Source organism: Saccostrea echinata, unplaced genomic scaffold (assembly GCF_033153115.1).
Source record: "Saccostrea echinata isolate AGI-Se365-2 ecotype Australia unplaced genomic scaffold, CSIRO_AGI_Sech_v1 ptg000030l, whole genome shotgun sequence".
NCBI classification, from domain to species: domain Eukaryota; kingdom Metazoa; phylum Mollusca; class Bivalvia; order Ostreida; family Ostreidae; genus Saccostrea; species Saccostrea echinata.
Window position 1 is genome coordinate 9246455 of NW_026889779.1, and position 67782 is coordinate 9314236.

At 33.0% G+C, this 67782-nt stretch overlaps 2 protein-coding genes across 2 annotated transcripts; both read left to right on the forward strand.

Moving 5' to 3' along the window:
* The first annotated feature begins 11552 nt into the window (after window positions 1-11552).
* LOC133197234 (uncharacterized) lies at window positions 11553-23032 on the forward strand. Its single transcript, XM_061333160.1, has 4 exons — window positions 11553-11657; window positions 14374-15990; window positions 16156-19302; window positions 19893-23032. The coding sequence occupies exons 1-4, from the start codon at window positions 11609-11611 to the stop codon at window positions 22805-22807; spliced, it is 7728 nt and encodes a 2575-aa protein (XP_061189144.1). The 5' UTR covers window positions 11553-11608; the 3' UTR covers window positions 22808-23032.
* Window positions 23033-29182: 6150 nt separating this feature from the next.
* LOC133197235 (uncharacterized) lies at window positions 29183-48060 on the forward strand. The gene is made up of 12 exons (XM_061333161.1): window positions 29183-29408; window positions 33325-33663; window positions 34042-34392; window positions 35344-35739; window positions 36224-36354; window positions 36653-36881; window positions 41026-41064; window positions 43853-43966; window positions 44433-44450; window positions 45084-45108; window positions 45446-45521; window positions 46916-48060. The coding sequence occupies exons 1-12, from the start codon at window positions 29342-29344 to the stop codon at window positions 47096-47098; spliced, it is 1968 nt and encodes a 655-aa protein (XP_061189145.1). The 5' UTR covers window positions 29183-29341; the 3' UTR covers window positions 47099-48060.
* Window positions 48061-67782: the final 19722 nt, after the last annotated feature.

Sequence of the window (67782 nt, forward strand, 5' to 3'; positions counted from 1 at the left end):
CATGATTGAAAGGTTGAGAAGTACATTATGTTTAACATTAAGATATGCATTTCGACAATTCCAAAAACAAATATTTAAAATCACGATATCAGAATTTAATATATTCTCTGAATTTAAATCGGAAGTAACATATCATTAATGATACAGAATATTAGAGAATATTAACACATGTATACCACTTTTAAAGAACAATTGTTTTGACTTTTTATTACAATCCAAGAGACCGTTTTTTTTTTTTTTTTTTTTTTTTTTTTTTGTCTTTTACCTTTTAAAGAAGCACAAACAAAAAAGGACTGCGGCTAAAATTGTACTGTCCCACTTATGGATTAAATGAAAAACGTATTGAGTGTCAGAAAATCGATGAAAAGAATCCATATAAATTTTTACCTGTGTGTTAACATTTTAAAAAGTTTAACCATAGAATTGGAGCAAAACACTGGGGTTCTGAATTGCGAGTTTTAGATTACTGGTATATGTAAACTTTTCTTGCTTACTTTTGTGAATTTTTTTTAAACTTCTTTCTAAAACTTTATCAGATAACTCAAATATGAACAGGATCCGACTTTAATTAAGTCAATTAGTTAACTCTCCAAAAAAATTAAAAGCTGACGATATTAATAATGCAAAAAAATTACGTAATTATAATACTGTATTTGCCTATTCATGAATAAGAACTTTATAACATTTAATAGTTAATGAAGCCAATAATGAAAAGGAAACACGGACAAGGAAATACTCATTATTGTGAGTTTCCTACAGTCTCCCCCCCCCCCCCCCTGCAAAAAGATTGTTTATTTTTGCGAATGTATTCATGTTCCAGTTTTCATATCTATTATCCATAAACATATATAAATATTGAAATTGATAATGTTTTGACATGAAATGTTGACTATTATGGGCAAAGTCTCTGGTTATTTGTGTCTGATTGTTGTCACAAAACTATCATTTAAAAGTTCATAAGTAGCAAAATGGAAATAAAAAGAATGCTATAATTGTGGTTTGATTTTTTTGGTGTTGTTTAGCGTGTGCGTATAATTAAATATGTAAGAAGAATAAACTCATAACTCACAAATCTCTCCTCTATTTGTATTCAAGTGGTTAAATTATGTTAAACAATGCCCTACGGGGAAATCCCTCGGTAACCCTTTCATTGTAATCCATAGACATAGTTTATGAAAATAAAAGTTTTGATATACAATCGACGTGGTCGTCTGCTAATTTACAAATTCATTCTGTTGATGAAATATGATCCAAAAATACAATGAAATATACAATAGTAAATGAGAAATTGAACAGTGAACAGAATGATTCATAACTTCGTAAGCTTCCAGACAATGATGCAATTGCCTCTTAATCAAAGGGGAAAACTGACGTGTTCAGTGTTGAATGGAAAGTTTGTTCAGTGTGGTTCATTGAAAAGGATTTTTTTTTATATAAGGATTATTTAACGGAGACCAGAATCAAGAAATTTTAAACATAATAAATATCTTTCTGTTCAATAGCGATTTCCCTGTGTTTAATTGTACAACATTTGCATTTCTAAATGCTTGCATACATTGAGTTGATTATTGACATGTGCTTTTATTTACGAGTTACAGATCAAGTTTGCATTTTGTTTTATTTCAATGATTTACGACCTTTATTCGTAAGGGAATCAGAATTGCTATTGCAATATTCTCAGAACAATTGCGCAGTGTCTGAGTCTATCAACAAAACATTCACAGAACTGTTTTCCCTGGAAACAAGTTATTTCATCTTAAAATGAAGGTCACAGACCTCCAGTCTATAGGCTTGATCCTATCTGGATTATTTTTAATGTCATCTGAGGATTAACTCCACAAGAAACGTATTTTTCGTTGTATCTGCAAAAAGGAGGCCTCTGTGCGCCCATAGATTTCCACAGTCCGAATCAGCTTCGGGAACCGAGCAACTCTAGAGCAACAAGCAAAACCCTTTTATGAACTTAGACGATAACGAACAGTAATCATGCTCTAAAGTACAAATCCGAAATACAAATTGAGATCAGAGGAATAAGGGAGCCCCGAAAACTTCAGTAGTGGGATCAGGTGCCATTGAGAAGTAAGTTTCTCCTGTCAACCGGTCACTCCTGTCGAGAGCCCTTTGTCTTAACTGGAATGAAAGAGAAAGATAACGAACTGTGATGGGTCTCAGAAAAACCTAAAAACAATACAAATCTTTGAACAGGGCATAAAACACGGATCCCGGGATTTCCAGAGGTGAGTGATTCCTAGGACTAGTAAGCATCCCCTGTCGACCGGCCACACCCGCCGTGAGCACTCTGTATTATTCAGGTAGTAGTCATATTAAGTATAAAAACAAAGGCCTTACAGTAAGAATGGAATAAGACCCAATGATATTTGCTAACAAGGTCATTATAACGACGATAGAATTTACGAAATACTGATTTAACGAGGTTTTTGAAATCTCTGTAACATTAACATTTCTTTCAGTAGCCTGCCTCGGTTTACAACTTAATCGTACTCAGAGCATTGCTCTTGATATCGAATAAGATGAGAGACATAAACACCATATGCAGTTGATAGTGTAATATAACTGCATAAATTAGGAAAGTTGACGATAGAAAAGTTAAAGTCATCTCGTTTGTTACAAGTTATTAGTTGGTCCTATTGTGAGTTAAAAACCAAATACGAAAAAGATATGACAGACTCTGTGGTGTCTTTTATTTCGAGTTCACTGAGATATATCGAGTCTACATATGAATGGAAGTAACTATTGCTAACTGATAACAAGTATTAGCTTTCCTAAAAAGCTTGTCTGACTTGAGCAAATTTATTTTTTGTGAAAAATCAAGAAAAGTTAAATCCTGCATGTGTAAGCAACATGACTCTGAGACATGAAATGAATTCTTTTGCTAAGAAAAAAGAAAAGTTCAATTCAATGGCATCAACATAAAATAAAACTTGGACATGAATTTATTCTATATACTCTTTATTACTTGTAATTTCGTTTTTTTTATGGACGTAGGAACCGGGAGGAGGGGGGGGGCGTGCCCCACAATAATTTTGTCGATTTATACATAGCTATTTCATGCTTGTGTCCCCTAAATTATGTAAATATTATTTTGTGATAACTTTTTATGTTCTATAAGAATTTCTTTCTTACGAACGCCCATTGAGCTCATTTTCGTAGGTAAAAAAATATATTTTTCGCGTCATAACGCGAAACTTTCGCGAATAAACGCGAAACTTTCGCGTTATAATGCGAAACTTTCGCGAATAAACGCGTAACTTTCGCGAATAAACGCGTAACTTTCGCGTTATAATGCAAAACTTTCGCCAATAAACGCGTAACTTTCGCGAATAAAAGCGTAACTTTCGCGTTATAACGCGTAACTTTCGCGAATAAACGCGAAATTTTCGCGTTATAATGCGAAACTTTCGCGAATAAACGCGTTTCTTTCGAGAACAAACGCGTAACTTTCGCGAATAAACACGAAACTTTCGCGTTATAACGCAAAACTTTACCTGTAAACAGAGACATTTGCACAAGTCTACAGTTTGTTTTACTTTTTAATGATCTAGTTTATTCATTACAGTGAAAAACGAAAGATTATTTTGAACTTGGATTATCACGAGCTGAAATTTTATGTTTTCTCGCCATTGAATGTTTCTTTCCTCTTTCTAATTGCCGTCACATTTTGTCTTTCTCAATGCTGTTCAATACAAGTGTTGAAGCTTATGGTAGAGGAGCGAAAATACAAGTCTAATTTTAATTAGGTTGAACACTCTGTATAGAATTTGAAATAAAAGATCTCAGAAAATTGACAACAATGAGGTAAATTTGTAAATTTCAGGGAACAATTGTGTCACATCACATGAGTAACCTAATGTGAAAATTGGATGACAAATATTCGTATCAAATATTTCACCTCCGATAGACTCACTGTAGAAATACAACATTGTATTTTAAAGTGGCACCACTTGGTCATACCATTACTTACGAAAACATTGACAATTTATTCAAAGAAAGCAACGAGTGGAGATCTTCCTGAGAAAAAAAATTAGTCTACAGAATTTCTTTGATTAAACAAGTGAAAAACAAGAAAATCCTTAAAGGAATATTCATTTAATCAATTAGTAGGGTTTTGAGATTAAATGCAAAATCAACAATAATCTATCCATTTCTCGCATCAATTTTCTTTTACATCTTCTGAAGAAATGCCATTTATAAATTCACAGAAGTCCCCCTCTGCGTTCATGTTTTTTATCTGTCAGTCAAGATCACAGGTTCCTGAGTAACATGACTATATATGTATAATTTCGCGTTATAACGCGAAAGTTACGCATTTATTCGCGAAAGTTTCGCGTTATAACACGAAAAAATATATTTTTTTTACCTACGAAAATGAGCTCAATGGGCTTTCGTACTTTCTTGATAGTGTGAATTCAGAAATTTCTTTTAACGGGCCTGTTCAAGGATACAAAGATATAACCAGTGGTTTTGAAAGAAAAAGTTACAACACATAAAAATCCAAACATCAATTGATGAACAATTTTGTTAACTAATAGATTTTTTTTAAATAAACGTGTTACAAATGAGCTAACATCAAAAGAATATTCAACATCAGAGTATCCTTTCCTTTGATATTTTTTAACTATGAATAAATCAAACGTCTGCATGTAAGTTGTGAATATGTGTAGATTCATAAACATTCTAAAGGTAGAGAGACTTGGTATGCATTGAAAATAAACATCCATTAGTTAATCTGATAAAGATAATGGACAAGTGTTGACCTGACCAGCTTTATCCCTTCTGTTTTGCTGGACATGAATGATGCTTTCGAGAATGGCCAAATGTTATGCAACCTGTAATGTATAATGTGATAATAATGACATCAGGTCCAATGCTTTGGCTTCTTTGGGTGTTCAGCAAGTTTCCTTTACTCCTCATGCACTCCAGTTGCTAGTTAAGATAGTATGAAGTTTCCAAGAACAAGTTATCACACGAATTCTTACTGTCTGACGCCATGACGTCAGACAACAAGTCGTCATTAATCTAAATGTCAAAGGGCAAAGCAAGTGATTTCATTTTCTCATGTAGAAGTTTTTGAATAAATTCTGCTTCACAAGAATTATGTTATTTCCATATTTTTTTCATCTTCTGCAGTATTTCTATTGTCAAAAAAAGTTGGAGTAGATGAGTCTAAGTGTTAAATTTTAACTAAAATAAAAGACATGTGTACAAACTTAGAAAATTATGTCAAACTATAACGTTTTTTTATTGGTGGAGGGGGTGTTGGTCAATAAAACAAAATTCAATTTAAAAACCCAATTAGGTCAATGTTTGCCCTGCCCTATTTTTTTTCCTTCAAAGAGCGAATGATCCTCAATTTTGAATAAAAAAATAAAATTTTTGTGGTGAGTAAATTACTTATAAGAGATTTAAATTTCTAGATTTAAGTATGTTTTATGGCGGCGGGCCTAAGCCCCGCCAACATAAAACTTCTTTAGGTCTGAAAATTTTCTCACGCCTGTGTAAACATTTTTCTCGAAAATTCTTCTAATGCGGAAAACTTGTGGTCGCACAAATCATATCTTTTTTTAGAGTTCTTTTAATAGATTCTAAAGTAGATTTCTAATATCAAGAACATCTAAAACAGCTGTTTTTGATATTAAATCTGTATATTCTCATTAAGCTTATTTGCTCATCAAATCTTCTATGAGAAAATCAACTCTTTGATTTTGAATCCTTACCTTACTGTTTTTAAGAGCAGTTGAGGATATTTCAGAAAATGTCTCCCCTTTGAAGTAGGGAAAGTTTTATTTAATTTGTTGACATAAAGATCCGTTAAAACATGATACATTACAGTATATTAAGAATCAACAAATCTAATACTTTATGAATTATTTGATTTTTCATTGCTCTTTTATGCTGATTTTGGGATTTTGAAAGCCCCAACTTTGAAAATCGACTATTAAAGAAATAATTAGTGTTAATTGTAATCGTTACAGAATGATATATATTTCCCAGACAAAACGGAAACTTCGTCCCATAAGTGTTCCAAGCCCTTGTTCTCTCAATATCTGTTTTTAATCTATTGATAAGCATCTCAAAAGTAATTTTTGTTATATTCTTTTTCCTCATTATTACCAAATCAGAACTAAGCACATGCATATACACGTGCTTCCTTATTTTTGTAAATTATCCCAATAGGGATTGTTTTTAACCTTACCATATTTTTTTGGCAAATTAAAAAGTTAATAATTAATATAAATGAGTGAATATTTCATAAAACGATTTGTGAGCAAAATCCTGCATTTTACAGATTAATTTGTTTTATTATTTTGCATATATGCATATAAGCCACAATGATTTAAAAACATCATTAAAAAGAAAGGAAAAGCATTACCATTTCAGTAAAAGTAAAGTATATATCATTTTGCTGCACATGTGCTTGCATGTGCTTTCAGTATTTATTAAAGTACATTAGCAACATGTGCAACATAAAATTTATTGTTAGAATAAAAATACTCAAGAAAATATTGTTTATGTTTTGTTAAGGAGGGATTCTTGTCTGGTTTCTGACTAGATGAAATATTCAAAGTATAGTTGCTTATATGTTTTATATATTTAGATGTTTAGAAGAGAAGGAGAAGAGATTTAAAAGATCATATTTTTCTTTCCTCATCACAATTGTACAACTTTAAACAGAAATGGTAAACTGAGTTTGAAATCTAGCAGGGACTATACTTAGTGTTGTTAAGAAGTATAAATATATCATGCGCCTCTGATGATACATAAATTAAAAAAAATATTATAAATCTATTAACTGTTGCAGAAAATCCATTGAAATATTTCTATCTTAACAACATACCTTTTATATATAACATAAAGTAAGCGTAATTAGGGATTTCATGTACATGTAATTCCTTCATTTCAAATTTTTCATGCATTTCCTATCTTAGTAAATATGATATTACCTAGAATATATTAGGATTTTCGAGTATTTCCTTTTTATATATATATCAAATACAATTACCTGAAGTAGATTGATTTGTTACAAATTATACCAAACAATTGACATATTATCACTTGTGACAACAATTAGCGTTTATAGCTAGGTTAACTGTCTAGTGTGCCAGATTTAAGAAATGTAACAACGTATGACCAATTTAAAATATTTCAAAATAATTGAAGGGCGTCTATCTTTATTCAAAATGGGTGGTAATGTCGAAATTTAAACTTGATCGTTACAGTCTTTATTTGCGATTCATCATTTGAAACCAGTTCGCAACTAAGTATTTGACTTCAGCTTTATCACCGTCAACTTTCCTTATTTATGAAGTAATATTCTGCTATCACTTGCATATGGGATTTATGTCTCCCAACTTATTCTATACTCAAAAGCATACTCTGAATGCGATCAATTTTTAAAACGAAGCAGGCTATTGACAGAAAAGTTGATTTTACGGGGATTTACAGAAAATTGTTTAAAGCCGACATTTCGTAGATTCTATGGTCGTTATAGTTATCTTGTTAGCAAATATAACCTATCATTGGGTTGTATTTTGGCTGACTTTTTTATACCAATTGTTAGGCTTGTGTTTTTAAACTTAGTATGACTACGGAATATCCCGGGGTGACCGGTCGACAGGGGATGCTTACTCTTTCTAGGCACCCGATCCTACCTCTAGAATTTTCGTTGATAGATAGTTTATACCCTAGCTGTTCATAGATTTGTATTGTTTGGGGATTTTTTTTAATCGATAACTATTATAATTATTTTCACCCTTTTCATATACATTGACACAATAAAATAGATCTGTAGATGGTTATTTGCGGGTTAAAGAGGGTTGTTAAACTCGCATATATTTCTCAAACGCAGATTAAATTTTGCTTACAGATATCTACAGTTAGCTTTTTTCTGTTTGATAGCATACAAGTAAAAATCACATATCAGTTTCAACAAAATTCAAGTAGAAGATTACAAGAGACTGTACAAACAAATATCAATATTCGCCTAAGTATTTGTGAGCATAGAAAAGGGAAAAAGATATTCTATTACAGCTTTTCTGAAATTTTCAAGATTTAAGAATCGAAACTTTATTAAAGTGAGAACACAGAAAGCAAAAACAAACCTACAATGTTCGTACATCATTGCTTTTGATGACTTAGTCATGGTCAGACACGGACTTACTAGAAGTGCATGGTAATTTGGCTTTAAAACAGATATTACACAAATGTTTCGAATGTGTTTTTTTTTTTTCATATTTGTACCTTTGTTTCGTTCCAACAAGTATAAGAATTTATAACTTTTCAATTTAAACTGTAAATGGGGGATAGGTTGCATTAACATTATAGGTAGTGGTAGATACTGTATTTGAAGGAGTTTGCGATCTCGGCGAGATAAAAAAATCTTTAACAAATAATATAGTACCGTTATATACCACAATGTTTTTGTTACAAACTGGAAATAAACTGAACACAAATAAAGTGGCTTCAGCTTGTAAGGAACAAAATTATCAAACTCTGATAAAAACATCAAATTACAGTTACGTTTTGTCAAATTGATGAGAAAAAAATTATTGTGTGTATACTTATATTTGTATATCCCTACCCGCTCCGCCCCCCCCCCCCGATGTGTTCCCGTTTTGCACATATTTGATAATTAGGTATAAAGTATAAGTATACAAGTTAGTATAAAAAACAAAGGCCTAACAATTGGCATGAAAAACGTCAGCCAAAATACGACCCAATGATAGGTTATATTTGCTAACAACGTCATTGTAACGACCGTAGAATTTACGGAATGCTGACTTTAAAAAAGATTGTTGAAATCATGTATCATCAACTTATCTGCCAGTAGCCTGCCTTAAAAATTGATCGTACTGAGAGCATGCTCTTGATTATCGAATAAGTTGGGAGGCGTAAACACCATATGCAGGTGATAGCAGTATATTACTACATAAATAAGAAACTGTGTATTCACACCTGATAAATTTATGACAAAAATTGGCAAAATTATCATTTAAAGCTTACATTTACATTGACTATCATCTATCATTCTTAAATAGCATGTTACCAAACAATCTTATTTTTATTATTGTGATTCATAATTGCGTTGTATTGATACAAAAAACACGTAGTTAATAAAGAGTTTATGAGGAAAACAATAATGGAATGTAAGAGTATTAAATCTTTATATTTGGGGTCACACCCTGAGACAAAGAATGCGAATGGTTAGCAGAGGAGTACACCAAAATATTAGAATCATGATGATTCACTTATCTTACAGTATCTTTCGGGAAAAAAAGGTTTTACGAGGGGTGTATCTTAATTTACTTTTAGTGTAAATCAAACCTTTATAAACTAATATTTTACATTAAAGGTCGTTTCATAAAAATCCTTAAAAGCAAAGATTCACTGAAGAGTTTAGTATTTCTCACAAAAAATCGACTGTTGTGAAGGAGAAACTTTTAAAAGACGTTCTGTGTCACAACATATCAAAGTGGTGTAAAGCAAAAGTGGATTCTAAAAAAAAAATCCGAAGACCTTTTAAAAAATCTGAAATCACAAAATTGTTTTTGGTAAAACTTTATTTAAACCTTCCTCGCGGTAAAATTTTTGACATAGAAAAAGTTTCTACAAATTTACAAGTACTCTGAAGTTGGTTTTAAAAAGATGCTGGAGTTCCTCATTGACAATACCTATGTAGTCTTTGGAGATTAGGATTCTTCCAACAATCTGTTGGAACTCCAGTGGGCACTAATTAACAGACTTATTTTTATATTCTTAGAAAAGCAAAATTTATATTTAAAAAACAAAACTTCTACATCAGAAAAAGAAAAATATCGCTGTAACCTTCAATTCGGCACTTAGATATATCAGTGGCGTACACTGTACTAACAAATATTATTTTCATCCAGTGTCGATTCAATATATATTCTAGTGAACTCAAAATAAAAAAAAACACCACTCTGCTTCACATTTGTGTATTTTACTGACTATAGACGTTAAAAGCTGGCTAACAACTGGACCGTATGATAATGGAATGGCCTCAGTTTTTCTTTCGTCTTTTTCCTATTTATGAAGTAATATTCCACTATCACCTGTATATGGGGTTTACGTCTCCCAACTGATCAAGTATACAATAGCATTACCTGAGAACAATCATTTTTTCAAACTTAGACGGGCTGCTGACAAATAATTTGATGTAACAGAGCTTTTAACAATTTCTTAAAAAGTCAGAATTTCGATAAATCTATGGCAGTGTTTGCAAATACAGCCTATCGTTGGTTCACTTTGACTGGCAGTTCATACCAATTGTTAAGTCATTGATTTTTATATTAATTTTTTTCGATATCTTGACTTTTTTCACCATTACACTATGGGTCCTTTTTTAGCAATAGGTCTTACAATTTTGAGTAGAAAAGTCCAGGAAACTTGTGCTTTTTTTCAAAAAGTTGTAAACTTTTTAAAGTTAATCAACAAAATGTCAAGATAAATTTATATTGTAAATTTCGATTACCTTGAGCGACGACTCATGAGAAGTCAATTTTTCATCACTGATTTTAATGTTTGTAATGTTAAACTCCTGCTTTGAAATACCGAATAAATTCCCGTTATACGGTATACATGTATTGCTGGAGTTGAGAATGAATTTCTTAATCTGTGAATATAACTCATTGTGTGAAACAAAAAAAAAAATAGAGTAAAGAAAACTATATTTGAAAGGTTGAGTGTAATATATTTCATCTAGGTTCTTCTCTACAATGCAAGTTACCTGCACATTTATAATAAAATTAAACAAAATAATTTCCTTGTCCTGGTCAGACACAATATAAGTAAATGTGAATGGCCTGTCAGACAGGGGCTAAAGGTTCGCTGTATCTACATCTGTTTGAAAAAAAAAATCCACCTATAAGGCACAAAAACACCAGTTTTGACACTAGCATGTTACAAATTACTGTTGTCCGCTTAAAACCTATCAAGGAAGCCATAAATGTTATTAGAACAGTAAATAAAATCACTAAATTTAGAAGAGTGTTGTAGCTAATTGTAAAGCACTAGATATTAATGATTTTATCTTGGTATATGATCATTTATAAATCAGTCATAAATGTTCACTAATCATACAATCCAATTAAACCAAACTCTGATACGTCATATAATTAGAAGGAAATACAGCTAATTGTGCAGGAAGGAATCATCATCTTTTACACTCGATTTAATTTTTGGTGAGTAAAAAAATTAATGAACTTAACGTTAACCATCTCAAAAGCATAAAATAAAAAAAAAAATGTACAAATGGGCTTCTTAATCTACAGGCTTAAAGGTTCATTCTGTTTTATTTTATCGTGAAATGTCATGTCTTTCCTGAATTTTTTTTTTTATGTGGACCAGCCATTTATCACAATGCGATTAGTTATGATCATTAAAATAATTGAAATATGGTAATGAAGGATCCTCGTGCACTCGATGTTAATGATGTAACATATTTCTGACAGTCGGGGATTAATTAATGTCGTCATTAATATTAATATAATTTTGATCTTTTCTTCGACAAATACAGGTATGCGGTGTTAGTGTAAGGATTTAGGCACACTCCTCTTTCGCTCTTAACAATATGAAGTTTCGGATTACCTTAATCTTTTCTTTAGGATGTCTATTTTCATGTAAGTATAAAATAATTTTGTTCTGATATAAAGGAATAATGATATATTTTTTAAACGGAATTTTTATTTCATTCTAAAGACTTTTGAAAATCTGAATGTTAAAAAAAAAAACGCTATAAATGAATGACCAAAATATTCATGGCAGTTTTGTTTTGTTTTTTAGACTCTTTTGTTGTTTTTTGTTTTCAAAGCTTTATTTTAGCTATTTAAGTTTTATATGATTACAGATAAAGAACGTTTCCTTCATTTTTTTTTTATTATACCATTAGTTTCTTCCGACCTTGTTGTTGAGCTAACTGTAAACAATAGAGAATTATTTCTGCTTTAAAAAAATTAATACAGAAAAAAACCAAATAAATAAATACTTTTTAAAAATATGCAATATACATAAATCGTCATTCTTACTGCAGTGAATTTCGTGGTTTTTATAGGTTGTAAAACTCAACCTAAAGTTATCTTATTGTAAGAGGATCTTTGAAGATAAAAATAATTCATTTCATATTTAAATTCGAATTTACCGGAAGGTATTTTAACAAAAATTACGTTGTTACACTGTGACGTCATTAAAAAAACTTCGGCAACCCGTCTGTAGCTTGATTTTTTTAAAAGCACAATTAGAAGTAAGGAAAAAATACCTTGTCCTTATTTGTAAACAAGTTATCTGTTTGTTGTTATTATTATTTATAGTTTTATTTGCCAGTACAGCCTTTAACATTAAATACTTCTAGATTAGATACGCAGTTTAATCAGTAAACCATGAATTCTCAAGGAAATGTTAAATAAACCCTCAGTAAGAAAATATCATAATAAGAAGTTAATCGGTAATTCTGATGTTGGTGTTCTGCATATGCACCAATAAGAATTGCTAATATACGTCATTTAAAATATCTCATTATACAATATGAGAAAATCAAATTTATTAGTACAAAATTATATCATTTCATCTGTTATAGTATGTGCATGTACATTTCAAATAGCATGTAAATGGAAAGGAAGATTTGGCATGTCGGACCTTTAAAAAAAATTACCATAGTTTCAAGAAGTCGTGAGTAATATTTTCAATTATGGCTCACAAATAAAACCTCCCATTGTTCAAAGAAACCAAACGCCCAAATAAAGTACCTCTTTTTAGCGTGAAATCCTATAGTAAAAAGCCACAAAAACGTTTTAAGGTGTGCAGTCCTTCTATAATTATTATGATTATTAGAATGTCAAATTCCTTGTCAGACCTCTTTCAAAAGAGATTTTATGTCGTTTCCGTCAAAGACGTGTTTAGAATATAATCATAGGATAACAGGAAAAGAGTTTTTCTACACAGGCCACAAATAAACGCCAAGATTTTGATGTAACATCATTAATTAAATTAAAAATTGAACATCAATTAAAGATAAAAGGCTCACGTTCTATTACCTGTGGGCTGATTGAGTATTAGTCTCTGATTCTTGTTAGCTATTTTTAAGTCTCAAATGTTATTATATTGCACTCATTGGGTGACATGACAATATTGATTTTTGTCAATCTCAATAACCATAAGTTATTTTCCTCCTTCTAATTTCAACACATAAATGTTCATATTTCTATTTTTTAGTGCGACATATGCCAATATTGTCTGATCATTTTCCGATTGATTCATTGGTTTAAACTGAGATATAATCAAATAGAATTTGTTCAGAGTTGAATGAATTTAAAATTCCTTTCTAATCAATTTGATCAAGTGAAATTCACCATGAGATTCGTTTGTATTGTCGGACAAAGCTCAACACATATACTTGATTACAATCCTTATAAACAAGGTACGCATTTGTTTTCACGAAGATTTGAATCTCAGCAACATAATACATCACTTTTCTCTTAAGTTTATCATAAACTCTTTTTCCTCCCAAAAAACCACTTGACATAAAGTAAGTTAGCTCTTACCGCAAATAATTCATTAAAAAATAATTACCGACAAACGTCATCTTAAAAGAGGATTTTTCTTTTTCAATTTATCGCTCAATGATTTATAATTTTATACCTATTGTAAATTGTTTCTTTTGAAAAAGAATAAAAGAAATGATTATACTGACAATCGATCAATTAAAATAGCGACAAGTTATGTCCAACTTAATTAACTTAACCGAATACCAATTAGGCAGAAATTCATATCACTATCAACGGGTCGTGTTTTATGATAATTGGTATACAAAAAGAATTTCGCGCCAGTGTTGGATGACATAAACAATAAATACTTTATAATTAGAAACAATACATTTTAAATTGTACATGATGAGAAACATAAGGCATCGTTAAATAAATTAGTAAAGCCAATTCACACATTAAAGGTGTAATATGAGAATGTGGTTTGGAAGTTTATCATGCTACAAGAGACATGCATTTCGTTTTTGTTTTACGCTGAATGGTGATTTACTAAATCGTTTCATACCATGCTCTAAAGTGAGTAGAAGGAAAAGACATCAAAAATATTTGCCCACTATTGTAAGAAATTAATACGTAATGCTCTTCTATTTGACCTTCACAATGGAATGGCTTCACCCTTAAAAAAAACCATGAAACCTCTGCTAATGTCAAAGATCATTAATTGTGTAGAGACAAGGAAAAATAATAAATTTACCCCGATCCTCAAAAATATATGTATTTCATATATTGTTACATTGTTAAAAAAAAAAGAAAGAAAGAAATATCAAGAAAAACATATTCCACGTTTGATTTTTTTTAGGTTTGTTTATAGCGTCATGTGAAGAAGGATTCTCACAGGTTTCCGTGTACGGACGCGAGAGGAGGGACACCCGCAGACGACAAGTGGACAGCAATGAAAGCGACGACAGGGATGATGACGACGACGATCATAGAAGAAAAGAATACTCACGCCGCTTAGCTCTTCAAAAAGTTCTTAGAAAGTTACGAAGGCTACCTCTGTCCAGACGCCAGCTTGTAAAGCTTGTGAGTCGACTTCGCAAGCATAAAAAATCAAACAAACCTATAACGATGACTGTCATTCGTGACATAATGAAAGACGTGGTCGGAAAGAAAAGTAAAAACCGCGATGTTGTATCCAAAGCAAAACAATCTGCAACACCCATGACAACTACAGTACATAAGGTCGAAAAGAAAACAGATAAAAACATTCCTTCCATAACTGACGGTCAGCTAGTGTCAGTTAAAAAAGCACCAAAGAAACCCGAAGTCGCGAAAGAACCCCAGCAAAAAGAACCTCCCAAAAAAGATATTCCTGTGGTATACCAACCACCTGTTGTGAAAGTTGAAAAAATAACTCCTCCTAAAATAAGTACACCTTACATACCTCCTCCAAAACCAGTGCAACCAGTGGTCAAGGTGAAGAAAATACAACCTCAACCTCCAGCTGCAACAGAAGTAAAAAGTGACGTACAAGTTATCCCTACGGCAAATGGAAACGATGTAGCTGTCGACACTAGATTTACTCCAGAATTGAAACTGAATATAAATAATATTCCAGTCAAATTAAGAACACAGGCACTTTTCCAAAGATTAAAAATTCTTCGGCAGCGCTTACACAATTTCAAAAAGCTTCGAGACAGACAAAATATTGTGAGAACAAACAAAAAAGAAATTGTTAAAACCTCTTTATCTGGTCTAGGATCACCATCTACTTCGAGTGTTGCAAGCGCGCAAACAAAAACTGCTGTGAAAGCAGTTGCCTATGCTTCAGATATCGAAAAACCATTCAGCCTTTCTTCACCAGGTCTTAAACAATCTTCAGTAGTAACAGTAGCACATGCTTCAGTTAAACCTACAAAACCAGTAGGTCTTTCTTCACCAAAACTTACTCAACATGTCCATTCTATCAATACAGACAAAACGGAAAGTGTTCTTCAAACACAGAATTATGACACTGCACCGGTCAATACAGGAATTTCAAATTTGTCACCACCTTCCTCTTCTGCTTTAGTTCCATCCGTTGAAATGACACAAGATGAATCTAGTCGTGTGAAAAAGATCATCATGGTGATTCAGCGTCTTGCCTCTAGGTCTGGAAGTAAAAAGTTACAAGTATCATCGAAAGCAAAAGACCTTCTAATTAAATGGGTCAGGAGATATAAAAATGCTATGAAAGCAAAACAAGTGCAACCACATGTGGAAACTAGAGTACAATACTCGGTTTCGTCCGGATTACATAATGTACCTATAGATCAAGTTGGAACTAAGTCTCTGCAAAGAAACATTCCACTGTCTTCCACAGCGGAACTGGCTAATCCTAACATGATGGAAAATGATGTTATTAAGCAGAAAATCGAAAAGAAAGCAAAGGATGGCAGCCCTAAAGTTTCTAATTCTATATTAGAAAACAGCAAAGGTAAATCAAATGTTTAAGAAAAAATGCATACCAATATAAATTTAATTCTAATGATTGTAACTATAAGTACACCTTTCTTCTAAAGATTTTTTTTTGAACACTTAAAAATGTTATTCATATTACTTACAGATTCTAAGATGCTTCTATTCTTTTAATTTATTCCAGATATATATATTTCTGATTCACCACAGGCGAAAAGTCATTTCAAAACCAGTTCAAATACATCCTCTAAGAAACCCGAGCAAACAGTTGTTGAAAATAATGAGCCGACATCAAGTTCCTCTCTCCCTAAATCTTTTAAATCAAATGCTAAAATAACATTTCCACTTTCCTCACAGTCGATTAAAGACGCAAAAATAAATTCAGATATTACGAAAACAGACATTAAAGCAGATTTTATCGAAACTAAAAAATCAGAGACTGAGACAAGCAACACAAACTTTAAACAAGCACTCAGGTCAAAAACAACAAAGGAATCACAAACAAATGAACTTGAAAGCATGATTAAAGAGGCTCCTAAGCATATTTATGCAACTTTCTTGCCCCCTATCATTGAAGATCCTTCTTTGAAAGAGAAACAAACATCTGAAATAATAGGAAAGAAAGATAAAGATTCAGAAGCACAAAATATTCGTTTAGTTGAAGAAAGCCCAGTCATACCACATGCACTACAAGAGAATAATAAAGAAGTAACAAACTTGGTTCAAACTCAACCTGATGGTGTTTCAATGAATTCAGAAACTCCAAAAGCCCTCTCAGGTATTCCTATACCAGTAGTCGAAAATGAAGTCACTACACCTGTTTTGAAACAATCGGTAGATACTACTACATCGGCCACAGTGCAAAGTTTTGGCGAACAAATATCTCACGATCCCTATGTTCCTGTCGAATTACCTGTCGATGAAAGCAAGTCAATTTTTCAGACCCCTACACCCTCTTTGGACACTGCATCTGAACTAAATACAATACCTGAAGAAACAAAAGTAACCCCAAATTTCCCCGATGCCACCACTGTTAATCAAGCAGGTATAAATAATGTTGTTGAAGCCAATCTTGACGAGTCTCCCTACAAAAGGCTGCCTTCGAAACAAACTGATCAACTTCAAAAAGAATCTCAGAAACATAATTCAAATACAGAAAACATAATTTCTAAACCTAACGTCATCCCACTCTTTCAACAAGAAACCAAAAACACGTTTTTCAAAGATGTAAATAAAACACCAATTGACACTACCTCTATCGAAAGTAATTCAATCAAAGAATTACAACAAAAGGAGAGACCCAATGCTGACGAATCTGTTTCAAAATCTAGGGATATTTCTGTATTCAATCAAATAGGCAAACATACAAACGCAGTTAACAAAATGTTTCATCATAATAATGATATTTCTTTCGACAAAAAACAAAAAACTAACCAAGGTCATCTGCTATCCGCTTCTCAAGAGCTATCTTCTAATACTGTCAATGTCTTTAAACCTTCGGCAAAAAATATTTTTGATAAGCCTTTATCAAAATCCATACCCGATTTCGAGAATTCAACATTAACAAGTGTTACAGAAACAAACAAACAATCTGCTTCACACATTGAAGTACATCATGGTGGTGAAAACCAGTTTATTCCACCGCCTCCCCCACCACCGCTATCATTCAGTACAACAGTTACAAAAACAAACGAACAACCGATATCACGGTCTGTAAGTAATGTTGAGGAAAATCAGTACATTCCACCACCGCCAACCTCACCAAGAAAAACAGACAATCTTCCAACCTTGTCCAAAGAGAACCCGAACATTAAACTCTCCCTTCCAGGTGTGGTCATTGAATCATCTTTTCTTGATTCTAAAGTCACTGGAAATGTGCAACAGGCACCACAATCAAGTGTTGAGAATACAGTAAAGGAAATCCCCTCTGCATCAACAAAATCAATTCAAAGCCAAGGCAGTGCAGTAGTAATTTCAAATCCTGCTCCGGTGCAGAAACAAAATGAAATTAAAAAGGCCAGTAATGGTAATATCAATAACTTAACAATCAAACCAACCAATATTGTAGACATAAAAAGTTCATTTAATGACAAAAACATAAATAGAATTCTACCAAAACATGAACACATTTCTGATCTACCTCCTCTACAATTGCATTTCAATAATCAACCATCCATGGTTAAGACACATCAAATAGCTTCTTCCTCTCAAAAACAGTCTAATCATAACACAGAAAAAGTAAATATCCCAAGCAAATCATTGCCTAAATTTCAAATTTCAAGGACAAACGTTGCTCAACCCTGGAATAGGGCTAAAAATCAAAGAGCTTCCTCAACATTTGTAGTATCTCAACCCAAACGACCTGAAACAGAATTTAATAGATTGGGAAGCACGAGTTTAGATAAGGCCGCCATATTAAGAAAACTTCTGGAAATCAGGAGAATGCGAGAACAACTAATCGCAACTGGGAAAGTGAATGATAGGAGGCTCTCAGATTTGATTCCAAAGTCCAGGTCCTCAATTTCCAATACGAGACCTACTTCTAGACCACAACAGTCTTCTTCACTTTCACAAAATACTGTAGTTTTCTGGGGCGATAGTACTAAACCATCACTTACAAATCCATTAGGGACTTCAAGGGCACATCGACGAAAAAGGAGCCTATTGAGTGGCCATATGATCCCTGGAAACATTATGCCACACACAAATAATCAAATATATATAGACATGCCCCTTCATTCTCTATCATACGACAAAAAGCGAAGTAGCCGCGTTGATTTGTTCGGTGGTTTGGGATCTCCTTCTATTGCACACTCACATCCTGGACGAAGCAGAGCTGATATTGCTAATCCAGGTTCTTTGTCGCTAGGCCCTGTTCACCCAAACACATTTCATGATAGAGGAATGACAAAACTAGAAAGATTCTTTAGAAAGCCTGTATATTACACACCTCAGCCCCAAATGCAAAATATTGCCGCAGTAGTGAATAAAATATTTGCCCCAAGAAAATCTTTTCAACAACAACAACTGTTTGCTGGTAATTCACTTAGTACTTCTTTCTCAAATAAGCCACACCATAGACCTTTTCACCTGAATGGATCAGAAAGAAAATCCCCATATGCTGCAAAACAGACATTATCTGGTCTTCCTAAAAAAAGAAATTTTGTGGAGTCAGCACCTGTTAAACTAAGGACCTCTAACAGCCATGGAGTTCGAATTTCGGTTAGAAATGATGTCTCGGCAGGATCACTTACACATCAACATAATTCACTACGAATCAGAAATAAGAAGACCATAGATACATCATATATGGATAATTCCTTGTCATTAGGTATCAAATCACATGACTATTACTGACGATAGCCGCGCACGCACTTTGTCACCAGCAGTCCGCATGCGCGCAATTAATCACTGAAGCTGCATTTGTAGGCAGTTGTAACACTTGTGTGTGTGCTTTATTTTGTGTTATCTAATCTATTTAAGACACTAGAGCAGCTCGACAATCTTTAATTCGGTGGTGAATTCTTTATTAATCGGTGTTCTGGTTATAAATGATTCAACTTCAAAGGAAAGTGTTACAAATCCTCACAACATCCAACTGGGTACCTCCGTCTTGAGCATCGCATGTCAGAAAGAATGGGAGATGGAAGCTTATTAATATCCACAACATGCATTTATATTTGATATATTTTTTAATTGTGAAAGAAGTTTAAAAGGATTTTTTATGAACTGTAAATAATTAAACAATGATGCGTAATTCAGTATTGTATTTTGAAATCAGAACTTATTATTAATGATGTAAAAGAAATTTATGTTTATATATTCATTATTTTTGACCTATGTTATTAAAAAAAAGTTTTAAATTACATGAATTCCTTTGTTATCTATTCATGAATTTCATGGATCACGTAACTATTTCAGGACCTCCAAAACCTGACAGACCAAAATATCGAACAGTTCGGCGCATCGTTATATTACCCCTTCGTGCCCCTACTCCAACTGTGCCAACGGTTCGAAATACCAAACAAAACAAAGACATGGGTCTCAAACCTAGTCAATTAAACACTGAACAACAAAAAAGTCTGAAACAAAGTTCACAAACAGGCTACTTAACAAAAGCCAAGCCAGAGATGAAACCATACAAACACACTAGCGTCGAGTACAAAACTATTCCGTTAAGCTCCAAGACTGATGCACCCAAAGCGTCAAAATCTGAAACACATCAAAGCAATAGTAAAACAGTAGAGCAATCAAAATCTCAATACACAGAAAATAAACTGACCTCAATTACTATGAGTCAACATCATAGTGGGACACATGCACCAAAATCACTTCATACAGGAAATAACTTGTCTTTATCTCCGCCACAACACAAACAAAAAATGAAAGATTCGACTTCTTTCGTAAAGTTTGCATTTTCCCTTAACAGTCCTACATCACTGTTTATGAATAATATGGAAACACAAGCAACAAATGTTTCACCTGTGAAAACGGGTTATTCTGGCTCAATTTCCGCAGCTCCAAATAGTGTGCTGAGAGCAAGAGCTGGAAAAGACAAGGCAGGGCCGGTGTTAAGTGCTACTTCATTTGTGGGTCAAAAGAGTTCTAATAATGGTATTGTTTTTGAGGAAATAGACCCGTTGTCTTTAACAAATTTTATCCTGGCTGCGAATGAGGGTCCTTCCAGTGGCTTCAGTGGAGGTCCTGAAATATCAATGTCGACAGCTCCTATAAGACTGAGAGACAATACTGTGGAAAATAGCGTCGTGCTAGAAATTCCAGAAAAGAAGGATTTCATTGGAACGAGCACTCAGAAAGAAAAGAAAAGTGAAATCGTGGGTAAGGAAAACAAGAAACAGTATGATACCACATTGGCTAATCGCATTCAAGAGAAGGAACACCATCGACACACTGCCGTTAAACCCGTTTCTGATAAAACAAATCCGAAAACCAGTGCAAGCGTTTCTCCTTCACATCACTTAAGAACTTCCCAAACCAGCCATAGACCCAACCCATATACATTTTCTTTGTCTGGAATATCTCTAAGTAGCCATACTCACTCTCCAAAGACAACAGTGCCACATTCTGTGAAGCCCACCATTAAACCTACCCTCGGAGTTCCAGTTCTACATGTAACCAACAAAGCAGCTCAACACACTTCAACTCAACAAACACAAAACAAACGAGAATCTCTTAGTAAACATCAATCGATGCAAAATTCTCTTACAAAGCAATCATTAATGGAAAATTCTCGCCATAAATATCGATATCCAGAAATCATAAACACTGATCATCAACATACAGGCAATTCACGTATAAAATATCTACCTTTGAAAAACTCTCTCACTGGATCTCATATGAAATCAGAAAATAAATTTACAAAATCCCCATCTGGAGACTATGTTCACCATAGTCCATCTCTTACCTCTTTTAATCCAAGAAAGAGTACACATGCCTACAAAACTGTGGGACACAATTTTGACATCAACGACAAATTCACACCGAAGTACACTTACTTACCTCATACTGGGCATTCATCAGTGAGTTACACTGCAACAACCACACCAAGTAGTCGCATAGTAATGTATAACATAACAACACCAAGTTGGCAACACAGAAATTCTCTTTCTAATCACGTATCAGGAAAGATAGGACATTACAAAATGCAGTCTTTTATTGAAAAACAAACAAATGGATTATCTTTCAGCGAACACAACCAGCTTCAAGGACATCAAAATCAAGTCGATCGTTCAAGCCCATCAGTTGGAAGGCAGTCAACAAATACAATTACTCATTTCGATCAACAGACAGGGCATACTCTGCAACGTCCTGCACCCAAGGCATCTCCACACAATATTGAGAACACAATAAATTACTCGAAATCCTGGAACACTCAAAAATCATCAAACACAATAGATAACTCCAAGCAATGGTCGAACAAAGATTTATTGGTATCCAAACCACTGAATGCTGAAAGGAATTATCAAAATCACATCTCCAAGAGGACTGGTATGCATGGATTTGCTATCTCCCGGCCAATTAATTCAGAACCAAAACACTCATGGCAAATCACTCGGCCTACCTCGAGTCCAGGTATTCGCATAAGTCAAAGGACCCCCGTGGATCTAAAAAACACTAAAATACAACATGTAATTAGAAATAAAATATATAATGAAAGACAATCTGGATGGGCGACACCAAATCCACTACAAACACTCAAATCTAGTGCAATGAATAAAATCCATGCTACTTTACGCCAGCAAACAAAACCGGATATACGTTACAAGCAACACCTCCAGCACCCACAGGGCCATAGAACTGTTATAAAAACCCAGCAGCATAGTCACAGTACAGCTGGGTCAACTCTACAGCAGCCGACACAAGCAGTTACACCACCAACTCCCAGACATAGTCATCGGACGACTTTGGGTGTGACTAATCGCCCGCATTTGCCGGTTACTCAAAAATCTGCCGAAACGACGAAAGTTGCGTTCTTCTCAACGGGAACGGAGAGTTACGCTGTAAGTCCACAACTGCTGGCGATTTTAAGACAGCTTCCTGTTGGGGATCTTCCGGACCACAAGAAAAGGCGCTTAGAAAAAATACTCAGGGTAGAAAATGGACAACTTGAGGAGAAATCACCAGAGCCATTATCAGACGTTAACGCTTTAAATAACGCTATTCATGAGCAGAGTATAAAGAACGGAAAGGCCAGGCAATTCGAAGTAAGCCATCAAAAACTAACTTCCAATAATCTACGTTATGTTCAGCCAACATTTAATGGAGCAAACAATGAAAACGTGAAAACAAGTCTTGGTGCTTTCTTTGCTTCATGACAGTTTTGAAACTATTTCTTCGTCACAGACATTTTTTGAGGAAAACTGTGATTAGCCTTTTGGGTATTGGGTGTAATGTTTATTTAAAAAGCAATCATTATGTAATATTACTGGTATATCATATTGTTTTATTTGTATTGTTTCCTGTTATTCACGTGTGTTCAAGTTTTTCATCAAATATTTTTATTATTGTCATTTTAGGATGTGCCTTGTACTGTTTCTGAAAAAAAATTGACTAATAAACTTCCAAATGAAGTCTTTTACAAACTCGATTTATTTGCAAAAAGTGTAAACTTCTTTTGACCTAGACCCTATTTCCCTGTCGATGTGTAATTATTATACTGAGAATTTAAATTAACTCGTATACACCATGCTATCTCATCAAAATAGGCAATATTAAAATCATATTATTTTTGCTTTTCTGTATATTTTGGGCCATTCATCCTCTCTCTAAGTTGAAATCTTGATCATCCCTTGTATAAAGATGTATTTGTAAAGCATTTTATAAAGGTCTTTTTTTTCATTGCTTTTTAGCTCTGAAAAACATCGTAACTCTATCCTGAACCTTGCATATATATAAGTTAACATTATCATTAGCCCAAATTTTATAGATTTATTTCTGTTAAAATATAAGTAAGACCAGATATCTAATACATGTATTAAGATTGAAAAGTACACTGAAACAAATTTTGACATGAACAAATTAATACCTTAAATAGTTCAACCTTTTGATTTTTTCATTGAAAAAAAAAATCCTTTACCACAAATTCTATATATTCTAGTTAGTTGCAGTAAATTTTATATAACCATTTGAAAATGATGTGACGATGAAGAAGATTATATTTAATTTATTTTTCATTGTTAATTTTGAAAATGTTAAATTATGTTTCATATACAGCATCTTTGGTTAAAAAAAAAAAAAAAAAAAAAAAGATCTTACAGAATTTCAACACAGCCCTCCCCGACCTGAGGGGATTACCCAAGACTTCAGAATCAATGCTATATACTTAGTACTCCTCACTGAAGGGTTCGGTCCTACAGTAGGCACTCTCTATGCATGATGAAAGAAACACATCCTCTTCCATCTTCGCTAGCCAAGGGTTTCTGATCAGAAACTCTTGGCTAGTGAAGATGACCCTCTTCTAAATATGTGAAAAGTTTTACCCTATATATTCACGTTTCAAGTCATAGAGAGAGAGAGAGAGAGAGAGTAGCTGATTGCTGATTATAAATTTTGAAATACATTAATTTTATCTTTAAGATTGACTTCCTTCTATTTGGATAATTTTAAGATGAGTTCACATAATAATTTTAAATTGTAATAATGATTAAACAGTAATTAAACACTTAAAAAACGGTCCTTATTTTATTCAAATGGGACAGTATAGCAGGAATTTTATACGTAAAAGATCTTTTCGACCGCGAAGAAAAATTCCATGATATTGAACATTTCCTTAATGTACTAAGAATAAGTCTAATTATTTATGTGAATACTGTTTGCTGAAAAGAATTTTTAAACCTTTAGAAAAGATTGTGGATACCATTAAAAGCAAATTTATTAACATAGCAAATATAAATGTATACTTATTGCGAAACAAGGAGAAAACATCGTTAGATAAGCTAAGTTGTAAAATGTTCTATAACGCTTTCATTGCTCAAAAATTTAGTTAACCATACTCTGAAAATATATGGACTAAACTTTTGAATGTTAACTTTGAAGAACACAGAGCGCAAATCTATGCATCAAAAATTATTACTGTTAAGGATAAACAACTTGCCGAATTTAATTATAAACTTCTACATCACTTACTAAATAACAACAAAACTGTGAGTGTCTGGAACAAAAACGTTTCAAAATTATGCAAAAACTGTAATGTACTTGAAGATATTAAACATTTAATCTTTGATTGTAAAAATGTAAAACAAATATGGGATGCGGCAAGTTACTAGTGATACAAATATTCAGTGGAAACATGTTGTAATTGTTTTTTTTTTTTTTGGTTGAAAATCGAAATACACGGATTCTTAATCTTTTAATATCATATTATGTATTTTTTTATGCCCCCGTATCGAAGATTCGGGGGTATATAGTTTTTGCCCTGTCCGTCCATCTGTTTGTCTGCAAAAACTTTAACCTTGCCCATAACTTTTGATTGGTTGGAGCTATGGCTTTCATATTTCACATGTGTATTCCTTGTGACAAGACCTTTCTTTGGGTACCACCATATTTGATCTTTTGGCCTTGACCTTGGAGTTTGACCCAGTTTTGCAAAATTTTACCAAACTTTAACCTTGGCCATAACTTTTAAATTATTGGTGCTAGAGCTTTCATACTTCACATGCGTAATCCTTGTGACAAGACTTTCCTTTGGATACAAACAACTTTGACCTTTTCACCTTGACCTAGGAGTTTGACATACTTTTGAAAAAAATTAACCTTGGCCATAAAATTTGAACGGTTTGTGCTAGGGCTTTCATACTTCATATGTGTAATTCTTGTAACAAGACCTTCCTTTGGATACCAACAACTTTGACCCTTTGACCTTGGAGTTTGACCTTCTTTTAAAAAGCTTTAATCTTGGCCATAACTTTGAAAGGTTTAGGGCTAGGGCTTTCATACTTCACATATGCAATCCTTGTGACAAAACCTTCCTTTAAATACCAACAACTTTGACTCTTTGACCTTGACCTTGGTGTTTGACCTAATTTGAAAAAAAATTTAACCTTGGCCATAACTTTTGAACAGGTGGTTCTAGGTTTTTCATATTTCACAAGTGTATTTCTTGTAAGAAGACCTTACTTTAGGTACCAAAATAATTGATTTGCATTTGAGAGAGTTTAACCTTGCTATAACATGTATAAGTTGCCATACGGAGGCATCAGTGTTTCACAAACACATCTTGTTTTATATATAAAGTTAAAATGAAATTAAGGTTTGATAATAAATTAGAAACAGATGAAGAGGTTAAAATATATGTTAAAAACAATTTATTGTATTACTATGAAATCTATGTTTAAAAATAGAAAATAGACTAAATATGAAAGTCTTAGACTTCTATGAATTGTCTCTGTATTTGTGACTGATTCCTATATTATGCTTTTGTTACATTATTAGTATTATTTTAACTGCAGGAGGGGCCCTGTCCTTCTGTAGTATTGCCATAGGGGGTTGAGTATGGACTTTCGTTTGATGTGAGGTGAGACCCCTTTAAGGCACTTTAAATCAAAAATAAATTATATTTCTATGTATGTCTGGCAAAAATATTTATACATGTACGTATTATCATCACTACTACTTCTATTGTTATTGTCTTCTTTTCAAAGCTTTGTAAATGTATTGTGATATGAATTTAAGCAATGTAAAACCTATTGTCAAGAATGTAGAATGTAAATAAAGAAGTATTATTTTTTTTTAAAAAAAGTAATTAAACTTATATAGTAGTAGCTCTATAGTTCAGTTATCAGAGGCTAAGAAATCCATTTATTGAAAGGACGGAATACAGAACATCTTCTTATCCATGCGTGAAGAAGCAGAAAATACTAGTAATTAAGTACATTTTAATTTTTTGAAAATGTGCCGTCTACCTTTTTTTTCATTTTCCTCATTAATGTGAGAATTATATGGTCATCACTTTACGAAGTCATAAATAAAGTATACAAAGGGAGTAAACTCTTAAAAAGTAAAGATTTATCGTCATATTTAACATTTTTCATAAAATATAGAAACAGATCAAATTATCGAACCTTCTAATCTGCAAAGTTTTTAAACATTATTTTATCCTGTTTACTGATCATTAAAATAATAATAATCCCTCTGATTTAAAACGGAGTGAAAAATATCAAACACCAACAACCTATAAATTTTGAATTTACTGGGTGGCAATAAACAAAATTACAAATACAATAATCGTAAATATTGTATTTACCACCACCCGTCATTATTTACAATATGGCAAAGCTAACAAAGCACAGAATATTCCAATCAAATCTTGTGGTCATGTTAGAGTAATTGTATGTGGACATGAAGTGTTATATAGCTATCACTTTATGCTCGTCAGTAAAGAGATACTGTTAATAACAACTATGACTAGTCTATTCATTACATATTTAAGAGGGCTGGGTGGTTGTGGCCATTTTCAGACTGTACTGATCTCCTTTAGAAGAAGAGCTCCATATAAAAATATACAAAAATGATCAAATTTTAAAACTAAAATGTATGAAATTTTTCTTTGCCAAATGATAGCTGACAGCTTAAGATATCATATCTAAAAAATTAAGTTATATCTGATGGTTAATTTGTTGACCCCCCAGCCTCCTTAAATCTATTTGAGACTGAACAACTATTACTGATACTCGTATTAAATTTATTTAGATTTTAATCCTTACAACTTTGATTTTTTTATAAGTACTTTTATTAACAATCACTTAATGTAAGGCTCCCATGCTAACTGTATCATATATTCATAAACGGGTTCGTTTGGTTGGAAGATTTGAGCTCTTAGGAGGTCAGAGGTCAATAACTGAAGAAAAAAAAAACATTGAAAATCAAATTGGTAAAACATAGAACATTGATCTATATCAAAGGGACCTTTCACTTTGAGACGGGTTCCAACCTTCTAGTAGAGGAACTTGTCTCAGTCGTTTTGTCAAGAGAAAGGGTTTTTGGAGATGTATATGTTTTAAATTATTTTTGTCTCGGTGAAAATTTTGTTTTCCATCTGTAGGGAATATATCAAGAAAAAAATCATTGTACGATATCATTATTAAGACCTTCGGCTTAAATATGTCAGCATAAGAAGGATGCCACTGGGTATTGCATATAATCAATGTCCCGGATGATTTAACCTGTTTTAGCGGATGGATGATCGGGTTGAACTTGTCAAAACTTGCTAAGACATGTAATTTGACATAGCATTTTGGATTTTTTTTTCCACTCATGTGATTTGATAAGAACACAAAAACGATTTTTTGCCCGATAGCAGACTTAACATGCTTAATGTTGCTAGTATATAACTGTCTAACACCTCTTTCCTCTCTTTGCATCCGCTCAGTTTGAAAATATTCATCGAAAGACTGGTAATCCCGGAAATTGGAGTCACTAGCAAATTAAGTCAGAGTTTAATTTTCTTATTGACTACTGTTCAATATAACTGATAATACATGTTACTGACAATAATTATGATCACACGAGGGAAATTTTTTTCTTTTTCTTTTTTCCCCTTTGTATCAATGAAAATGATAAGTATATTTTATCAAACTTAAATTTTGATTTATTGATTCAGTCAATAAATTGTACAACATTCGTTTACAACACAAGTTTTGTTCAAGGCGGAATGGCATTTATAAAGGGGGCGTGGTCAAATCAATGTTATTGGTATTCAAACGTTAATAAACAGATAATAATTTATCAGTTTCTTTCAGAAACTGTTCTTTTATATCTAGAGAACCATTCCTAAAATCAGTTTCCATATATCTTATCCTGTTAAACTCATAACTGACAATAAGCATTCACAGTTTCTGTTTTTGTCAGTAATTGTTGAGCGTTTTCTTCAAATGGACCACATGAGCATTGTTTATTTATCTTTGTTTAAGGTTATGTTTTAAAAACTATGCGCTCTCTCATCTCTCTCTCTCTCTCTCTTTCTTTCTCTCTGGATGTGAAAAACTCGCTCTTGTCTATGAATTGTAAATTCAAACTCTCCGTTTATCACTCACAAATTGTTGATTAAAGCGGACTGGCTATGTTGAACTTGTGTGACAATAAAGTAAGGTCATTGTGTAAATTACACAGTTCGATCCGTTTTACCACGAGGCCTGGCTGTAAGTACATCATTTATGTCGTGAGAATTATCTATCAATCCATTAAAATCTTTAATTTTATTGATGTGTCATTTGCTAAGTTACATGTAGGACTAGTCATTTCCGCGTTGTGGAGTAGCCTTTGCAAGGCTCCTTAAGGAAATCTAATTCAATTAAGAATTCTTACTAAATTCATGCTGTAAATACCACTGATATAGACTGTCAAAATTTCTGTGTGCGTACTCTTATAACATTCCACGCAAGTTTTGAGTTCATCAACGCCACAAGAAAATCGAAAGAGATCATGCAAGTCTGAAAGAAAAAAAAATAACATGCCAAAAATGCATCAACGACACATGTTGTCAAAAAGAAGTAAATATCTCCAAGAAAAAAATTCTTTTCATCTCATTTTCTTTTAATTCACAAGTAACCACGTGAAAAAAGATACATTCAACCACTGCATTTCCATTCTCTTACCAAGATATGATCTTAGATAAATTAAAAACAGCATTGTTACTCCAGTGCAATAATGAAAACGAGACCTAAGGAAATTTTTCTTTTTTTCAATTCAATACACAGATAAATGCTCTATATAGAGGGCGTAGTATCGTGACCCCGGTCCATGAGAATATTTATGACCTCAGGAATCGTGTAATTGTCGCTCAGTGACTCAAAATCCGCTTCAACAAAGAGCAGCGCATCATCTTATTATTGGACTATTCAACTTGACTTAACATGGAGGGATATTGTATTTATATTGTGTTGTTTTTATTGTTTTATGGAAAAGCTCTTTCCCAAACAGGTACGTCAAATAAAAAAAAATGATAAATAAATAAAGCCTCTAAGTGGATATAGCTGAAATACAACATGTATACAGGATGGAATGATTTGAAATGCCCTTATCACATACTTTACTTAAGGTCAAAACTCCATTAACAGATAAACAATCTCGTAAAAGCAAAAACATTTATCTTTCGGGTTAAAATAACATTTATGGCGAATAAGTCAACAACGTACGTTTCAGATTTTATTTTTAATAAATGTTTTCCTTTAAAAAAAAATTCTTCAGCCGAATGTCAACTTTGACAGGATTCAACAAGATAAACTAGTGTAGAATTCTGATTTAACTACGAAACTTTTTTTTCTCTCAACGACTAGGGTTTTAGTATTGCTTGTTGAAATTTTGTCCTTCAATATCCCTCTAACTTAGCTATTTTGTACATTACCTGTCAATTTCGACTTGTAATCTATCACAATGCAGATGGCTTAACTGTTGTTATCACGGGAAACATGCAACATTGGGTGGGGTTCCATTGCTATACACGCTAAGTATTAAGCTTGTTTTCTTATCCTCTCGTCACTTTTGTCATCCACCTTGAAAATTTAAAGATTACAATATATTAAACAATATTTATATTAGATATCTCTACAAAACACCAAATTGTTCACTTCTAAAAAGAAGATTTTTGACATATTTAATAGATACCTGTATATACTTCTTACTTAGATAAGTGTATTTGTAATTCATCAGAGTTCAGATGGGGTAATTACAACAAGCACCCTGAGGAAATTGTTAGAGCAGTATATTTGCCCATCCTGCTCCAAAAAAGAGAAGTATTTAAAATCCATTCATTCATACTGACTGATTCTCGAGCTATTGAATCTGAAATGTTTGAGAATTATCATGTGAGTTTTGATAAATTCACACTTAGCTTGTACTCTACACTGTCGTCATGCTAGTAGGATAAATAAATACCCTTCTTAAATACGCTGAATCTACATGTTTTCCCGTTAAAGCAGGCCAGAAGAACATGAAGAGGGGCGGAGGGGGGGGGGGGGTCAGGGAGGCCACCCCCAGTAAAGTATTTTGCAATAGTTAATTTTCATTTAGATGCTGGTCCCTCCCCCCCCCCCCCACACACATTTTTTTGTGCAAAATTTCCAGGGTTTGGACAGGGTTTGTTTGCTTGTCAGACTTGTTTGTTGAAGGTTGCCCCCCCCCCCCCCCCAATTTTAAAACCCGTGCTACGGGCCTGTAAAGGGTGTAATAACTGTAATAATATTTGTATAATAACTGAATAACTGGAAAAATGGTCTTAATACCATTTGGCAATTACGTATTACGTCATGGACTTTTTGAAAGTAAATTTAGCATATTTGAAAGGAGGGGAAAGGGGAGGGTATTTGGTATTGCAAGTCAGTGTGACTACATTGTATAGTGCTAACACATTACAAATTCGCAAAATTCTTTGACTCATAGTTTCAAGAACAAAACTCTTTGAATGTATGCATCGTCAAGATTTGTGGGAGCAAAAAGTGGTGCACGCATTGCCACAGCAATACTCTCAGAGTAGTTGCTTTATTATAAAGAAACACCCAAATCCTTTATTTAATCAGAAGATTAATGTTATAAAGACGGATAGCCATTAAATAGCAATCAACAGAAAACCATCTTGTCTTTGGTGAGCATTCCAAAAATAAAAGTGCTTCGAAAATAAACTCATCTATTACAATCAAGTATTACCACAGATCTATCGTATGGATGTTATAACCCCCCACACCCCCACACCACCACCACCACCACACACGCAAACCTGATGAATTCTTCAAGACACAATAACTTACCAAACATGACTTCCTTTTAGATCATATCTGATTTTGCTAAGCTTGCCCGGTATACAAAATTTACTGGTAGAAGGGCAGTCTCCAAAATACATAAAATATCAGAATGTAGGTCGGTTAAGATGGGGTTACACCATTCATACGTTATGCGTAGCTAGCCAGGGTGGAAGTGAAGTGTACGCAGAAAATGGCAATCATATTCTTGTGAATCACAGCCTTCAATGATGTGATTTATATTAAATTTCTCAAAGATCTTCAAAGAAATTTATCAATGTGTTATAGAAAAATTACAAACTAATGAATGTTTTATTTGGATTTGGCTATGATTTAATTAATAAAAAGATTTCTTCAGATTTTATAATAAAGACATGGTAATATAAAATTTGAATCGAAACAGTATGAGAACAATTAATGTGAAACACATATACATGTATTTGCTGGATGATATTGATATTTTTTCCCTAATAACTCTCTCTCGATCTCCCCTAGAATTTTTTTAAAATAATGTGTACGTACATGTACTTGCATATTTGCGTATAGGCAATAGGCAGCTACGTGCCTGCGTTAGTTTCCTGTGATATTACATGTTATAAATAATTTAATCCGAACGGGTATAACAATACACAAGATACGATCTAATATCAAGAGTGACGTATATTAGGAAATTATTCGATAAGCAATGAATAATAATTATAATATCTTTATATGCCATAGAAATAAATATTGAAATATTTGAATTCCCTCCTCTTAAATTTTATTTAAAGCGAGGGTAAGTTGGATCATTAATTTTAATTTCCATTTATTTTGCATCGTACTGGTGTCAAATATGACTTTTGATACACATGCTATCCTCTACGATCGTCGGAAATTAAATAATACTTGACTTCCCGTCGACTTTCTTCAATCTGAATTTCTTCTGTCTTCGAACATTATTTGGTAATTAAGTACGTACTTTTTAATCCTAGTCATAATTTGCGAGGTAGAAAAAGATTTTTTTGTCCTAATAAAACAAACTGATTTTTTAATATTTCGGAATCTTAGAAGGAAAATTATGACATTTAATCCAATCAAAAGTAGAGAAGAAAAAACCCCAGATTATTTAGATCCATGATCTTACCAATTTTCACAATATAAATCGTGAAATGACAGGAACAAACGTGTATATGGAAAGATAATTCACTAATTCATTCCATCGACCATCACCCAGTGTTGTCTGACTAAACTAAAAACTAAACTAAAGAAAACACTACTTAGTATACTTGATTTAAATGAGCTTTACATAAATCTTTGGGAAATATCTCTATGCAGCTTGAAGAAAATGTTTGAGGCACAGCTCGTTTTCCAACAAAGAGATTTATCTCTATGCCATGTATTTTCCATCGATTGATTTTGATTTTAAAAAACCAATTTTATTTCTTTCATAAATACCACCGGAACCATTCATAGACTAAACAAGTGAAGGGATTCAACTTACTATATGCATTTGAAATTTTGTTGAATTTCATCTTTAAGAATTGCAAAAATGATTTTAAACCCCCTGCCCAAAATATGTCTTTATATAAGGTTGAGAGTTAAAAGACAGCGATCCATCTCTCACCTGTTTTTTATTTCATTTATTTCTATTCATTGAAAAACCATCCCCCATAGAAATATTATTTTCCCTCTTTTTCTTCCTGCCAGTCTCTGTGGTAACTTTTATATTTATCTAGGTAGTTTTATACCTTAACCATAATAATTGTGTACCAAGTGTGGTCAGCATGTCCTATTTAGTTCGAACCTACAACAAAAGCTTAGTATTTTAAAATTGTTTTGAACATTTTCGGGGAAAATCTCACTTGAGATGTATAAGTAAAAGACACCCAAAAAAATTTGTACATTTATTAACTGGGAAACCTGCGTTTTGTCAGACCCGGGAATTTAATTGTTTGTCATAGACTTATGGGAACATTTTATCAAAACGAATTCTTTTCTGAGAGTCTCAAAAACATTTTGTTTTACCTTCAAAAGTTGCTTTCCATACAAATTTTGTTCTGACTTCCATGTTTGCTGATGGCAAAAGTTTTCTTCAGTTTCATATTTCTTAACATTTTTTTCAGATACAACATTTGTAACAACACCCAAAGTGGTCGAAGCCAAGCTAGGAGAACAAGTTGACTTCTTCCTAACTTACACAACACCAGATAATTCATCGGAATTCTCCGTCTCTCGTCTAAACGGGATGGAAGAAGTAATAAAAATTAGCGACTTAAACATCACCACAAACTCATCATGGACGATGAACGCTAATGTTCGGGTGAGTGTGATAGATGACAACACAAGAAAGGTCAACATAAGAATATATAAAGTGGACTTCCAAATCCATGAAGGAGACTACATGGTCAAGGTTGAAGGGTCAGACGGCGTGGGTGAAGATTCTCTGCTTATAAGGACTATTGGTAACTATAACACCTCACAGTTTCCTTAATCACTGATGAATCAGTTTGAAACACACACACGCTAAACACACAGATACACAGCTCTATTTTTTTTTTAAAGTATATATTGTTTCTTCACAGAATTGTGTTTGGGGGAATTTAAAACTGGACAAAATCATTTCAAGTACGATACTAATAAATACGTAAATAATTCTACAATATTTGATTTAAAAACAAAAAATTCAAAGAAAAATGGGACATTTGAAGACTAAAAAATGGGATTTTTCAGAACTTATTATTTGAAGGCTCATTAATTCATAGCTAACTCAGGTCAAAGTACAACATTTTATATGTTTATTACACACAGTATCAGTAATCTATTCTATATGTTGCTTTCAGCTTCACCGGAAAAACTACAACTGACTGCCAGTACAACGGCTGTCCCAGAAAAGAGTACTATATCTTTCCTATGCAGCGGAAATACAGGAAGACCTCGTCCTATTGTCCATCTGTTACGCCGGGATGTATACAACGGTACCAGCAATAGAACATTCTACCCTATCATGTCTGAGTCCAGTCCCAATATATTAACGCAATTAGAAAACGGCACGTTTGATATGAAACACGGCTTTTTTCTGACTGTACAGTGGCATGACAACTTTGCAGAGTTTCGATGTGGCATCTCTTACGACATAGGCCTTGGTACTGAGCTGCCGTCTGCTCAGAGTGATAGCGTCACCTTGAACGTCAGTAAGTATTCTGTATGATCATCTGAATGTTGAATACCATTGAAAAATGAAGATGAAACAAATCATATCCCCATCACCTTTATCATATGATTTCAACCAAAATTAGCCATAACTGAAGCATAAGTGAATTCAGTCCATTTACGTCACACACTTTAAAAAACGCACAGCAGAGAAAAACTGCGGTATACCAATGTCTGCATTCTAGATATTAGGTCATATATGTTAGGTCTTCTGTATATTATTTGAAACTTGACTAAAACAATCTTGAGCCTGATAATCATACCAATTTTTCTCTGACCTCAAGGAAGGACTGTTTATATCCTTGATGAATTTGTTATCCTATGCGGGATATCATGAAATATGTGGAGATAACGAACAGTATTCGAGCTCAAAAGTTCATTAAACATCACAAAATAGGAGCAGAGCAAACACGGACCTCTAAGACATCAGAGGTGGGATCAGGTGCCAAGGAGAAGTGAGCATCCCCTGCCGACCGGTCACACTCGCCGTGTGCTCCTTGTCATGATCGAGAAATCATCCTATTTGATATAAAACTTTGACTGTAGATCCAAGAAACACGTCATGGAACAATCAGAAAGAGGGGATGAATTCTTAAATAGGTCAGGCTTTCAAAGGAGGAAAGGTGGAATTTCTGATACAATGAAATCCTTTATTTTTATATCAAGACTTCGAATTTTATTAAATATTTAAAAATATAATTTTTATTTTGGAATTAGGCCGAGTTTAATTGTGCTAGCTTCTATGAACATAAATGTGAACCTAGAAAGTAACGATTTGTAAAGACTTGACTTTATCTATTCTCAAAGAATGTTTCATTAAAGCTAGGAGACCATGGCTTAAATGCGTCCTCTCCTAAAAACGTTTAAAATTTGTTGTTTAGAAATGCATTTGTAGTCCCTGTACATGTATTTTACTTACGTTTTTCTTTCAGCATCCAATCGATTCCTGCAGATTCAGGCCCAACCAACAATTGTAGAATTGGGACAGGATGGAGTGGCTATCATCTGTTCTATTATCAGCTCACAGCTAACTTCAGTATTTGTCATACAATTGCAAAGAAACATCACGACCATCTTTGAAAACGCTGCTTCAGTCAGTTTATCTAATGGACAGGCTGTTACAGCATATCAGGATACATCATTACAAGGCAGAACTACATTAACAGGTTCTTTAATTCCATCTTCTACAGCACACCTCCGATTATTTTTCCCCAGCAGGAATGTAACGTGTCCCGGAGATTTTACAGAGTATAAGTGTTCCCTAAGTGCTTTTGATTCATCAGGTGTTGTTAATCAGGAGACAGATCCAGTGAAGAAGTCTTTTAGAGGTATACACATGGATAGGCCTTCACAATCATCATCTGTTTGAATTGTGAAGCAAATCTCAAATAAGACGAGGTTATGTGATTATTTCCCGACATTTCTCCAATAAGACAAAATTAAAAAAGATTTTCAAAATTCATGACTTGTTTTAAAAAAAAATTGTCATTAAAAATGTCAGAAACACCTTGCATTCAAATTCAGATATTCACAAAAACATATATGTCTGTAAATTTGTACACTGCAAAGTTAAAGGCAATTTCAAAGTGCTCAAAACTTGTAAATATTCAAAAAATAATCTGAAGATAAATTCAATGTACAAATCGACCGATCGGAATTCTTGGGAATTCCGAATTTGCAAAGAAAAATCCCTCAGAATACCTCCTCGGCTACTCTGTCTTTCACTCAATACCCCAAAAATTCTCTCAATTTTTTTTCCGTTTTAGAGTTCATAGTTATATAAAAGCAGTATTAAATTATTGTATATTTCAGTTCAACCAACATTGATTTCGGTGCCAAGGGTCGGAATTCTTGGAGAATCTGACACTCCTAATAGACAATTTAAAGTTGGGACTGCGATACAACTGACATGTACTGGACAAATCGGCAGTGATCCTAGCGCTGTAAATTTTTTTCATCACTAAGTCTAGGAATAAATGTTGCAATTTTCCATATTTTACATACAGATGAGAAAAATGTCTTTGCAAAAGATGAATTTTGTCATGCTAGCTCATTCTGTAAAGCAGCGTTATCAAATTCGCAATTCCTTTATTCCTTGGTCTTTTAGCAATTTTTAACCTTTTTTGTACATTTTGCTTCAACCTTTGTTGGAATTCTTTTTGGAGGGGGTTCTTTTTTGAAAAATCATTTAATGATGAATATTTTATACCTGAAACTTGCATTTATTTTGTGAAATTCCAGACGATACGTTGGTGTGCTCAGACTGCCGGAGCATCGTCCTTCACGGGATTACCACAGATCCCGGTCCATTCCCAAGCCTCACAATCTACTGGCTGTCAGTACACACGTTCCAGTACCATCACATACAACCTCACCAGCAGTGATACCCACACACAATTCCTGTGTGAGTCTGGATATTCTATTCTTTGTGGAACAGGAACAGCTAAGCAATACATTAACATAACTTTAGGTAAGTAGTAAATTTTAATTACTGTTTCTTTCATCAATTTTCTGCAATTTCATTGGTAGAATACTGGTTTATTGTTTTTGCTCATGCTCTGCAGTGAGCCAAGTTTCCAGGTCAAAGGTAAAGGTCAGAACAAGTCTCTGTTTAAATGTTTGTCAAGAACATATTTACTCTTCATTAAATTTAGCCCAATGTAGCTCGAACTTCATGTAGAGAGCATCCTTTGACCAAGAATATGCCGTAACCTTGAAAAAAGTTTAACGAGGTTCGTTCCTAAGCTTTTGAGCAGATTTTTTTGTAGACCTCTATCTAAAAAATTCTGCATAATGTTTTAGTTCTTACAATAAATTTGGATTCTGCAATGCTAATTTAACTATATTCAATTAAAACCTCATGATTAAATTCCGTACTGAAAGCATTAAGTTAGGAACTATATTTTGTGGCGGAAGGTTTTATAGAGGAAAATGATCTATTTTTCTCATTCGAAATATTTACAGTATTGTTAAGTTTGGATTCCTATTTTTACATGCAGCCTGCACACAAAGTTATTTTGAGCAGTGAAATGTTTTATGCTGGTCCTAAATAATATATTAAATTAACCGTCATGAATTCTGTCATCATATTGGAAAAATATAACAAATATATTGTGAAAGTCTTGGGGAAAAAATAGCCCATTTTAGGCTAAAAATTAGCACTATTTTAGTTATATCTAAAAATTAACATCACATACCCCCACTTTTAATTTTATTTTTTGAATAAACAAGATAATTTTAACCATTCTGCTTAATCTCAGAAAAATGTCATTACTTTCAAATGATTTTATTGCTTGTTCAATTTTTAATGCCAGAAAAATAATATTTTTTGAGTGCAAAAAGGTCAAATAATTGACTATGAAACTTTTTTGTTGTCACAAATTTTAAGGAGACTAATCAAGATGAAAAAAGACTGTATTTGTTCCGATAATTTATTTGGATAAAAAATATTAGAGGAAAAACTTTGAAAAATTGATTTATGTGTTAGACGTAATTAAAGTGCAAAAAGGTCATATTAAATGCTCCGTAGCGCCGAAAGAAGCGCATTGACCTCCATTTTTTGGTTTTGATTTTTAATTCAGCTATGTGTCTAGATTCCAAAAATATACTTGATAAAAAATTCTCAATACTTTTGATAACAGGATCCAACCTCCTTAAGGTTGAAGGAGTTCTTTTTGTAAAATCCTCGTCTTACTTCTAATATTGGACAAGTTAATAAGCTTCATCCACAGAGTGCCTTGGATCAAGAACCTGTATGTTTTAACCAAGCCAAATGTCATTATAAAAACAGACTGTTAAATCATGAAACGTTGTTCATCTTTTGTTACATATTTCGGATAGTCATCAACAAAATTTACAATAAATTTAGGGGATTGCAGTTGTCTTTTATTATTTCCTCTGTTTTAACCTCTCGTAAAAAAAAAAAAAATGCCTATCCTTCTCCTTACACTAAATCCGTTTCTTGGTATAAAAGGTTATCTCCACCCTAACAAAAAAAATACTATAGTAAACTATAGTTAACTATAGTTCACTATAGTTAACTATAGTACCAAAGTAAAAACTTTGGAACTTTGATTTACTATAGTGAAAACTTTGGAACTTTGATTTACTTCAGTGAAAACTTTGGAACTTTGATTTACTATAGTAAAAACTTTGGAACTTTGATTTACTAAAGTAAAAACTTTGAAACTTTGATTAAGTACGATAAATCCTGTGGAATTATGTTTTTGATTCCCATTCTTTACATTTTATGATATTTCAAGTTTAAGATTCATAAAAGCTTTAGAGAACATTTTTAAACCCGACCCCTCCCCTAAAAGAATAATGTACAAGATATGAATTTTAATGTAAAGGTTGTCGCTTGCGCCGATAAATAAGCAATATTTATTTCAATGCATTTAATTTTAATGTTATGCACATGTAACGCAAGTCTTATTTATGGAGAAAAAATAATATATTATTGTGTCATTTAGAATCAAAATATCTGCTTCATTAACTTCAGTCAACATGTATTTTTTTTAAATTTATAAAAGTAAATATTGAATTTGAATTAACTACTTTGTATATTTAAATAAAGATGTACAACAAAAACGTGCCCCAACCAACCCAATATCCACCCCTCCCCTAAAACGACTAAATAATAAAAAAATTAATAAAAATACATAAGTTGTTAAACTATTAAAAAAAACTTTGAAACTTTGATTAAGTATAGGGAAAACTTTGAAACTTTAATTAACTATAGTAAAAACTTTCGAACTTTGATTTACTATAGTTAAAACTTTGGAACTTTGATTTACTATAGTGAAAACTTTGGAACTTTGATTTACTATAGAAAAACTTTGGAACTTTGATTTACTATAGTGAAAACTTTGGAACTTTGATTTACTATAGTGAAAACTTTGATTTACAATAGTAAAAACTTTGGAACTTTGATTTACTATAGTGAAAACTTTGGAACTTTGATTTACTATTGTTAACTATAGTAAACTATAGTTAACTATAGTTTACTACAGTATTTTTTTGTTAGGGCAATTCCAATTAAAGTCCTTTATAAGTCCCTTTTACATTGTTCCCCTACTGAAAGTGATATTGTTTGAGATGGTCACCATCTAAGTGACATCTATCAGTCTTCCATCAGTATCTAATCTCCTTTGTACAATCTAGAATTTATAACATTTTTCAACACATTTGACAGCTTCAACACCTCATATAAACTATAGTTTTCAATGTTTTTTTTAGCTCACCTGAGCCGAAGGCTCAAGTGAGCTTTTCTGATCACTTTTTGTCCGGCGTCCGTCTGTCTGTCTGTCCGTCTGTCTGTCTGTCTGTCTGTAAACTTTTAACATTTTCGACTTCTTCTCAAGAACCACTGGGCCAATTTCAACCAAACTTGCCACAAAGTATCCTTGGGTGAAGGGGATTCAAGTTTGTTAAAATAAAGGGCCACGCCCTTTTTCAAGGGGAGATAATAAAGAATTAGTGAAAAATTAATAGCATCTTTTAAAAATCTTCTTCTCAAGAACCACAGGGCCAGGAAAGATGAAACTCATGTGGAAGCATCCTCAGGTAGTGTAGATTCAAGTTTGTTCAAATCATGACCCCCGGGGGTAGGGCGGGGCCACAATGGAGGATCAAAGTTTTACATAGAAATATATAGGAAAAACCTTTAAAAATCTTCTTCTCAAGAACAGCAAAGACATGTTGAGTCATATTTATATGGAAGCATCCTCAGGTAGTGTAGATTCACGTTTGTTCAAATCATGACCCCCGGGGGTAGGGCGGGGCCACAATGGAGGATCAAAGTTTTACATAGAAATATATAGGAAAAACCTTTAAAAATCTTCTTCTCAAGAACAGCAAAGACATGGTGAGTCACATTTATATGGAAGCATCCTCAGGTAGTGTAGATTCAAGTTTGTTCAAATCATGACCCACGGGGGTAGGGCGGGGCCATGATCGACTATCAAAGTTTTACATAGAAATATTTAGGAAAAATTTTAAAAATCTTCTCAGGAACAGCAAAGCCCTGATTGATCATATTTATGTGGAAGCATCCTCAGGTAGTGTAGATTTTATTTTGTTCAAATCATGACCCCCGGAGGTAGGGTGGGGCCACAATGGAGGATCAAAGTCTTAAATGGAAATATATATTATAATATCTTGGAAGCATCCTCAGGTAGTGTAGATTCAAATTTGTTCAAATGATGACCCCTGGGATAGGGAGGAGCCACAATGGGGGATAAAATTTTTACAAAGGAATATATGGGAAATTTTTTTTGAACATCTCAAGTACAAGAAAGCCATTTGTTATATCGACATGGAAGCATCATCAGGTAGTTTAAAATTCAAGTCCCCCCCCCCCCCGCGGTGGTAATCTTTTCAATACTGAACTCGTGCTTTTGCCTAGCCAGTGTGCTCAGGTGAGCGATGTGGCCCATGGGCCTCTTGTTCTTTAATTCCTATAAAAACAATTTTAGGTAGAGGATAGATAATCTTCATTAAATGAAACTAAAAGCAGTTTGTCTTTAAAAGATAGATAGCTTCTGTCTTATAGTAGTGTGAATCATGATCAGTTGCATGGTATGTAATTTATTTTCATTGTCATTTTTTCACAGAGGGAGACACAGTTACAACTAATGCGGCGACAACAGAGAGTACGTACTGTATATGTAGTTTACCTTTAAAAGATTACCTAAGTTTATTAAGGTGACATATCGTAATTATATTTCAATTTGTTGCCATAATCTATAAAACAAAATGAAAGTAAAAAACTGGTCACGACCGAAGTATATCATGGCTTTTGAATGTGGATCAAATGTGAAATGGTATAGAATTGAGTCAATTGACTAAGCTTGTTTTTGTGTCATTCTGCTGTAAACAAACATTTTACTAAGGAAAACATAAATGGAAGCCCGACTTTCTTCAAAACTAAAAATTGTAATATCATTATCATCATAGAGCATATACAACTTGTACTACTTATATGATACATGTTTATATAGTTAGTAGTCCCCGGGATGCCTTAATAAGCTTTTGAACAAAGAATGAATGGTACCCCATCCCCCAGCTTGTCTATGACTTTAATCTTTATTGCATCTTTGGGATCATTGAGAATATAGTTTGTCCGTAGAAATCATCTGTTATCCCTTTCTGTAGTGAGTACAACTCCACAAGTAGAATCAACAACCAGCAGTTCAAATCAAGAGTCTTCCAAGACTGGTAAAACTTACCGCTTACACACACTTCTACCTTTTCAACATCTTTCTGCATAATTATGTATTTAGGGCTATTCTCATAAATATTTGCATTTACTGAAACACAGGAAGTTCCTATTTGTATTCATACACAGGTTTGTACTTCATTGTTGTATTTTTATGTTCAGCGTTAAGTTGCAATTTTTTTTACTCAGATTTTGTCATTATGCAATACTAGTATTACTTTATGATTCTGTCACTGTTTTAACTAGAAAATGTAAAGCAGTAATTCTTGAAAGAAATCATCTGTGATTTGTGCAGAGATTAATTATTGTTCATGGATATTTTGGTTGTTTAATTTCTAATCCATTTTCAATTTGCTTTTTCTGACTAAATCTTTAATTATTATTTAATTTCTTGCATTCTTCGTAAATTTGATGAATTATTCGTGTGAAACCAGACAAAAGAAAACTTTTTTACCAAAACATCCCCCCCCCCAGTTATCCTCATTCCATTTGTTTTGAATGTTTGTGTTGTATGTGTTCTAAATATTTCGAAATTATCCTGTTTCCTATTGTAAGTAAAACACTGTCTTCTTTATTATAAGCTTCGGCTTAAGGTGTTGATCTGTATATTGATTTTTATGAGATTATTTGAAAATCTCAGTAAATTTACTTTAAGATAATCAACCTTCGCATCCTTGACTTAAAACGAAACGTAAAACGGGCATTTCATTTTACTAATTACCATATCCCTGGCTGTAAACCCAAACCCCAGAGTTTGGGGTTTTGATGAAGAAATGTTCCAATATTTCCTGAGAGTTGAAATATTCAAATCATCATAAAGTCATATCTATTGTACAACTTGTACCAATCTTCATAAATCCCCCCCCCCCAGGGGTTGGGTGGGGATGTCCGATGCTCTTCGATACACGTTTATAATGCACGGTGGGTAGCTCACGTGGTTTTAAAAATGCTTTTATATTAATCATTTATTGCACATTTGGTATTCCTGTGAAGTTTGGATATACTTTATCCATAGTAGTCCTTTCCACAGTGAGCACATCTACAACTACACAAGAGTCAACAACCACCTGCACAAAAAAGAAGTCTTCACAGACTGGTAAACATGACACAACAGGAACATTAAAGCATTGTTTCCTCTTTTTTGCATAAGGGTTTTGTCCATTTACACAAGTATTTATAGAACATGTTATACACAATGTTCATATGCGTTTGAATTATCAGGTTGAAAACATCCCTGGTAAAGCAAGAATTTTTCATTTTATCGAGAAGAGACTTCTCCCCGATTTAACCATCATCAAGACATAAAGCGGATATCTAAACTCACAATTAAAAAAAAAATAGAAAAAAATAAAATATAATGTCTTGATATTCGGGTTATTTTTTGTTTTGCGATTTGGTTTATATCTAGATATATGCAATGTACATGTATACTGAGAAATTCTCTCTTTACCATGAATATTCCAAACCTGTTACATACGTTTTAATACCTGACTACATTTGTTATTTTATATGTAGGTTATTCCATTGTAAATCCAATAAAATTTTAATAAAAATAATGAAATATTACCTCATGGTACTTTAAGTTACTGGAATACGTAAGCTAGAATCATATCAAAAATATTCCATCCTGATTTTATTATTGTATACAGCTTTAAATTTGTTTATGTACCTTTTCTCAATTTCTTATTTTTTTTTTCAAAATCCCTTTTGGATTTCCCCCATGTTCCTTTCATATCATAATTTGTCTTTTGTTAAAATCCTTGCAGTACAGTACTAATTTTATTATATTTTTTCCGGAAAAGCGAAGAAAATAAAGCTGTAAACAAGCACTTTAAAAAAAAAATTAATTATTCTCACTGCATATCAGTATACATATTTTGTTGCATTATGATATGTTCTTAATATTTCCCAGTCATCTTACTGTCTTTTATTTTACTCTGTCATCCTTCAATATTGTCAGCTTTCATCATCATGTACCTTTCAGGTACTAGTATCATATTTATAAAGCGACCATTATAAGATTATTTGAAAAATTCTGCATATGATAATGATCAATTTTTAAAGGCAATCCATCTGTTCAGAAAAAAAGAAGGAATTGGTAAATGTTGAATATTTCATAATGTAGCATTTGATTTTACAATTTTAGCAATAACGATTGTTAGAATATATGTTGAAATACATAAGTAGTACTGTGAGGTTAAATTGCGAGCCTTTCGTTTCAGATACAGATGATATCGCAGTCATTGCTGGGGGCGTGGTCGGAGGGGTGGTGGTTCTTATCGTTATCATTCTTCTGGTCTATTTCCTGGTGCTCCGCAGAAAATCAGGTGAATCGTGTAAGTCATTTCAGTCCTTTGATGAAATCTTCTTACGATGATATAATTTGTCTCCAATATTCTTTGTGCAGTAATAAAAAAGTAAAGATATCTACATTGTCAGATCTTCACTTTGGTAAAAATCTTTTCACAAAATGATGTAGACATGCCAGCTATTAATTGATTAATGGATTTTGAATTGTCTTGAAACTGATTTTTAATGTTAATGTTTTTATCTTAAATGGTGATAAGTTTACTTTTTGTATAACCTTTTTGTACTTTCATACCTAAACATTTTGAATATTGTATCTGTGAAAGTAATATTCAGTAAATAAATTAAGAGCATTAATTTGTTAATTGAAAAAAATAAGTATTTTTTTTTTAAACTATCTCTTGCTGATTGTTTTCAAAGATGAAAGTGCATATCAATTTTGTTAACATACAATTAAAATCACCCTTTTCACCTGTCTGACATTATTTTTATCAGCGACTGAATCTCCTACTGGTAACTATACAAACATATCTAGTACATTACATATGCTAGTATTCTATAATGAAAGTTTTCTTGCAAGTGGGAAAATTTCAGAATTGTGGTTAAATTAAATACTTATTGTCTGCAAGCAGAAATGAATTACTGTTAAGTGTTTATATGCATGTAATGAAAATCATGTACGGATATGATGCAAAATGAACTGCTTCTTAATATTGCCTCGATATTTCAGACAGGAGTAAATGCATGATCTTTTATGCATGAATTAATGCACGTACATTTACTCGCTAAATGCAAACTTTACCTCATTTGATATCCATCCCAAATTAAGAATGAGAATGCCGGTTCTGCGGCTTTTTAAAGACACATTTCTAATTTCTTTCCACTCGACTTCCACTTGCAGTAGTTCGATGATTACCAATCTTGATGCGATATCGCATGGATTAATTAAAATTTACAACCTCTTTCTTTCATTCTTGTCATTTTTAAAATATACACTGTAGCATAGTAAGAATTATGCTTGTAAACGAAATTAATACGTATAGAATTAACTTTTTTTTAAATGTGATGTTTTCTGTCAGGATAAAGGTGTTTGCATTAACAAAATCAAAGTAAACTCTCAGTCTGATTCTCATTTATTCCTTTCAGACAAAACAAAGGAAAACGTTCCAGGGTAAGTTAATTTAATGATTTAAAGACATTTGATTCGAATTCAGATGTCTTTATCATGATTTGGTTCCAACAGTTATATCTAGTATTAGTGTTGATCCCTAAGGAATTTCATGTGGAAAGTAAATGAAGATGTACCATTTTATAATGAAAAATTAAAAAAAAAAAATGAATTAAAATTCAAGAAGAGGAAGCTTTTCAGAGATTTCTATGATATTTGCACCAGGTCTTGTAGAATAAAAGAAATTGTCCTTTAATTTCGCACACTAATAAATCATAACCAAACTATTGATCATTGATATACAACAGATGTTTACTTACTGTATGACTGTGTGTTTTAGATATAATGGACCATCTAATTCAGAAGGGCCTGTTTATAGTATGCCCGTCAAAAACAACAACGTCCCTGAAAAACAGGTGAGGTGACCTTTGGACTCTTATAACTTATTAAAGAACTTGTCTTTATCTTTTCTAATTCATACATGTAGCAAATTCTTTCATAACTTTCATAATTTTTTTCATTCCTGCAGCCTAGATGTCTTTTTCTAAATTCAAAATTGTTTTCACACTTTTAATTTCTGCTTTTTTAACCAGTTGGTTTTTAATAAAAGCGATTGTATTTTAAAGATTAAATGTTATTTTATCTATGATTTTGTTTAGTTTGTTTGCTTGTTTTCATTTGGCCGTATTTTCTTTTTCTTTTTCTTTTTTTTTTAATTTTGTTTACTTTATTTGCTTGTTTTCATTTGGCCATATTTTCATTTTTTTAAAATTTTGTTTAGTTTGTTTGCTTGTTTTCATTTGGCCGTATTTTCATTTTTTAATACTAAATATTGAAAAATGTTGCATTATCTCAAGCAATGTAATTATTTATAACAAAATTATTATTATCTTATGCTTTTTTAATGTCATAAATTATATACGCCAAATGTGATTTTAAAAAAAAGTAACTCTCCTTGTGAATTTCATATAAGCATTCTGTAATATTTATTGGTATAACTTGAATGCTAACATGCAAGAACAATTTAAAAAATATACTAGTATGTATTTTATTTCAACTATATAGGAGTTGAAAGATATCATAAGCATGATATTAGTTTTGTTTTTTGTTTGTCTATATGAATGATGTTGTATGTAGGTCAAATTCGAAAAAATCATTTATATCGTTATGCAGTGAAATACGATCTATATGAAACCATTTGTATGAAATCTGAAAGACTTGCTGATATGTTGAAATTTATATTTTGAAATAGTCTTAAAATTTGGGAATTGGATTGCAGGCATATTATTTCAAAAGCACATTTTGTATCATTCTTTTAGTTTAAAATAACCAGAAATGTAAATTTTATATTCTTATTTCAATTATATATAAATATTGTAATATTCAATAATGTTGGTATTTGTAGCTTCTAATTAGCTTATGTTCCAACACTGAAATTTTAGAATGTATTATATATATCCTGGGTTGTATACAATGTGTTCATCGAAATACTCTATTTATCTCTTGGACATGAAATATATATTGCAGTCTTTCTTTTTATGTCAACATGGTATAAAAGTACCATATTAAGACTACTTAATCTCTGACTGCATGAGGAGATCCAGAGAACGAATCTTAACACTGCATGAACAAAAAATTATCACTGGCTTATCAAAATACCCCCTTTTAATTCCATGTAGAATATACAATGTATGTAACAACTAATCTTTTACAAACTAGGAGAAGCCCAATTTTAGAGTGATGGCAGGGTCATGCCAGTATGCCATGCTTCACTGTTACAAAAATTTCCGTTTTTGTTTTTGGTCTTCAGAAGGAAAACGATGACAAAAAAGACAATGACGAGGCAAAGGAGGAGGCAAAGACGGAACTCCATTACGCCGACCTTGAAATAACAGTCCGACCCCAAGGAGGCAGTATCAAATCCCAGTCCAAACCCAAGATGGAAGTCAGCAATACAGAATACGCTAGTGTTACATTTGGCAAAACTGCATAAAAACCTTAGATGCAGTAATCAATCCATTTGACCAAAGATTTTTTTTTTGTAATTGTAAAAAAATATATTGATATGAAACTGTACCATTAAGGATTTGAATGATTTTCTTTTAAAAATTCTTACTACCAGGTGTCTTTGACGTCATTTTGTATAAAATAGTAGGAAACATCAAATCCAACACAGTGTATTTACTGTATAATCATTTTCAAAGTTGGGGTATCTTACTTCGTGGAATTTTCCAAAAAGTTTTAGCCTCGGAAAATATGACATGAAGCAATATTTTCGATGATGACACGTTCGTCCGCTATATTGAAATCCCTTGAATGTGCATAGTTTAGCAATTCTCAAATATTGGTCCAAGCTAATTAAAGTCATTCCACAGTTCTTCATTTTCAATAACTATGAATGAGATTTACTTTTGATAAATCACAAGAACTTTTCAGTACAAATAAAATAGGACACGAATCCGTGATTTTTATTTCTTTGTTGTTGGGTCAATTTCTTTTTGTTTTAACTGAAAATGTAACGAAAAAAAACTTTACTTGTTTTAAAAAATGTAAGTTTTTAACTAGTTTTAAAATTGTAACTTGCAAAATTGAATTCCTGTGGACAGTTATCAGTAATTAATTCAGCATTATCAAGAAAAATATAGTTTTGAAGAATAAGCAGATGTATTCATCTTCGATGTCTTTGGCTTTTTAGCCATTTTTCTATTATTTCCAGTTGTCTTTCTCTTCCCCTGTTGAAAAAAAAAATGGTTAATTAAACCCATGATAGCTTGCCTTAGATATTTGCAGTTGACTGTGACAACCATGACTATGGACACTTCTCTAATTTCCCCTTTTAAGTCTTTTTTTTATATTTGTAATAAGATATTTCGATGCAAAAAAAAGTAATACATTGTTTTATAATTATATACTAACTATTAATTTTGGTTTGAAATAAAAACTGTGTCAACAGTTCACTGGCTTAGACTATTTCTGTGTACTCAAATACTCAGTATGTTTGTCTTGGTGTTAAGATTTTCACTTTGTGTGTGAGTGTGTGTGTGGCTTGTATTGTGTTGTCTTTACTATGTTATTGACAGATTATGTTTATCTTTCGATATTTGGAAGTTAATTGTTTTGAATGTTTTCGATTTTTGAAAAAGACAAGGCTTACGTACGATGTTTATTGTGATAAAGGTACAGATCACTTTTATAGTTCAGTGTCCCGAATGTGTCTTTATTTTTTGTAAACTGAGCATATCATATATGTGAAACTTTTAAAAGTGCACTTTTGCCATTCTTTCACAGAGCTTTCAGTCAAGACGCCATTTTAAACTGTAAAAATAAGGTATAATTGATAAAAAACATTTTAGGTCAGATAATTCTGACACATTGTGTTACCATTGTGAGACTTTCGTGTACATATGTTGTTTGCAAATGTTACCTGTTACATTACTCTCTTTGATATTATAGAAAAAGAAAATGTATTTTTCCGACAGAAACATTGCTAAATAAAATCTAGAAAAACCTGAAAATTGTTCAACTTAATATTGTCAAACTTTATACAGCTAGAAGTATATGACAGACGTTTTTTGCAAAAGAAATAAAAGTTGTTCAAGAATAGTTACTGCGTTATATGTAATGCTGAATGTGCATTGACATTCATATCTTTGTCTTAGAATTTAGAAATAATACATTGAAATTAATTTTTAGATATAATTTTCTGCATTGGCAAATTCGTAACTAATAAAAATTACATTTCTAGAACTTGAATTAATTTAAAAAAAATCTTTTGAAACGCTAAGTTTTAAAGTTTCCCTTGTTATTGGTCTGGTAATCTTGCTAGATAGTAATCAAGGTGTGTTAAGTGTGGAGTTTTATGATTTATTTATTTTTTATAATATTCAATAAATTTACCGATTTAGAATATTCATAGAAACGTGCCTGTATTCATCATTCGTTGTAATGGTGTAAACTTAAGTATAATTCTAAAAACAAAACTTCTGCTGTAGCCACGTAAGAAACAACCCAAACATTACCAGGAGGACCACCAAAGCACTCCTTCTACAGGCCATGAAAATGAAGCCCTGGATGAGGAACATACAGAGAAAAGAGATGGTGGTGACAATAAACATGAGAAATATTGTTATACCAATGACGTGATGAGTGACGACCATGACGGTGAAGTAACGGCAATGTGATGCACGCCAGCATATTGATTGATCATCTGTTCAATGTGAGTTGATCCTTTAACTAATATAAGATATACAGGTATGTGATAAAATAGTAATTCAAAGACATTATCCTTATTTCAATTTTCCTGTGAAAATAAACAAAAAAATTGGGAAGTTCGGGTATTGTCTAGATATTGGCCAACGGATATTCCAAAAATATTTTTTAAATCAAAATAACACCACAGGTTTGAGTCTTTATATTGGCTTAGCCAGGAGTACTCCCGTACAAGGTCAGAGATCTTGTGTCTATTCGTAGAAGGAGGATATTTTGGGTTTCTTGCTTACAATATTTTCGCCAAAAAGTCTGTAAAATTAGTTTCAGAGGCCGTTTAGTCGATTAATAAAAAACACGACTCGGGGCTATATCTTTGATCTTGGAGGGGTGTTAATGTGGACACTAAAGTCAATTCTTGCCATTTTCCGGTAACAACATCAAATGACCCCTAGCAATATTATCAACTGACAGGTACGATTTTTATTGTATTTCATAGATGGAAACTATGACTCTGTCCACGGACATATTTACCACTTTTACAAGGGAGGATATGTCTGGCTAGACAAGATCAATACGGGTATCTACCAGAAAATAATCAGGAATATTTACACAGATTCAACTGTAAGCTGCAAGGCAATGATATACATGTATTACGCTGAAGATTAAAGTTTTTTAAATGCCTTTAATTTTTGAGTAAGAAGGAGATGTGTCTTGCGGGATCAAATTGGACAAAAAAATGTTAATAGCATTTTATGCAGACACAATTATTGCTTCAATTTCTTCTAAATTATATTGTACTTCTGTAGTATGACATTGTTTCTCAGTTGCAATAGACATGTACACAAAGTAGTAATTTAGTGGTTAACTCTGATTTGATACGTAATCACGTTTATGCATGATGTGATTAATCAAATAACCGATTATTTGCCTCGGTGTTTTTGCCATATAATATACCAAGTATCTATGATTAGATGTGTATATATATTTTGTTATATTATATATATTTTGTAGAATATTTTCATTCTTGATGTCGGATTGACTTAATTGATATGCTGTACATGTAGAATTACTTAAGATTGTTTTGTCAGTAAAAGAATGAAAGAATTGTAAATCAAATAGACTGGAAAAAAGGTAATCGTGGCTAAAATCAATACCGCAGTTATGAATATAATTTACAAAAAGAGCGGGCATTAAAATGAAATTCTATGAATTGAATGAATTGCCTTTTTCTTTTTCAAAGGCAATTTGTTCATCTTTTATAACATTTTTGTGATGAATGTTTACTAAGTAGAAGCTCTCGTTGCAGTAATCTTTATACATCTTTAAACACTGAAAACGTTTTTTTTTTCAAAATTGATCCACTCGTACCTATTATCATTACTTTTCAGGGTTTTTTTCAAATACATTGTATTAAAATACTGAAGAAAAAATAAGAATATTTTCAGGAAAATACATTTTAATTTGAGATTACTGATCAGGATCAAATAAATAATTTACACAGCTGCATTTTATTTTCTAGACAGGCGAACAATTTTCAAAATCATTTTTTGATTTTTTTTAATATAAAATAATTTTTATAGGTCAAAATATTTAGCAACAAGAAATTGAACTTGACAATAGTTTTAATTTTGCCTATTTCAACTGCGATACATAGTAAAATGTGTTGTTGTTTTTTTAATTTGGGTGAACAAGTGCGTAAGTTTACTTTTGTAGGGAAGTGTGTAAAAGGTTGAAATAGCATATGCAGATATTTTACCAGAAAATACCTGTCAGATGAGTTTCAATACAAATTTAAATCTAAATATGGCATTTGAAATTTTGGCTGCCTGGGGGGGGGGGGGGGGGGGGGCATTCGTGGCGTTACGACACATCTAGTTTTTAATTATCAAGCATAAGAGTGGCTTACAATATTGAACTTCTTCAGTTATCACAAAATTAAGATATTTGAAGAATTACAATATTTTATGGGAAATACATATCATTTGCCAAGTAAGATTTCAGAATGCATTAAGTATGCACATATATTTTGTATTGTAATTGTTAAATTATAAAAAGGAGATGGGTGAACTTTGCGTGCAGAATGCCTATAGCTTCGGATATATAAAAATGTGAATTTAGCACATGTATTAAATGGATTTATAAAATTATGATGAACAAAACTTTCCTGAGGAAAATTTTCAGGCAAAAATTATTCTGTTATTAGAAAAGAATATGGAATTCCTGGGGTTTCGAAATATCAAAGGTAATTTTGTTATAAATGAGATCTATTTTTCAATGTCATGTTTTTCGCATTATAGGCATTTCGTTCGTCTTGTTCGTCCATCTTCTCTCTTTTTTGAATATTTTTTGTGATTCTGTATGCTTATATATAGATATTAGATATTGTATGATTGCATCTTAAACTTTGTGAATTAGATATTGTATGATTGCATCTTAAACTTTGTGAATTAGATATTGTATGATTGCATCTTAAACTTTGTGATTTTGTAATTCAATTTTAGTCTCTGCTTGTACATTATATACATGAATGTGCCATGATCACTAGATAACTCAAATATCACCCCTTGAATTATATAATTATGTAACTAATACATTATTATCTCATTATAATTATACTATATATACAACTTGTTATCTGATTGGTTGTAGACAGTCACATGACAGGGCCATTAAAACTTCACTATCTCCATGCCGTCGTCATGCTTTTTATCATATTCAGTCTCTTTGGAAACCTCCAGCATTTTCCCGAAACATTTATCGTTTGTTGAACGAAAACTTCTGGGAGAAACAGACGACAAAATTTATAATAGTAGAAGGGTTTCATATACCACGCAGTGACAAAATTTGCGATCTTCTTTGCAATAAGGATGCTTAAAAACAGAAGAAGTTGAAGACAGTTGTCTGTGAAGTGACCAAGGGATTTCTGTGAAGTGTTTGGGTGACTTTTTTAAAACTGAAAGTGAATTTGAGAGCGGTGTGAATTTTACAGTATTTGTTTAAAAGCATGGATTGTTTCGGTAAAATAAACAATTTATTGCATGAACAACTGGGGAAACATGAAGATTTATTCAGCCAAGAAAAAATATTTTTCATGTCTGAATAAATCTTCACATTTCCCTAACGATTATGTTTGAATAATACCCATGTCTCTGATTGGCTGAGATCCATAAATGTTAGAAAAATACCGGTAAAATAAAACATACCGGTATCATCTTCCAGGTGAATATTATACAATTATGGACTCTTTCGGTGGTGAATATGGTTTGTTATTCACCAGAAAAATATCAATATTGACCTCGGCTTCGCCTCGGTCAATATTGATATTTTTCTGGTTTTATTATATAGTCAGGATTTTAATGAATAAGACATTGAAGGCTCTATGACGACTGCATTTTCATTACCGAACTTCTGTCGTAGAAAAAATTTACAAAAAAAATGTCCAAAATACAACTTCTAACTTCCGTGTTTTCCTTTCGCTGTGTGTAAGACATCGAAATGTTTGGAAAATAATCCTGCGATAGACTTGCCCAACAATTTTCCTGCTCAGACATACAGCTAGCTCCCGCCGTTGCAACCATTGTTTTCAACTTTGTGTTAGGTAATGATTGTGACGTCACAATGCCGCTGCACGTGCACTGACCCTCCGGTGAATACGGCTTCAAATCCAGTGAATATGTAGTATTATTATACCTCTACTGTTATTACTCTATATAAAATTAATACCATAAAACTGCCTATTTCCCTGAGAAGATACTATTACCCTCATCGGAGGACTACTCCCTGAAAAATCGGAGCTACTCCCTGGGACTACTCCCTCATGAATATTTATTAATAGTTTTAAACAATTAAAATGAACAGTGGGCGGAGCGCTCAAGGAATCTCGAGTCTGTGACGTAATGTTATTAGCAATGTAACTATGACGTCAAAACATTTCGACATGCGATGTCAAAATCATACTGGAATTCTAGCAAAATGAAGACAACGATAATCCTTCGAAGTGTCTGTGAAAATATTTTATATTTTTTAATAATTTTATTTTCTTCGGTATTGATGCATTAGTTATCTTACAATATTTTTAATCACATGCATTTGTGATTATCTAAATGCCTCTATATTGTTTTTAAAATGTCTGAGTTTCCCATGATTGTTTCGGTATAATAAAACAGTTATGGAATGGGTACTCGGGAAGCTGTGACGTTATTAAAAATTGCGGGTTTACGTTGTATCAATGACGTAAATCGCACCTGCTTTATGTATAATTTCAACAAATTTTAACAAGGCGAGGAAGATCCTCTTTCAGCGCATGATCTGGAACAAAGTAATTTTAAAAGAAAGAGACATTGGTAAACTTTCCATTTTGCATACTGGTATGTATTTACAATGTACGGAAGATAAATACATTGTTTAAAAATAAAAGTATTCTGAACGCATTCTGTATGAAATTTTATGGGATTTTCTTCCTAAAGAAAAAAAAGATATACCCCAACAAACTCGTTTACTTATAAACCAGCTAGTCTGAAAATCTACACTGATTAGGAGACCGTGTAATAAAGAGGTTAACGCCTTTATCATGAAATTAAAAACCTAAAACAAATCGCGCGTATTTTATTGCTATATCTCAATTGTTGATTTGAGAATTCAAATACTGTTAGGATATTTTTGTCTTCTTGACACGCCAAACCTTTATGCCATTAAATACATGAAATAAAAAATCAAATATGTCAAAGACATTTCTGATTACCTATTTTTTGAAAATAATTGTTTTCTAGTACATGTACGAACTTTGAAAACTGAGAGTCGGAAATAGAATAGTCCTCACTTTGTATGCCTCTATTCTTTTCCTAAGTAAATTGTGAATGATTTACCTCAACCCTTATAAGTACTGTTACTTTATTTTCATTCTGTATAGAGTACATATTAAACGTAAATGAATATATACATGTACATTGCTTTTTGCTAGAATTGCCAATATTGAAGCATTATGCAACAATTACATAGTTATAGGAAGTGGATGCACATTCTAGATTTAACGTGTGCAGTGACCGATGTTCTTTCGTTTAACTTGAAAAAAAATGAATAATGGTAATTTTTTTTTTTCATTTTTAAAACATTTAACGCCCTCTCAGGCCTCAAACAGCGGTTTGCCCTTGTATACAATTTACAGTATTTTCAGAAATCGGTGGCGAGTTCAAAATTTTTTTAGTGGGATATGAGTCAGAAGCAACCAGCTCAAACTTGAAAAATATATTTTGTGTATCGGGTATAAACATGTATATGAATGAAGGGGAAAGGGGGAGGGGGCTTGGTTAAGTTTTTTTTTCAAATACACGACTCTCTCCTCATACTTTTTAAGTGGGCTTTGTATTTCCTAAGGTTGGTTTTTCGTTACTTTTACATATAGATATTTAATAACTCAAATGGAACATTTCAAAATGAAGGACCCCCCCCCCCCAACTCGCCTCATGAATCGTACATAGTTTTTAAAACTTAACATCCTACGTTACCTGCAGTCCGTAAGCTTTGTATCCGATTCCATGCTTCTTTTAATACAAGATTAAACAAAAACTGCTTTTTTTGATGGATGGTCTACTCAAGCATAGATCAACCACAAATTATGAAAATCGCCCTCCATTAGATCACTAAAGTTAAAGATTCATATATTAGTATATATCGCCTTAATTTTTGGCAATTAATCCTTCCTGTTGATTTATTATCAACTTGCAATACTTGAACGAAGCCCATTTATCTTTTAATATATTTTTCAGTTACACCAGTCCACTTGCGATCTTTTAATAGGAAACAAAAAATATACAGTGTATTAATTTTTTAGACCCGGTTCTTCACGGCTCAATCCCATTCCGAGCGTCCGAATATCGGGCGTTATCAAAATTTTAAATAAATATATCGATCGTATTATGATTTAAAATAAATATTTTAAGCATACATGTACGTAAACTCACCCTAGTAAAATTTGAAAGAGACTTCACAAAATTCCACCTTTTTTTCGTATTTTGTATCTTAAAAAATATTCATGGTAACATAATTAAAAAGGATTGGTGGTTTAATAAAACTAGCTGCAATAATGTAGCCCCCTCCCTTTTGGGAGGGGGGATCCTCTCCAAAAAATATCAGATAAGTTAATTATTTAATAAATTCAGATTTAACATCCCCCCTGAATTAAAGAAAAATACACACACACACACACCAAAAAAAAATGCTCGGTCACTTTATGCTATACTAATTTAACTGAGAAAATCAACACTTGAGAATTACTGAAAAAGTCAATCAATAAGTTTAAAGCATTATAATAATGTATTCAAAACGATTCAAACTAAATCGCTATTTTAGTAACTGTTTTTATTCTCTCTCTCTCTCTCTCTCTCTCTCTCTCTCTCTCTCTCTCTCTCTCTCTGAAATTGTATTTGTCTATATATATAATGTCTTCAAAGGAACAACTACACACATGTACATGTAATGTAAATGGAACTCACACGAGTTAGTAAGGAAAAGGTCGATATTTAGAAAAATCGCATATTTCGTAGCACGTACGTACTCTAACGGATGGGGGTTGGGGTGGGGATGGACCGAGTTTCACCCATTTCTTTTTTTTTTAAGAAATAGTCATTTGCTATAATATAATACATGTATTTAGTTTATATTTTTTTAAACTCAAAGACGGCTGTCCCCTTGCCGTTTTTTCTTTCTTCTTGAAGCCCTAAACAATAGTGAGAATTATCAAAATAATCACCTTTAATATATTGTTTTTTCTGCTTGTTTTTCATTTTTCTATCCCCCCCCCTTTCCCCATTCTGCGCTTTAGGCAAGTTTCTACTGCAGATTTAAATGGATTTTAAATAATTGTTTTATATTTACCTAGTCCCCAATATATCATTTATCTGATGCATGATTAGCATTAATTCAAAGGGGAAAATCAGAAAAATATATAGCAACACTTTGTAATTTGTACACGCCTTGATTTTGTATAGTCATCATCAGAGAGAGGTGCAATTTTTACTTCCTTTGCAAAAATCTAAATAATCTGTACTTCCGGTCAAATTGACACACTAGTGTAAGAAATATATTTAGGATATATCCTACACGATGAAAATAGAAAGATCAATAGCCTTATAACAAAATAAAATTTAAAAAAACCAACAAATTAACAATCTTTTTCGAAAATAGATTGTCATACAAAGAATTGCATCCATTTGCCGTACATGTATATTTACTCATAAGAGATTTCAATAAAATTGCGTCATTATTTTCCATTAAAATTCTGGAAGAAAAATGATCATATCAAACATATCAAATTGATCCTGATTACCCCTTTCACTGTAATACATTGAATTCATGTATCTTGTTAATAAAATCTATGAAATATTAAAAGTTATACCGATATGTAATAAATAAAGTCAATACGGAACAAATAAAAAATAAATATTGATAAATAAATATTGATTAAAATTAAAATTTCGGAATACAATTAAAGCAAAATCAAACATTTTAACTTATTAGCTTTCGTTATCTTTTCAATATGTTTAATTATTAGGTGCTTTTAGTTGAGTAGCAGCATGTAATATCTGCATTTAGGAAACTTACGAAAAATTAGGGATGTCAACGAATAGTCGACTATTCGACCATCATTCGAATGGACCGACGATCGAATAATGAAACGACATTCGAATATTATTATAATTAAACAAGCTTATCTTTTAAAAAGATTGGTGAGCTAGCGCTGTAGCATAATAAAATACAGAAGAAGATATCCCAACCATTTGTTAAATTTGCTGAATCGATTTATTATTAATAGGAAAGCAGATTGGTGGTTGAGTTTGTGTGTGTGTGGGGGGGGGGGGTCACAATTCAGAATGGTGGATCTAAGAGTGTGCTTCACGTCGGCAATTGCACAACTCCTAACTGTGCTTTAAGCATTCTGTATTTTACTGTAATTTCAATTTCGAGGTGAAAAATAAAAGGTCAGTAGAACCAATGAGCACCTTCTGGCCTTTCCGGCAAGCTCGGAAAACATATCCGAGGTTGCCGCGGTTTTTCGAGCTTGCCGGAAAGATCTATGAAGGTAGATTAGAAAAGCTATGTATTCATTACAACTTTAGAAATAACAGTCTTGGTTTTATAAGACCCGAGTTACTGTTACTTTTTGTTCATTTACGTGCAGGTTAGACAACAGAACACGAAACTTCAGATCATATGTATTTTCAGATGATAAACACTAAATTGCCATGTCTTTCCGACATACTCTGAAAAAGATTTTTGTTTTTGTTGTTTTTTCCGAGCTTGCCGGAATTATCCACTAAGATGGTAAAACTGTAAGGAAAGCTAGATGTCTAGAATCTTGGCATTATATGGCCAAATTTTTTCTTGAACTTTTATGTGTAGGTTAGACAATAAATTTATAAAAAAAAAAATTTAGAATCCGGATCTAGACTGGTATTGACTGTCTCTAACCTACGAAATGTATATCGCGCATATCAGACAGGAAAGGCCAGTGTAAATTCGGATCATTTCTATTTTTGTATGACAAAACAAAATTGTTATCGTACACTCTATCTACAGTAGTTTTCCCAGAATGCCCGTGAAGTCGAGCATGCGTATTTCAGAAATATAGACTAACGTAGTTGCTAGCGCTCTCGAGCGCTAGCAATAAATGCAATAAATGAGTAATAACAAGATGGAATTCTCATCACAAAACTGAGAAAATGTAAACAAAAAAGCAGTTGATTTTCCCTGTACGTATAGAAATACTGTTATGTACTTATAAGTGCTTCACTAATGCAAGAAGTATTTGCCAGTAACGGCCTGTGTTGTTTTTGTAATAAATTACTAATATACTGGGCTTTGTTTGTAAGAATATTAAATGGACGTATACCATGTACCAATTATCTTTTGTTATCTTAAGATTGCTCAAATGCAAGGAACAAACCATAGCTGTGACATGTTTTGACACTTCGATAATTATTACAATTATTACAATTATTACAATTCGCTTACATTTTAAACTGTTTAAGGACATTTTGATAGCCAGAGCAATGAATAATTGAATAAGCAGTATCTAACTGTTTAACAATTTCATAGGCACCTGACGTGTAAAAAGTGTGAGGTTAACCCCCCCCCCCCATTTATTTCGAAATAAGCTTTAAAAAATATCGGCTGTCAATTTTTTAATGCTTACTAAAATAAAAACTGACTGCATGACTGTACAGACCGATCTGATTTCTGCTGAAATCATACATTTTGGAGAATTAGGTTTCTAAATTTATTTCATATAATCATGCTATCCACGCGTTACGTTGTATTACTTTTAATGGTACTTTTTAAATATATTTAAGTAAAAGGGTTTTTGAGTTATAAATACGTCATGTAGCAGTGAGGTTTGAAATTTTTTTTTTCAGAAAATGTTCCGAATATTCGACTATCGTTCGAATAATGCAATCGAATAATCGACTAAGGAATATAAATATTTTGACATCCCTACGAAAAATACATCAAACACAGGAAACAAAACGAAACAGGAAATAAATTTTATTTTGTTCTTTAGAAAATATGACATGTGCAATGTCTTCATACGCAACAAAATAAAATAAATAAACTTGACAATATTAAATCACGGAATTAAACAATCAGTCATTCAATCTAAATGCCTGGAATTACTGGTAATCTATAAACTCGGAACGTTTTCTCAAGGTTTGGCTTACACGTACTTGTTATTATGACGTCATTTACGTAAACTGACTTTGATTCTAACCGTTGCTGCTAAATGGACGAATAGTTCCTCAATATACTGAATTTATAATAGTATGAAAATATACTTTTGAAATGCAATCGTGTTCATTGAGCATATTCAATTATAGTAATAATACCGGTATTATAAGTACAACTCATTTATTTGAAAAATTCTTGGCATCAACGCTGGTATGAAATTCACTTTGTTTATCCATATATTTGCCCGAAATTTTCATGATATTCTACAAATAAGCCAAAAAAACTTTAATGTTATGCAATGAAAAGATGCAAAAGTTCAATAATTATTTACGGTGAATAGAAGTAAAAGAAATACAAAGTCACAATTCATTTCAATAAAATCGGCCCAAAATCGGCCCCGTGGCACTCTATGCAACTGTGTGATCGGCCCAAAATCGGCCCTGTGGCACAGAAGTGGTTAATGAGTTTGCATTATTTAATCTTGATGAAGCATATGATAAAACAGCTATAATTATTTTGAATGTCGACATAATTATTTCGCATTTTGACATAAATAAGTCGCATGATGACATAATTCGCATGTCAACGAATTATTTCGAATGTTGGCATAAATATGTTGGCATGTGTGAAATAAATATGGTTTGACTGGTGGTATTTATACATAGACCAAGAATTGTTAGGTATGATAATGTGGTAGGGCCTTCACTTTTATTTGGATTTATTGGAACCCCTATTTCCTGGCAAGTTTCTTGAAATGTTTAATAAGATAAACAATCTGAGGAGTCCTAACAACCCGCGAAAAGAAAATCACCTAAGTAATGATTGATATTTGAATTTTTAGAGTTCAAAGTGACAATCCACTGGAGTATTGATGAGAATTTTTCAAAAGTATTTCATGCTATAAATACGAATACCACAAAAGGCAAAAATCTGAAGAATGTACTGGCAAAAGACCAAAAGCACTTGACAAGTCCGTCTTACAAACCAAAGCATCTTTTCCGAACTGTTGTATCATTTCAATTGCTTGACCAAAGCACAATGTGCTGGGTGAATGAATTCATTCGCACTATTACCTATAGAGGTAGAAAGATTTGTTATCAACCTCCAACCCCAACCCCAACCCCCTTTTTTGGAAGGATGTTGGGTTATATACACTATAAATTTGACATTGGGGAAGACTGGAAAGGACCTGCCATGTGCTTAATTGCACTTCTTAATTTATGATTCCAAGTAATTCAGTCTTATGTGATTCTGCCGATTTCTTGTTATTAGGTTGAAAGGAAATCCTTAGGCCGGAATAACTTAGATGAAAACCATTGATTAATCCAGAGATGGCATACTGAGCTGTTTGTTGATCAAGGTACTGGAGAGGATATGCCTCAAGTATTTTGGTTTAATTGGTGTTGAATCTAGGGTCCATGCATCTTGCTCTTTGGGGGAACTTCTTTGGTCTACTAGTGGGCTGTTGGAATCGAAAATTGGATTGGGAAGGCTGATTTGACTGCGTTTGGTTAAAATTTTGCATAGTATTGGGTGATTGGGAGCTGTTTATGTTTGACCACCAATGAATTCGGGGATGGTTCTTGTGTCAATACATGCATGAATGCTGGTAGTTACAGGACTGACAGGCACAAGAGCCCCTAAAATTAAAGTTCAAACATTTGATTGTCGAGTGCGCTTTTAATACTATAACCTGATTGACTTCTTGTGATTGTCGCCACAGCTGTGTAAGCTCTTGCACCTCTAGCTGGGGGGGCTGAGATCTGTTTGTCCGGAACATTTCCTTAACTGAAGGTTATACTTAACCTTATTCTCAGCGTTGGATAGCAAGCGGATTACAAGGCAAAACATGGATTTGATGAGACCAATTTCGATGTTGAACGTCTTAAGATAAACGAAAATGGAAAAGGAAGAGCGAAAGGCATATGTGTGGCGGAAGCGGGTAAAAGAACTGCGAACGATAGTATTGTTCTCCCGCCTACCTCCAAGTAAATTTTCAAAAGTTAACATATTTGAATGATTTTTCATATTTATATAGATATTTTATATGAATTTTCATAAAACATTACTTATTTGGGAAAACAAAGAGAGATAACTCTATAATTATGGTAAAACTTGTGTTTTTCACTATAGAAATCAATGGAAAACGGAAAATATTTTTAACACCCCCCCCCCCCCCCGGTGAAACAAAAATTCATTTTTACAGGTAATATAGATTGTTGTTTCACAAATTCATACCAAAGCTTTTTGCATTTCACGGGGGGGTGGGGGGTGGGGGGACGTATGTTTACAGACAAAAAAACGACAAAAATGCTCATTTTTTCACCAATTTCGAAGGGGTTTTCAACTTAAAAGTTGTATTTTGTCTATTACATATGTTTAATTTTATATGAGTTAAACATAAGGAAAGATTTAAAGAACATTCAAATGTATCCATATCTAAAAATATTTTAAAATATGGCCAAATTGCCATTAGTATTGAATTAAATGGGTGTAAAAGGTAGGCGGGAATCGAGAGTTAGCGTACGTAGTTCTTTGCATGAAAGTTATCTTTCCTGGCCCATACAATCTATTTGTTTCCATAACGGGACTAAACTCATATTCGAAACTGCAAAATAGTATCGACTAACAGTTTATTAAAATTGTAACCGGTTACGATCTTTACGACCGATTAGTCGGTTAACCGGTTAATCGTCACAGTCATCCCTAATACATTGTATGCACAGGACACAACTTCAAAGATTTATTTTCCATGCCATTGACTGGGATCAGAATGTAATGACATCGTGTCATCTTCGCTGGCCAATTTTTTCCTGATCCGCTACATTCCGCACAAACCCAAAGTTTGTGTCTTTGTGAGGAGTGTACCAGTGTTGTAAAGTTCTGAATCCAAATTTCCCCCTCTTTCGTTTTCCGAGTAGGATGTCCTCTCTTCAGTTTATCAATGCTTACATGTAATCATATCGACAATATTTTGGCTAAAAGTTTATATGAAAGTCAACTGATTTTTTAATGAAAATATATGAGTGTTTTTGACTCAAGAATTGTCAAATTTTGTATGACATCTTTTAAAATATAAAATGATCATAATTGATCAATATGATTGATATAATTGAATCCATATATTTGAATCTAAACCCCAAAAAATTAACTCATAGGAAATTATAGAATTAGTCACTCAAAAAATCTTAAGATCCAATGCCGTTTAATTAAAACATTCTCTGTCGGTGCAGAGCTTTGGATTCAGTTAAAAAAAACTATCGGCAACTGACTACCAGTACGTTAACTTGTTCAAAATTGTAACGTCATCATAATGAGAAAACTGACTGGTGTAGGCGACAGTTCTGATTTGGAATGAGGTCAACTGGTGGATTTTGTTTACCGACTAATCAGCCATGACGTTCGATCCAGGCCTAGGGTTGGCATCGAGCTGAAAAACGTTTTTCTCACAACTGTCTTGTTCAATGTCAGTCTTCACTGCTAAGGAGATCTTTTGTAATCATTAATGAAAACCTCAGTGAAATTCGGCACCGGGATGAACATTTTCCAGTGCAACTCAACGAAGAACGAAATAAGCTGAGCATATAAAATCATTAATAAAAGAACTTATAGGCTTAAATTAGTTCTACAAAGGGAAAAAGATAAAATCGAAACAAAACAAAACAAGAAACACTGCTTTTGCAAGCCAAAGCATAAGTATGTTCCCTCGAACCCAGCGGTGTGATACTAGTAATCGATTTGAAAGCAGAGAGCAAAGCAGAGTTTTGCAAATTTTCAAAGAAGGGCGAACAAGGCGAGCGAAATGCCTTTGGTGCGACAAATATGAAGGTAAAAAATTAAATATAAATTATAAAAAAATTTTCTTTGATATTTCATCTAAAAGTATACGTTATGTAAAATCACCTTTTGCAAAAATCTCACAAAGATTGATTGATTGATTGATTGTGTGTTGTTTTACATCCCATTCGAGAATTTTTCACTCATAGAGACGTCACCATATAGACCTACCGGTACACAAAGATTGAAATTAAGTGTCTATGAAACAACATACCCATACCAAAGAGGGCAAAAAGAATAATTTTCTCGTATTATGAATTTATAACACAATTTTTCCATATGAATGGGTATTAACTCCATTTTTAGGTCACCTGAGTTACTCAGGTGACCTATTGCTATCTCTTTTCGTCCGTCGTCGTCCGTCTTCTCTGGAACCAGTGAACCAATTTCAAACAATTTTGGCATATAGCATCTATGGTTGAAGGGGAACAAAAATTGTGAAATTCGTGGCCCCTACCCCCCTTGGACCTGAGGGGTGGGGCCAAACCATCAAAACTAATGCAATATTTAAAAATCTTCTTCTTTACTCCTGGACACCAAACAGTCAAACTGTTGGAATGATTGTAATAAGCATTAATCCCTCTACCTAAATTGTGAAATTCATGGCCCCAGGATCAGGGGTTCTGGTGATAGGGTGGGCTCTGTTGACTATATAGTGAAACTGCATTATTCCTTAAAAAATCTTCTCCTCTGCTCCTGGGTAATAAACAAACTAACTGAGTACATAGTTATGATGAGCAAGGGTGCCTCTTAAAATTATGAATTTCATGGCCCCTGGGTCAGGGGTTCTGGTGTTAGTGCGGGGCTCTATTAATTAAATTGTGAAAATGTTATTCCCTTTTTCCATTCACCTTTGATTATTAATCACTGTAAATTATGTACAGGAAAGGTTAATAGAATAAGAGTAATTATGCAAGAATTTTTATTGTATAATACAAAAAGTACTTTCTTAGTTTTAATGATCAGGTAGACCTGTAAATAATAGATAAATGAAAATGATACAAAAATAACTTATCTTATTAAATGTTCTTCAAAGACCAAGAGAGGTCAATGTGAAAGGTTTATAAATGGGATTAAAAATAGTTCAAGAGCACTAGAAGTTTGTTGATAATCTGCATGGTGAAAGTGATAATTGGGGGGGGGGGGGCAGATAAGAACTTAATTTATGAGTTGATTCTGAATATTAGACTAATTATTTTGTTGATCCTAATCTTCCTACTTTTCTTGCTTCTGGGCAACAAAGCTTCATCTATCAGTGTATTTTATACTGTATGGATCCTCTAAACTATTGAATTATACTCGGGTGACCGTTAAGGCCCTTGGGCCTCTTGTTTAAAAAAGTTTATCCTTAAAGTAAGCGTAAAAATATACATTTTTGGTTAACAAAAACATGGAGCATGGAGCAAAAAGGAAAAACATAATTTTATGACACATAAAAAGATTGTCCAACCGATAACATTTACAGGTACCATTGTTTTCAGAAACCGTTTTGACCAGATGAAAAGAATAAGATTTTAATATTTCAAAAGAATTGGTTGTACACTTACTGATAAAAAGGAGATTTAAAATTTTCAATTTTCCTACCTTGTATTTTTCAATTGAACTGGTCGCCATTTTGAAGAAGGGACACTTTAAACAATGTACATCAGTACAGCCATGATATTTTATTGGGGGGGGGGGGGGGGTATTGGCTCTGGGGGAAATTGCACTCTATAACTACTACACAGAGTAGCATTTACCCTAGGAAAATTGAATCTGATGTGGGTTTTCGTGAGAAAAATTCTACTCTAGAACCCTTTTTTCGTGGAGGGAAATCCTACTCCAGAGCCAGTTTTTCGGGGGATATGGGGTTGGTGGAGATTCTAGAGGGGAAATTAATCCTACTCTACAAGACCCGATTAGAAAAAACTTGGCTAGTGAAGATGTCGTGCAAATTTGACTCTTTTAACAAATTATTTTTTAAACTTTTATTTGAACTTTAGTACGTAATATCAGTTATTTCCTTTGATATGAATTCCAAATCTTTATTTTCGGTTAGCAGATTACTTAAATTATTTACTGATAATTACAAAGTGACACCTTCTGGACAGTTGTATAGAACTACAAAGGGGCAGAGTATTAGAGTATTAACTGATTAATGCCCTCAACATTTTCTAATAGTTTCAAAAAAAAAATCATGTACTTACTTATTTTTTTTCTTTCATGTCCATCTTATCAAAGTCTTTTCAAAGACTTCTTCTTCCATCAAAATAAAGGGCCGCTACAACAGCATTGTCTCATTTTGGTTATGAGCGTGTGCAAGGGGAGTGGGGGGGGGATGTTCCACACTATTCTCTTTAGAGAAGTGGACAGGCTTTCGCCTACATCCACTTCTGATCTTCTCTTCGCAAGCCTTCTGATGAAGGCTTGCGAAGAGAAGTGGATGTAGGCGAAAGCCTGTCCACTTCTCTAAAGAGAATAGTTCCACACCGCTATTTACAAGTTAAAAAGCTAATTAAAAACATGTCATGCTTCCTTCCAGGTGCTATAAATCCCTGCATCCGGGTCTCAAAGGTCTCCAGGGACATGGCCATAATGATGTCTCATGGCAGCTGGTTCCAGTGATATCCTGATGGTAGTAGGAAAGAACGACGCCTTCAAGACAATGGTACGCAGATCCTGTACAAATGTTGGTGTCCCCTTGTGACTGCTCCTGTTTCGCTGAATCGGGGAGGCAGTTGAATGGCAACTAAGGAATGGACAGCCCGATGCACCATGATGACCTTGGCTCGGATTCTTTGTTGTCGAAAGCTCTCTCACTCTAGCCTACAAATCATCATTGTGACACTACTGGTAATCATCATTGTGACACTACTGGTGGTGTTATAGTTGCTTGTCAATTAAGAACCTAACTGCTCCCTTCTGTAGTTTTGACTTCGTTATTTACTCAACACATGTATTTTATCGCTCCCTAATTTCTACCTCACTTTATATATAAATTTATCTGTAGAGTGGGGTGGATTTTTTTTTAAAATTTTGTTTTAGGTAATTTTTCAAATTCAAATTGATGGTATGGATTATATCACAAATATGATATTAAAAGATAATTCATGAGAAAAAGTTAAAAAGGCCCGGGAGTTTATATCGGGAGGGGGTTCTGTCCTCAAGCATCTATGCTTTTTATCTTTCAACGGCATATACACCTGTATCTTTTTAGACCCAACTTACGTAATAGGTAATAGAAAGATGTAGAATATTTCTTTTTGAGAGCATAGGTATAAGACTCTAGACATGATAATTGTTATAAATGTTTCAAAGCTACTCGACTGTGAACATTATCAACTTGCTCTAGTATCTATCAAAAAGAGACCAATGGTACACTTCGCTCATCTGAGTATTTTGGTTAGAGAAAAGCAGAAATTAGTTCAGTGTTGAAAAGTTTAAATATAAAAGTGGTCCCACCCTACCCACTGGGGGTGATTATTTGAACAGAAATGAATCTACACTTCCATTCCATATTAATATAACTGATCAAGGTCGCATTGCTGTTCCTGAGAAGAAGATTTTTAAAGATTTTTCCCCCTATTTAATCCTTTGTAAAACTTTGATCGCCTATTGTGGCCCAGCCCTACCCCAAGGGGTCACAATTTCAACAAACTTGAAATTACACTACCCGAGGATACTTCTCTGTATTTTAATATTACTAACCATGGCTTTGCCGTTTTTGAAAAGAAGATTTTTAAAGATCTTTCTTATATATTCTTATGTAAAACTTTGATCCCCTGTTGTGGCCCCACAACTACCCCCGGGGAACATGATTTCAACAAAGTTGAATCTAAACTACCTGAGAATGCTTCTCTATATTAATATGACTAATCATGGTTTTGCTTTTCTGAGAAGATTTTTAAAAATAGTTCCTAATCATGTATATTCCTATGTAGATCCCCTGTTGGGCCCAACCATACCCCCGGGGGCACGATTTAAACAAACTTGAATCTACACTGTAGAATGAAGCTTTCACACGAGTTTCATCTTTTCTGGTTCAGTTGTTCTGGAGAAAAAGATTTTTAGATTACCCGAGTCACTTAAGTGACCTAGCTATTGCTATCTCTTTTCGTCCGTCGTCGTTCGTCTTGCGGTAACATATGAACATTTTCAGATTCTACTCTGGAACTGCTGAACCAATTTCAACCAATTTTGGCATATAGCATCTATGGGTAAAGGAGAACAAAATTTTCGAATTTCATGGTCCCTACCCCCCCCCCCTCCCGGGGTCTTAGGGGTGGGTTGAAACCATCAAAATTAGTGCTATCTTTGAAAATCTTCTTCTCTACTCCTGGTTATCAAGCAGTCAAACTGTTGGAATGATTGTAATAAGCATTGAGCCCTCTACCAAAATTGTGAAATTCAAAGTATCTTTGTCAGGGGCTCTTGGGTTAGTGAGGGGCTCTAATGATCATATTGTCATCATCGGAAATCCACGGCCAATCTGACATACGCTTATTGACCGGAATATTATGCGAAACCGGTCAATAAGGTATGCGAGATTGGCCGTGGGCATATAGTAAAAATACATAAATTCTTTAAAAGTCTTCTTTTCTCCCCTTGATAAACTAGCATGGATAAGATGAGTAGAGATTCTGGTGTTAGGGTGGGGCTCTATTGTTTATATAGTGAAAGTGCTTTTTTTTTTTATTTGTTTGAAGATCTTCTTCTCTGGGTATTTAGTAGACAAACTATAGGTGGATGGTTATGATGAGCAGTGGAGCCTCTTCCAGAATTGTGAATTTCTCGGCCCCTTGGTCAAAGGGCCTGGTGTCAGAGAAAATAAGATATATATATAAAAGTTTTTATGTAGAACTATATAATCTCGCGTGTATTTCTAAGATTATAATCTTAGCCAATTTATCTCATCAATTCATATCGCAAAAG

Excerpts from the sequence above, each read along its gene's own strand:
- LOC133197234 (XM_061333160.1), top strand. The coding sequence starts at position 11,609 with ATGAAGTTTCGGATTACCTTAATCTTTTCTTTAGGATGTCTATTTTCA. Across the intron at positions 11,658-14,373 it reads TTTAGGATGTCTATTTTCAT|GTTTGTTTATAGCGTCATGT; the intron begins GTAAGTATAAAA and ends GATTTTTTTTAG. Across the intron at positions 19,303-19,892 it reads GGATAATTCCTTGTCATTAG|GACCTCCAAAACCTGACAGA; the intron begins GTATCAAATCAC and ends TAACTATTTCAG.
- LOC133197235 (XM_061333161.1), top strand. The coding sequence starts at position 29,342 with ATGGAGGGATATTGTATTTATATTGTGTTGTTTTTATTGTTTTATGGA. Across the intron at positions 35,740-36,223 it reads AGTGAAGAAGTCTTTTAGAG|TTCAACCAACATTGATTTCG; the intron begins GTATACACATGG and ends TGTATATTTCAG. Across the intron at positions 45,109-45,445 it reads ACAAAGGAAAACGTTCCAGG|ATATAATGGACCATCTAATT; the intron begins GTAAGTTAATTT and ends TGTGTGTTTTAG.